The sequence below is a fragment of the Alexandromys fortis genome, unplaced genomic scaffold, assembly GCF_014885135.2.
Source record: "Alexandromys fortis isolate MF-2015 unplaced genomic scaffold, M_Fortis_MF-2015_v1.1 scaffold_155, whole genome shotgun sequence".
In the NCBI taxonomy this organism is placed as follows: Eukaryota; Metazoa; Chordata; class Mammalia; order Rodentia; family Cricetidae; genus Alexandromys; species Alexandromys fortis.
In genome coordinates this window covers 1,017,263-1,088,082 of record NW_026068052.1, presented here as the reverse complement: position 1 = coordinate 1,088,082, position 70,820 = coordinate 1,017,263, and the positions used below count along the sequence as shown (strand labels likewise).

Below are 70,820 nucleotides of genomic sequence, written 5' to 3'. Positions count from 1 at the left end.
GAAGGGTGATGTTTTTCTGATTTCTTTCTAAGCCCTCATAAAGAAATTTATTTCATTTGTGGATTTATATGTGCCAGCCTGGTCTAGAGATCCAGTTTCAGGACAGCCAAGCTTAGACAGTGAAGGACAGAAAACTGGCGAAGATGTAATTGAGCAAGAGGGCCATGTTCCAGCCCCAGTAAGCAGCACAACTTGGCAGCTTTGGCCATGTGGTTCTGGAGTTAAGGATAGAAAAGGGGCACTACGAATTTGCCCCTGAGACTAAGGAAAACTGTTGAAGCTAGGCATGTGTCAGGGCTGTCTCTGAATGGAGGCCTAGAGAGGCCATTGCATGAAGCTGTGAAGGTGAAGCCTGGATAGCCTTGGAGACCCCAAAATGTTGGAGATGCCAGAGTCGTGGGAAACCTGCTGAGGAGAGCTGCTAAGAGGGAGTGGAACCAGTCCAAGAGAGAAGTGCGTTGCAGTCAACAAAGCTGCATGGAGTTGGAGATCTAAGAGCGTTTTGAACTAAGATCTGAAATGAGACCATTTCCTGTTGCCTGCAAAGATGTAGGATTCTCAGCTCTTTCTCCAGCACCATGTCTGCCTGCATGCTGCCTTGCCCCACCATGATGCTAATGGACTGGATCTCTGAAGCTGTAAGCGAGCCACCCCAGTTAAGCGTTTTCCTTTATAAGACTTGCCATGGTTATGATGTCTCTTCACAGCAACAGAACACTAAGACACTCATGTTTTCTAAACATGGTTCAGATTGGATAAGCTCTAAGTTCTCCCTTCACCAAGGCTTTCTTCTGTCCTGATCAGTCTAATGTTGAGCCCATCCAGTGTGTGTTTTAGTTTGGTTATTTCAGTCTTCTGTTCCAAACTGTGTTTACTTCATTTTATCTCCTAGCTTCTGGAAACAAATTTCTAATTAAAAAAAATGTTCCAATGTCATCTGTAGTTGCTCATTGGAGTATTATTTTTTGAAGCTTGAGAACAATTTTATTAGAGTTCCAAAGAAAAACCTCAGGGCAGGCAAGCTGTAAATCTTAGCAGCTGCCCAGTAGAGGAAGGAGAAGAGAATGGGGGAGGGGGGAGCTATGTATGCCATTCTGAGTTAAGCCAGCCAGCTTCGTGGTGGATACACAGCCTTATGGCTGGGAGGGGTCCTGTAGAAACATGGTAAGGAAGCCTAAAGTGTTAGGTAAAACATGCTTAGAGCAGAGTTAGAAAGAATGAAAGGGCTGGGTGGTGGTGGCGCAAAACCTTTAATCCTAGGGGAGGCAGAGGCAGGTGGATCTCTGTGAGTTCGAGGTCAGCCTACACAGTGAGTTCCAGGACAGCCAGACCTATACAGACAGAGAAATCCTGTCTCAAAATAAAATAAAATAAAAATAAAACAAAGAGAATGAAAGGAGGAAGAGCTGTGCTTTTCTGAGTAATTCAGAAAAAGGGCTGACTTACAAAGCCACATGGCTGGACAGCTTTAAGCCGCTCAGGAACAATTCTTTATGTTCGATTTTAACCTTGTTCAATACTTTAAGTCTGTCATCTGGGGGCTAGAATCTGGTGACTGTTGTTGCTATAGCCCATGGAACATTTTGTCAGGAGACTCTGGATTTTATTTAGATCTTTTATTTGTGATAGGCTTCCTCCGACAGCAATGCCATGGGAGAGCACACTGCCTGGTTATAACTGGATAGGAGGTCAAGTTCCAGGCCCCCTGTTGATCTCAGCTAAGAAAGGAGAGGGTGATACCTCCTTACTGCTGAGCAGAGATGGTTGCAGCGGTTATCCTTTTAAAATTTACTTTTAACTTAAAAAATTTTAGAAAATTATTAAAAATGCTTTTCATACAATGTATTTTATTATAGTTTTTTCCCTTCCCCTACTCCTCCCCAGTCCTCTCTACCCACCTAACTTCATGTTCTATATCTCTCCCTCACTCTCTTTCTAAAAAAATTCCCAAATATAAAAACTAAGTAACTAAAAAATAAAAACCCAATAGGACAAAAAAAAAATACCAAAACAAACAACAAGCACACAGAAAAACAAGAAGTCTATTTTACGTTGGCCAACTATTCCTGGGCATGGAGCCTGCATTGGAGTGGTGTTTTGTATACTCAGTGACACTCCATTGGAGAAAACTTATTTTCCCTTTCCCAGTTTTGCTTTTTTTTTTTTTTAAGGGTGGGACTTTGTGTCCATTCCCTCTTCTCAGTGCTGAGATTCTGTCTGGCTTGAACCTGTGCAGGTCTTTGAGTTCCTATGTGAATCGGTCCTGTTGCATCTGTAAGATGCTGTTTCCTTGGAGACATCCTGCCACCTATACCTCTTAGAATCTCTTCACCTCCTCTTCTACATAGATTCCTGAGCCTTGAGAGGAGGGTTTTGATGAAGACTTCCAATTTAGGGCTGAGTGTTCCAAAGTTTTGCCCAGTTGTGAGTCACTGTGCTGATTCTCATCTACTGCAGAGAGAAGCTGCTCTGATGAGGGCTGGTGGAGGGTCACGGGGCTCTCATCTGTGGCGGTGGCGGGGGCGGTCCCTGGTAGAGAGTGGTTTTGTGACAAAGGAATGGCGATAGATGATAATGAACAGCTGGAAGGCTCAGTGGCAGGGAAGAACCAGGAGAACCTTGGGTCCAAACCAGGAAACTGGGCTCCTAGTGGATGCAGGTGAGCAGGAAGGGACTGCAGTGGTTGTTATCCAAGAGCATCTTGTTTGTGACTTTCTCTGACATCTCTTGTGGTGGCATTTCCAAGGAGCTGACTTCTTTAGCAGCCGGTCTGGGATAGATGAGACACCAAGAAAACCCCGGGGAACCCACCATGAGTTCAGGTCACATAGGTTGCAAGTAAATCTGTCCCTTTCTTTTTTAAGCGTCATATGTTGGTTTGCTTTACATATAATGCACATGGTTTAGAATGTACTGCATGTGAGGAATAGGGAAGAGTGGGTCTAGTCCATTTAGCAAGCATTTGGTATTTGAAGCAAATTGGAAAGCTGAAAAAGCTTGCTAAGTGGGTGCCTCGTGGGACAACCAAAGACTTTTTCAAAATTCATTATTTTGAACTGTCATCCTCATTTGTTCTATGCAACAATAACGAGCCATTTCTGGATCAGATTGTGATGTGCAGCGAGAAGCAAACAAACAGCTCAGTGGCTGGACTGATAAACTAACCGCAAAGCACTTCCCACAGCCAGACTGACACACACACTCACGCACACACATGGATGCACACACACGTCATTGTCACTGTTTGGTGGTCTGCTGCTGATCTGATCCACAAGTTTCTAAATCCTGGCAAAACCATCACACTTAAGTATGCTCAGCAAACCCACAAGAGACACTGAAAACCGCAATGAATGCCTGCAGTTGGCATTGATCAACAGAAATGCCAGTGCCCCACAGCAATACCCTATCACATAAACATAGCCAATGCTTCAAAAGCTGAATGAGGGGCTGGAGAGATGGTTCAGTGGATAAGAACACTGGCTGCTATTCTAGAGGACTCAGGTTCAACTCCCAGCATCCACATGGCAGCTCACAGCTGTCTGTAACTCCAGCGCCAGCAAATCTTATGTCCTCTTCAGGCCTCCGTGGGTGGTATACCTCTGTCCTATGGTGCGGAGACATACATGCTGGGAAACCGCCCACACACATAGAATAAAACTAAAAGAAAAATATTTTTAAATTGGATGAATTGAGCTACAAAGTTTTGCTTCATCTAATGTATTTCCTGACCTCCCCCCAACTGGCTACCACTTCTTCAGGCATCTCAACTATTTGCATGGAAAATGCTTCATAATCAAAGAGATAAAGAAAATGATTCCCAAGAATTTCCAAGAATGTAATCCAGAAGCATAGGTTTTCATGATCTAGCAATAAACCCATTGATTTTTTGTTGGCAAAATGTACTGATTGTAATGGTTCCTGTTTTGAGTATTAAAGATATATTTGAGTATCGTTGTAGTGGTTTAAAATTAATGGTCTGTAACCTCAATTCCTTTTTTGCCAACCTAATAAACAGGTTGAAGACAACTTGACACTTGAGTAGACTGCAGGGACATGAGTACTGAGTCACACCAAATGGTAAACACACCGAGACAACAGGCATTGCGGAGGTCGCGCTCAGCTTGTTGATGAAAACTGAAAAGAGGCCCAAGTGACTGCAACAGAGTGAGGGAGTTAAATACCAGCAGACAAGGTCTGAAATACAATGAGGGAATCACATTGCTTATCACCTGGTAGACCACTACAAGGATTCAAACTTTATTCTTAGAGGGATGGGGATTCACTGGATGGCTTTGTGAGGACAACTGATGGAATATGACTTGGTTTCATCAGAAGGGGTCTGATTTCTTTGTAAACAGACTACCACATTGGGCAAGGGTGGAAACCTTGAGACTAATCATGAAGGAGACTACTGAAATGATCCAGTTGAACAAACAATTGTGTTGTGGACTAGAGGAATAACACTAGGTAGGATGAGAAGCAGTGTAGCTCTAAGTTTATTTTGAAGAGACAGCTGATAGGATTTACTGATAGATTGGATATGAAGTAGTGTTCCAAGGATTTTACCCCCAGAGAAACTAGGAACGTCAAATTACTATTTTTTTTAATTGAGTTACAAAAGTCCCTTAATTGTTTTCTTTCTTTTTTAAAAAGATTTATTTATTTATTATGTATACAATGACTTGCCTGCAGGTGTCCTTGTAGACAGAAGTTGGCACCAGATCTCATTACAAATGGTTGTGAGCCACCATATGGTGGCTGGGAATTGAACTCAGGACCTCTAGAAGAACAGTCAATGCTCTTAACCACTGAACCATCTCTCCAGTCCCAATTTTATTCTTTCTTTAAGATAAAATATTTATCTACTTATTTTATGTGTGTGTGCCTGTGTGCTATAAGCAGACAGATACCTGCAAAGGCTCAGAAAACAAACAAGTAAAACCTCCATGCCCTACAGTCTGGACCCTCCAAACTTCTCTGGTTGAGAAAAATGCATAGCTAAGTCCAGAATGGATGGAAAAGTGAAATTGTCTTCACAATTTTGTCCTTCCCGATCTCTTGGACTCCTCCCTCCTATTCTACCCCCCCTTCTCTCTTTCTTTCTTTTACTGTGGTGGTTTGAATAAAAATGGTCTCCATAAGCTCATATTTTTGAATGCTTAGTAACCAGGAAGTAACACTATTTGAAAGGATTAAGAGGTGTATAGCTATCAGGTACTTCTCCAGCATTATGTGTCTGGCACCATGTTGCCTGCCATGATGAAAATAAACTATACCTCTGAAACTATAAGCAAGCCCCAATTAAATGTTTTTCTTCGCAAGAGTTGCCATGTTCACGGTGTCTCTTCACAATAGAACACTGACTAAGACAAAAAGCTGGCACCAGGGAGCAGGGTATTGCTGTGACAGGCCTGACCATGCTTTTTGTTGGTGGAATGTAGATGTTGGGAAACTCTGAATTAGGAAAGCAATTGAATGTTTTAAGTGGGGCTTAATGGGCTACACTAGTAGGAGCATGGAAGGCAGTGGTGCTAAGAATAATGTAGATTCTCGCTTAAGAGTTTTCAGATGAGGAGAATATTAGTAAGTGTCCTAGAGACTGTTCTTGTGATATTTTGGTGAAGAATGTGGTTGCTTTCTGCCTTTGTCCAAAAAAAAAAAAATCTATCTGCCTGTGACTAAATTGAAGAGTTTTGGATTAACATCATTGGCAAATGAGATTTCAAAACAGCTTCCTATTGACTGTGCCACATGGTTATTAGTGGCCAGTCTTATGCAGATCTATAATGAAAAAGGAACAAACCAGAAAGCAGCACTTCTCAATGGCCTCTACATCATCTCCTGCCTCCAGATTCCTGCCCTGTTTGAGTTTCTGTCCTGATTTTCTTCACAATGAGTAGTACTGTGGAAGTGCAAGCCAAATAAACTCTCTCCCCATCTTGCTTCTAGGTTATGGTGTTTTATCACAGCAATAGAAACCCCCAATTAAGACAAGATCTAAGTGTGACTCTTAAATCTACACATTTTTCTTTTTGCCCCAGACAGAAATTAATGAAGGAAACTCACAACTAGTCAATGTTCAGAGAATAAATGTCTTTGGAAAGCCAGCCATAAATGGAACATCCATATCATCTGCTTCCACATAGACTCAGGGACCATTGTAGAAGCAAGGATAAAAAAATTGTGAGAACCAGAGGTTGGGGAGGACCAGAATGGAACGGTGTCTTCTGGACACACCAGAACTGTTGGACTCAGGAACTTATAGCAGCTGTGTTTGTTCGCACAAGGCCCACACAACATCATGCTGGTCAATATCCTAGCATAGAGAATTGAGGGGTTCATGAGCCCCACCTCGTACCTAACTAAGGAGCTATTAATTGGTGATGGCTTTTGAGAAAGTCCATTTTGTTTAAGGGTAGTTTGACCACCCTCCAGTGGATGGTCACACCCATGTGTATATGGGCACGACAAATTGGACTCACTGTGTTATTTTTTTAAAAGAGGGTCACATTAGAAGGCATGGGAAGGGGGGAGGTGAAAGGAGTTCGAAGGGGGAGTGAGGGTGAATATGATCATAACACATTCTAAAGAATTCTCATAGGATGAATAAAATTATTATATTAAAAAGAAGGCTGCGTCCATATCTTGGAGGTGTGTACCATCTTTGTTCTATGTAATCTTTGGCAAAATACTTCATAAACTCATTAATTTTGATTCATTCTGGTTCATTCTGAAAATATTTTCAGAATGTGGGATAGTCAAGAATTTGGCTTTACGTGAGCGGAGGTCCCTAAGGGAGATGGAAATTCCTTAGGCTGCTATTAGTTGTATTGGCTGTGTTTCTCTGACACTGCCCCTGAAAGGTTAGTGAAGGTGTACTGCTGGCCTTTCCAGCTGAAAGCAAATTGTTTCTTAGGAGTCCTCTGGGACAGGTATGGATAAAAAGCATTTGCAAAATCAATAGCTGCATACTAGGTGCCAGGAGATGTATTAATCTAGGTCAAGCAAAGACTCAAATCTAGCACAGCAGCTTCAATTTGAGTCAACACTTGATTGATCTTATAGTACTAAATGGTCATTCCCTTCATCTTTTGCACAGGCCAAGTAGGAGAGGTAAATGGGGGATGTGATGAGGACCATCACCCTGCGTCTTACAAGTCCTTGGTGAGGGCACTAATCTCTGCGATCCCTTCAGAGATACATTATTGCTTTTGGTTAACTTTGCTTCCAAGCAGAGGCAGCTCTAATGGTCTATATGTCATCTTCATTCCACAGGTCAAGGGACCAATGTGAGGATTCTGCCAACTTCTAAGTTGTTTATCAAACCCAATTATGCATTCTGAGACTGGGAAAATAACTACAGGAAAATAACTATAGTTCAGGCGCTCATTGAATCAACTGTGAGTCAGACCTTTGATAAAATTCCATTGCTTATCTTGTATCCTTAAGTCCCTCCTTTGACTGAAGAACCACAATGCTATTTGAGATCTCCTGGACTTAATGTCAATTCAGAGCCAGTGTAGATACAAAATACCTGATTATTTCCTTTCCCCAGCATATAGTTACCTGGGAAAAGACTGTAGATTCATTTTAGGAGAGATTGAAGAAAGGTTAATAATAAAAAATAATTGATAGTATAGTAGGGTCCCTCCTCAAGGGGACCTGAATCCATTTCTTTCATAGTCCTATAGATTGCCTAAAGTGTAGAAGTTGGTTAAGGAGCCATGGTTCTTTGTGAGAACATCAAGATCATTGCTTTTCTTCTACTGTCTGTTAGGGCTGGTATTTTCACTTTGCCTTTGGTAATTTAGTATGGCTACTCGGCCCTTGTAACTCTTACACGCATTGCATTTAGGTTACCCAATTGAATGGCTGTCTCCCACTCTAAAGTCTGCAATACAGAAAAGAGCAATGACAGAGTTCCTCAAGCTTGCCGGTGTGCCTCTCTCAAACACACTTATAGTATTATTGGAAGGCATGTGTTCTGGACTGTCCTAGGTAGAGGAATAAATATCCAGTTACCCTAAGCCGCTGAATCTGGACTCAACATTAAGCCAAAGGACATCAGGCATATCCAGATATCCAGCTTGCTCACAGCAAGCCATCTCTAGACTCATATTCCATTCAACCAATCAAATAAATGTGTGTGTGTGTGTGTGTGTGTGTGTGTGTGTGTGTGTGTGTGTGTATCTCTGGGTGGATATGTGAAGATGTGAATGCAGTGCCTGCAGAGACCAGAAGAGGGTGTTGGATCCCCTGGGGCTGGAGTTCCAGGAGGTTGTGAATTGCTCCAAGTGGATACTGAGCTAGCTGAAACATTAAACCCAGAATCTCAGCTCATATCAGTAAATTCAACCTGGAATGGTTTTATGTTCTGTTCACCGCTATGTTATAGCCTTAAAATCTATTAGCATATACATTCTCTAGACCTCTGCTTGTATGAACTAGAAAGTTCAAGCAGTTCTTCTGAAGCATGGTGCGTCTCCTCAGGGTCATACTGTGTTTCTCACCTCTAAGAGTCTGGTTGTAAGTCTAGGACTAACGATGGGCAAGGAGGTGTTCTGAGAGGAATCAGCAATATTTTGCATGGTATCTCCTTCAGAGACAGCAATTGCTAGTTCTATAGATAATGAAGGATTGATTCTCTTTAACAATGATGGAGAGAATAATACTTCAGGGGACAGAGTGAAGGTATACCTATTACTAAGAGTGGGAGACTGTTCATGCAAAATAAACTCAACACTTTGGGGGTTGGAGAAACGGCTCAATGGTTAAAAAGAAATTTATTAGTATCCAAGGACTCGATGTTTTGGCCTCACTAGGAATTCCTACACAAGTCTATCTTAAGTTATAGGATCCCGATCTTTTCCAGTCAGTGTCCTCACTAACTACAGACACCTTTTGAGGCTCCAACCTAAACTTGTGCTGTAAGTCAGCTAAACTAATAATGGGGGCTCCTATTTGGATTTTGGCATCTTCACCACTATGGGTGCTGAAGAGAGGATTCCCTCTCAGGGCACACTTAGAACCTTTAGATTTTTTTTTCTAGACAGGGTTTCTCTGTGTAGCTATGGAGCCTGTCCTGGAACTCACTTTGTAGACCAGGCTGGTCTCGAACTTACAGAGATCTGCCGGCCTCTGCCTCCCGAGTGCTGAGATTAAAGGCGTGCGCCACCACTACCCAGCTGAGCCTTTAGATTTTTTACTACACACCTGGAGCTGGAAAACTGCATCTTCGAGCTTGTGTTCTCCCTTTGTTACTTGATCCAGAGATACTGGAAGCAACCGGTCAACACCATTATATTCCCTGTTTTCCAGAATTATTCAAAAGTATTATGTATAAACTCATCAAATTTCCTGCTGCTCACCAGTGGTGAACCAGAAGTGTCCAATGCATTTATTTCACATATTTTTTTCAAGACAAGGTTTCCCAGTAGCTATGGAGCCAGTCCTGGAACTCGACCTGTAGACAAGGCTAACCTCAAACTCACAGAGATCTTCCTGTCTATGCCTATAGAGTGCTGGGATTCAAGGCGTGTACCACCACTGCCCGGCCCACATATTTCTTTAAATAGCTCAGATCATGGATTTCCAGTCAGTGCTCTCCATGCTATCAAGAGAATATATATATATATATATATATATAATATATATAATATATAATAAAATTAGAGAACTAGCTCAGAAACCATTAAGCATTCGTCCTTCTTTCTCTAGAACTACTTATGGTACCAAAATCTGCATTAGGCAGGCTTCTGTAGAGGAATAGAACCAATAGAATGCGTGCATATTATCATAATGGATTATTGGATTGGCTGACATGACCGGAAGGTAGCAGCCCAGCAATGGCTGTCTGTATACTGGAAAGGCACAGAACCTGGTAGCTGTTCAGTCTAAACTGTATGTTTCAGCAGCTCCAAACAAGTGCGGAAAGCCTGGAGGACCCCTGAAGAGTCACTGGCAGTAAGTTCATTTGGGAGACTGAAGACCCTGGAGTCTGATGGCAGCCAAGGATGGCAACAGTAGCGGTAGAGGTGCTCACTCAAAAGGGAGTGAAGAGGGGCTGGAGATGGCGCAGTGGTTAAGAGCATTTGTAGTTCTTGCAGAGGATCCACGTTTGATTACCAGCACCCACATGGTGGTGCACAACTATCTGTAACTCTAGCTTCGGGGATCTGACACCCTCTGCTGCCCTCTGCCAGCACTGCATGCAAATGGTGCCCATACATGCATACAGGTAAAACACTAGTACACAGAAAATAATAACCAAGTCTACAGAGAGTTTTTGAAAAGGAAGTGAAAGCAGGCAAACGCTTGCTGCATTTCACTCAGACGTTTATACCTTGGTGACCCACCAGAAGATGGCACTCACACTGAGGGGCAGCTCATATGCTCCGGAAATGCCCTCATAGATATGCCCAGATGTGTATCTTCTAGGTGATTCTAATTCTAGCCAAGATGCCAATCATGGCCAATCATCGTGACTCTATGATTAACTATTTCTGTTGTGATTATGTCTGTCTGCATCCCCTCAGTAGAATGTAGGCTCCTCAAGGGCAGGGATTTGTTCTGTGTGTTCTATATTGTTCAGTCTTACTGTTCTATCACCAAATTCTAGAACAGTGTTTGGCGTGAACATCGAATGAAGCCTGAGTCTCTATTCACAGCACTAACGCAATGGACTTACATGGGGGTTAGTGCTCAACGAATGTTTGTTGAGTTAAACCGAGACCTAAAAGCTGTAGGAAAACTTAGAGTTTTATCCATTATATGGGTGGTTTGAGTCAGATGGCAAGGACTTACATCTTTCAGCTATGTTACCTAGCTGTGTTAACATCTCTGGACTTCCCATTTTTATTGGTAGAATTAAGGTAACTTTAATTCTGCCTTGATAGGGCTTTTTGTTTGTGCTTCAGACTAACGACTCAGTCATTGTCTGCTAAAGAGAAAACAAAGACAGTAACAAAAAGTTAGGCCAGGCGACACCTGTAATAGCACCAATCAGGTAGTTAAAAAAAAAAAAAGATTCTGTCTTATCATCATCCCTTTCTCCCCTTCTACAGGAGAATCTACGGAGACCTCCTTCAGCAGGTATTCCTAGGTGCTTTTCCAGAGCCACAGAGCTGGCTTTTCTCACATCAGAGCTTTCCTTGTCACTTCCTTCCTTCTACTCTGGATTCCCTTTCCTCTTAGCGTCTCTGGGCTTCTTGGCCTAACAATAACTAGAAGTGTCTGAGGCAGGCTTAAGTAGTTTTCTACTATTGCCGGTTCTGGGGTTAAGTCTCTCACTGGTGATGTAAGAAGGTCGACTATGAAATAGCCATTTCAGGGCCTAGAGGATCGGAGAACAATGGTCCCGATTCGGATATTTGATAGATCTAGATGCTGCCCTCTTCCTTGGTCCCCTGCAGGAGGCAGCACTTCTCGCACCCTGCCCAGATGCCCCTTCGGTCTGTTCTGTTGCTTTCTTTACTTCTGGTGGCCCTAGCTTAGAGCAGGCTTAGGGACCCATTGAGCATCTCACTGCAACTCCCTCTTGGAAGTGGGGCGGGGTGGTGTGGGCAGAAGACAGCCTGAAATTGGCGACAGGGGGACAGGGGATCGTGCTCCTCAGCTCTCCAGTGGTCCAAATCTCAGTCACCTAGACCAGGGTAGCAAGTACCCCAGAGAACGGGGGAGCTGTGGCTGAGCTCGGGAGGCGCCTCTGCTTCTGTTCCTTTAAGGAGCGGCTGTTTAGCATTCCTGCTGCTGCCGCTGCCGCTGCCTGATTCTGTACGCTGATTGGCTGGAATCAATTGAGAAGGGAGCCGGGGAGAGATGCTCTTGACTCCACTCAGATCCATCCTGGGGACCTGAGCAGAAGAGGTTCTCGCCGCGCCTAGCCTTTGCCTGGGCTCCCGCTTCTTCTTTGCCGCTGGGCCTTGGCCCAGAAGCCACAACGGGCGACACGGAGCCACCAGTGCTGGAGGGGGAGCCATGGGCTCGGGGCAGCGTGGGGGCAGAAGCCCCGGGACGCCCGCCCGGCCCCAGGCCCCGCTCCGCCCGGGCACCCCCACGGGTGACCCCCCCATCCTGGTCTGAGCAGTGCGAGTGTGCTCGGGAGCCCGGTGGTGGTGGCGGCGGCGTGGAAACTGGCGTGGGCTGGGGGGTCCGAGCCGCGGGGGGCAGTGCCATGCACAAGCACCAGCACTGCTGTAAGTGCCCCGAGTGCTATGAGGTGACCCGCCTGGCCGCCCTGCGGCGTCTTGAGCCCCCTGGCTACGGGGATTGGCAGGTGCCGGACCCCTATGGGCCAAGCGGGGGCAATGGGGCCAGCTCCAGTTATGGAGGCTACAGCTCGCAGACCCTGCCTTCACAGGCAGGGGCTACCCCCACCCCTCGCACCAAGGCCAAGCTCATCCCCACAGGCCGAGATGTGGGGCCAGTGCCCCCTAAGCCGGTCCCCGGCAAGAGCACCCCTAAACTTAACGGCAGTGGCCCCAGCTGGTGGCCTGAGTGCACCTGTACCAACCGAGATTGGTATGAGCAGGTAAGGACCAGCGGATGGGCGGGTGGTGGGGGCTGGTGGGACAACCCAAAAGGACTAGGGATTGGGGTCTCGGAAGTCTGGGAAACAGTAGGGATTGCTGGGGCTCCAAGTCTATGGACCCTGAGCCTTAACACTGCGGCTGACCAAAAAGAGTGTTGCAAATATGTGCACCCTTGTGTGTCTGTTTAGGGGGTCTCCATTTGAAGGGGATTGGGAGGAGCTGTTTGTGTCGGGGGTGATGGTATGGCGGAGGGGCACATTTTCTAGTGTGGGGGATTTGGGTTTGTCTCAGTGCGGCGAGGGGGGAGGTTGGCAGTGTCTCTGTGTCTGGCAGGGGGCGGGAGGTTCTGCGGGGGTTGTATGTGGTGTGTGTCTCCACAGGAGGGGAGGAGGGGGCATGGTGCTCTGCGTGTGGGGGGGAACATATGTGTTTGTATGTATATTGGGGTGTGTGGAGGAAAGTAATGGAGCTTGTGTGAATGTATGTAGCGGAACCCATGTGCGGGACTGGCTGAGCTTCATCTCAATACCATGAGTCCCTCTCCGTCCCAGTCCCTTTGTGTGTGAACGTGCACATGGACGTGCGAGGATGTCTCTCTGGATGTGGAGGTGGCTCTGTAGACGAGGCTTCAGGAGTAGTTGTGTTTGCCTATGTGTGTGTCTCCATGTATATGTGTGTAAGCATGTGGTTTCAAGAGTGTACACGTGTGTGTGCCCGCGCACGCGTGTGTATATATGTGTGTGTGTGTTGTCCCTGGTGAGAAGCGCTTGACAGGAAAAAGAGGGGAGGGGGAAGAGGCGAGACACGTCCCGAGCGAGGCTGAGAGGCTGCTGAGAAGGACAGACTCTTTTGTCCAAGCCGCTTGCTCTGAAGTGTGTCTGCTGGTGGGGGGGTGAGGGGTGGGAGGTGTTAAACAAGTCTCCTTGCTCCAAAGCAGGCTTATTGCCTGAAGCCAGGCGAAGGGTAACTGCCCTAGTGCAGGGTCTTCCCCGAGTGGGGCATGGCCCTTATAGGTACCCACAGATGTGGGAGAACTTAGTTCCCCAGCTCTGATTTGGCACAGCTTGGGAGCCCCTGGGTGCTGGGCACAACTCCGGCTTCCACTCCCAGCCTGAACTGCCAGCTTAGAAAATGGAAGGAGCATCTGTGGGAGAAGCAGCAAAATGGAGGCTGGGCCGGCAGAGCCAGGTCTCTGGCATGCATGGCGGAGGGCCTCTCTAGTTCTGCAGCCCCCAGGGTGGAAAGAGAGGAGGAGGCTTTGCCATTGATGGCCATGTGCTGAGTGCCCCAAGCTGGTGACCATTCTGACCATCCCTGTCCTCCTCTGAGGATGGGATGCGTTTCCACCTAGAAGAAAAAGAGGGGGCTTCTTGGAGTGAGGGATCCTATGTACTGCCTTTCTGGCTGCCTACACCTCTTCCTGTGTCCCCTAGCCTTGGTTTTTGCCCTCTCCAGTGAATCCCCTCTCCTTTGCTTCTCCCTTACAAACACATGCTCATGCTTGGCCTGCCCAGTGGGAGATAGGTGCCAATTCCAGGGCTGGGCTCATTGGGTACCATTTCTTTACCCAGACTGATCTTTGGGTGGCAAGGGTTCTGAGTGGGAGTGGGACCAGGGCTAGAGGGTGAGCTACTGGGAGCTGAGACCTCCAGGTACCACCCAAACTGAGCTTGGGGGGGCATGGCTTGGCACATGTGGGCACACATGGTGCACCAGGGGCACGAAAGAGCTGCATGAATTTTCTTTTCCTCTGTAGTTATTGCATTGTACTTCAGTCAGCTGTGTTGGTCTGGGGGTGGGGTCTCTGAAGAGCCAGAGGTTGTTTTCCTCCTAAGACCAGGATGAGGCTGGAATCCTACCACTGACTCCTTAAGACCACAGAACAAGAAGGAGGGAATATGGGCGGGATGGCTAGTCAGCACTCTTGAAGCCAGCCCAGCAAAGGCTGGGACTGGGAAGGGGGGGGGGGAAGCAGAGCCGGATAAGCAAATGAGCCCTCATCCTTTCCAGCTGTTCTCCCCTGGGGTGGAAACTTCCGAAAGGTGCAAGACGGCCATTGAAATCTGGATTAGTGCTGGGACACCTGGGGAGAGAGACAAGGGGGCTTCTTCAGTCTTGGAAATGAATGTGGGAACGAAGAAGCAGGTGTTCTTGTCTGGGAAGAATCAGATTTCCCCTGGAAAACCGGCCACAAGCTTGTCCTGTCAGGAAGGCCCATGTCTGTGTGCTGCTGAAAACAGCCTGTGTTTTGGGAATCATTTTCTTGCCTGTCTTCTCATGGCCACTGTGTGTTAAAGAGCACATGTTCTGCTTCAATGTCTGTGGGCCATCAGGTTTTCCTTCACGGGGAATTTTGCCTACTCGAGTCCTGTCCTACCCCTGGTTTGTCCTTAGACTCCTGACCAGTTCCCACCCCGACCCTTTCTTCTGGGACACAAAGGATTCAAGTCGAAAGTCCCTTGGGGAAAAAAAAATGGATTAGAATTTTTACTCCCGTCCATTTGAGAACTTGAATTTCTGGAACCTTTGAAGAAAGTGTAAAAATAGGGCTTCCAAGGTACTCTGACAGAAATAACACGGAGAAGGGATGAGTAGCCAAAATGCCACTGGCCTTGAAGCCTCCTATAATCCAAAGAGCACCTACACAGGTTTTACACCCCAACTCCCAGTGTGCCCTTAGGCACACCCTACAACCTCTCTGGGTCTTAGTGTCTCCAGCTGTCATGTGAAAGTGGTTGGCTAAGATGGTGTCTGCTGTCCCCGTATCTGACATTGTGGGAATGTATGATCCCGAAGTCAGGGGGAGCTGTGGTTCAGAAACGAAGAGGTTCCCTGGCCAGGCTTCTGGGCACTTCCTATTGATGCTGGGTGTGGTATGGTTTGCCCATCATGCTCCATCTCTGCCATCCCCCTTAGGCCAGCCCTGCACCCCTCCTAGTGAACCCCGAGGCCCTGGAGCCCAGCCTATCGGTGAGTGCACCACTGATTGGCTCAGTTTCAGACAATTGATCTGAACTAAACAAGCTGCTGGCTTTGGACTTACGGTTGAACGCAAGGGGAGGGGTGTGCTCGCTTGGGGTCAGCCTGTCCCCATCTGTGCTCTAGTGATATCCTGTGGTGTGCTTGAGATCTTTGTGGGAGCGGGGAAGGAAGCACACTGACTAGAGGGCAGCTGGCTGGGAGGGCAGGAAACTCTGAAGGAAGCACTCTGTGTTCCCTTAGGTGAACGGCAGTGATGGCATGTTCAAGTATGAGGAGATAGTGCTGGAGCGGGTAAGTTTTCCAGGAGGGAGGGTGGGAAATGGGAAGCGAGGGTTGCATCCAGGAGAGGGGAGGGCCCTGAGCAGCATTTCAAGACTCGCAGGGGAGCCTTGTTGAGAGTATGGGGAAACAGGGCCCTCAGAAGCCATATCATTCATCTACCAAATAAATGTTCATTGATCTTGCTTACTGAGGCCTGGAGAATTGGGGTGGGGGGTTGGTTTGCTGAGGCCTCCCCACCCACACGGTCAACACAGGCTGAGAAACTGCTAGGCTTCTGATGAATATGCCCCATCCTACCATGGGACCTGGAGAACCTACTCTGGAACATAGAGGGAGATGGAGTGCCAAGACCCTTCTTTCCTGTGCTCTCAGAATGAAATGACTATGCCCTTCCACCCCCTTCTCAGGGCAACTCTGGCCTGGGCTTCAGTATCGCAGGTGGCATCGACAACCCTCATGTCCCTGATGACCCTGGCATCTTTATTACCAAGATCATTCCTGGTGGAGCAGCTGCCATGGATGGGAGGCTGGGGTGAGATGGCCTGGAAGCAGGGCTGTGGGTGGAAGGGACAGGATGGAGGCGAGAAGACGAGGGTCAGCCTGGCAGCATGACCCTTCTGTTAGGTCAGAGAGGGAAAGGAGAAAGGGAGAGGAGAGGGAGGCTCTAGAAGACACGGTAGAGGGATGGTGGCACGGTGTCATGCCTCTCGGGCTTTCCCCACAGGGTGAACGACTGTGTGCTACGGGTGAATGAAGTGGACGTGTCTGAGGTGGTGCACAGCCGGGCTGTGGAGGCGCTGAAGGAGGCAGGCCCGGTGGTGCGGTTGGTGGTGCGGCGGCGACAGCCCCCGCCTGAGACTATCATGGAGGTCAACCTGCTCAAAGGGCCCAAAGGTGTGGCCCCCCCTGGTTCCTAGCTCTAGCCCTCCACCCCCACCCCCAGGTCCTAGGTCACAGCTGCTCCGTGGGGGAGTGGAAGGGAGTGACCTTCCGCCTAGCACGAGTCCTCCAGTCCCAGCTCATAGCCTTCTTTCTTGACCTCAGGTTTCACCCCTTACTGCCCTTGGGGTGCTAGGCTGGTGTTTGGGGTTCCTGGTGGGAAAGGAGCTTTTGGAAGGGATATTGGGATAGCTGGGTGGGAACCAACTTTGCAATGTAGGAACCGTGCTGATCTCTTTTTGTGGTCCTTTCCCACCTTCCTGCTGGGTACCGTTTAGGCCTGGGTTTCAGCATTGCTGGAGGCATTGGCAACCAGCATATCCCAGGAGACAACAGCATCTACATCACCAAGATCATCGAAGGAGGAGCTGCTCAGAAGGATGGCCGCCTACAGATTGGGGACCGGCTGCTTGCGGTGAGACAGCCTTCATGGGGATGCCCAAGTGGGAGGGTGGGGAGGGGCAGCCCTGGTGACCCTCTCACTACACCTAAGCCTCAGCAGAGAAGGAGGCATTTCGGAGAATTTCAAGACTATCACTTGAGTTGTGTATACCCAGGAATCAAGACCCTAGTTCTTTCCATGGTAGGGCCAAGCACCTTTATATCCCTTTAGTCCTACCTCACTTGGACCTGTTAGTATACTTAAAGGCCATTCCTTTGAGCTCCCTGGAGAGGTTTCCCTTTCTTAGACCCACCCCAGGGTGTCTCCTCTTCCAGGTGAACAACACCAATCTGCAGGATGTGAGGCACGAGGAAGCTGTAGCCTCACTGAAGAACACATCAGATATGGTCTATCTGAAGGTGGCCAAGCCCGGCAGCCTCCACCTCAACGACATGTATGCTCCCCCTGACTACGCCAGCAGTACGTACCTGTTGGTCTTTGGCCCTGGTTTCGGGGGGCCGGGGGTAAAGTGTCTGTACAAATACAAATGCCTGTGTCATAACTGAATCCAGGCCCCAGCCCTGTGCTGGGGAGTTGGGTGTCCTTGGGCAGTTCTTTTCGTACTTTAGTCTCCTCTTCAGCCTAAAGGAGCCAATGATACTTATGCTGCCTTCCTCATTGGGCTGGTGCAAGGATCAAATGGGATTATGGATGAGAAAGCCTTTGGAAAACTCTTAGGCTACAGAGATGTGAGGGATTATTATTAGTCACACCCCTAGCCATGCCTTTCTTTGTCGACTGCCTTGACTTCAGCTCTTTCTAAGAGGCCCAGGGGTAAGCCCAGGGTTTAGAAAAGGACCGAGGAGGAGGAACCCTGGGGTGAGAGTGGGGGAGTGGATAAAACAGAGGGCTGCGCCTAGGTAATCAGCATCCCTGGGTCGCTTTTTGCACCTGAGGTAGGATGTATGGAAAAATCCTTGAAGGGGGTTGGGAAAAAATCCATAGTGGGGGCATCTCTGGACCATTTTCTTTCTTTTTCCACCTCAGCTTTCACTGCCTTGGCTGACAACCACATAAGCCATAATTCCAACCTGGGTTATCTCGGGGCAGTCGAGAGCAAGGTCACCTACCCTGCTCCTCCTCAGGTGCCCCCTACACGCTACTCTCCCATTCCCAGGCACATGCTGGCTGAGGAAGACTTCCCCAGGTAAGACCCTATCCTATTCTTTCCACCTAGAGTGGAGAGAGGATGCATTTTCTGGCCGGCAACAGTGAGGCCTTGGGACTCTAGGAGGGGGCAGAGGTGGCTGCAAGAACGAGTTCTGCCGTCAGGGGGAGTGCCTAGCGAGTGGCCCAGAACAGAAAAAGCAGATCCGGGGTGGGGTGAAGCATTTAGGGGTTGGGGGGGGGAGGGGTCGGGCGACGGGGGTTTCCTGCCCCGCGACAGTGGCAATCCTCTCTGCTCTCTGCGGTAGCCATACATAATCACTGAGGAAGGTCTTTCAGCCCACGGGGTCGGTGGGACTCTGAGAGACCGCCAGGCCGGCCCGGGACCGCGCGGGGAAGGGCTCCGCCCCGTGGTGGTGGCGGCGGGCCGGGGCCGTTGAACTGGTCAGGCCGGCCAGGGTTGCAGGGGGACAGGTTTGCGGGGTGGGGCCCAGGTGGCTGCTGGGCCGGCTGCAGTGGAGACGGAAGGGTAGGCTGAGCCGGGGAGAACCAGAGGAGCCATGGAGAGGGCTCGCAAGTTCTCAGGCTCAAGCTTGGCCCTGGGTTTGGGCACGGCCTCGGCTTCGGCCTGGAGGAGGGCCTCGCAGAGGTGGGCCTGGCCGCTCCGCTCCCTGCGGCCCGGAGGGGATGCCAGGTAGGGAGCATCGCACCCCTAGACTCGGAACAGCAAGAAAGGAAGAGGCTCACTTGAGACCTGGGCGAGGAAAGATGTAACAGATGAAGATAGCAGGATGGGACTACGTGCTGGGGAGTCGGGCGAGTTGTAGAGATACACATGTGCAGAGAATTCCGCTCACCTGGTGGCACTATGACCATTTAGAGACAGCTTCCTTGAATATGGCCAGTTTTAGTCAGTTTTTTAAAGAAATATATTTGTCTCCTCTCTTCAGTGTAGCCCTTAAGCACCATTTCGGGACCTGGGATTTTTTTCATCTCTGTCTTCCACACTGGCCAGCGTAGCTGTTAGGTTGTTGGGGGAGGGTAGAAAGGGTCCTAAATTGGAGGGTGGGACTTCAGAGCTTTGGAGCAGCAGGTGTAGTGGAAGTATCTTTTGCATGGTGAGGGCCATCAACCCAGGGTCACTCCACTGCCCTTAATGGGTTTCTCTTTCAGCCTAGGGCCTTTCACAGACCGGAAGACTCAGGGGAAGACAAGCGAGTAAGCTGGGAAATGTGGGCTCTAGAGTTCTGGCTGAGGTTCTGTTGACCCGAGAGTGCGGAGGAATGCCCATTGGGAAATTGACTAGGGCGCTTTTAGGAAGAGGAACTGAAACTTGGCACCTGCCATACTAGAGCAGCCAAGCAGGTTTCAAGAGCCAAAGGGGAAAACAGGGTATCACATATAAAAGCCCAAGTCTTTTCCTACAGCAAGTATGGCTCTCGTGACAAACTGGTCTTCGCAGGGTCAACAGTTGCTGTCATCCTTGGTCCTGAGCTCCCTGTCATGTCTTTACCCCTTTCCCTGCAGAGAGCCCCGCAAGATCATCCTGCACAAAGGGTCCACAGGCCTGGGCTTCAACATCGTAGGGGGAGAAGATGGAGAAGGCATTTTTGTCTCCTTCATCCTGGCAGGAGGCCCAGCCGACCTGAGTGGGGAGTTGCGAAGGGGAGACCGGATCTTATCGGTGAGACAAAGGCGAGGTGGGAGGATGGGTGCTGTGCCAAACTAAAAGGGAGGAGGGGAGCCCATGTGTCCGCCAAGAACTATTTCTTGAGATGAGGGAAGGGCTAAGAACTGAAGAAAATGTAAATTGTCTTTATAAATATCTTTAATGAGGGAAAAGGGACCAAGACTTGTGCTTGAGGAAGAAATGAATGTCCCTGGATCTTAAGTTTGATTGGCATTTGACTTCCACAAAAATAATTATTATACTAGTGATAGGCCTAATTGGGGGAGGGGCAAGGATGGAATTTGGGGAAAACAAATCCAAATCGGCTGAGAGATGGGCTGTAAGCCCCTTTCTAACTGCTATGACTCTTTCTTGTCATTGGGGTCACTCACAGCTCTCTCTCTCTGGACAGGTAAATGGAGTCAACCTGAGGAATGCCACTCATGAGCAGGCAGCAGCTGCCCTGAAACGGGCTGGCCAGTCAGTCACCATTGTGGCCCAGTACAGACCTGAAGGTAAGGGAAGACGGGAAGACGAGGTGAAACCTATACTTAGTGTTGGCTTTTCCTACCAAAGGAAACAAAGCCATTTGACCAAATCTGCGGTCCTCTAGTGCGGTAACCTCTTATTTCCTTTCCCTTCTAGACAGTGTGGTTGGTTTGGGTGGTTTGGGTGGGAGCATCAATCAAGGGGCGTTTAGAGCCTGCTGATGAGGGATGCAATATTGCACAAAGCCAGTAGTGGGCAGCAGCCCACGGGGAAGAAGCGCCACAGATTTTAGGGCAACTGGAAAAGCCAAGGAGAAGCGGAGGGCTCAGAGGCGGTGATTGGAATTGTGTGCCCAGGAAAAAGGGTAACTCTCGGTTAGAAGGACTTCAGAGAGTAAGAAATCCTAAGCGATCTTGGGTCAAATATTTGTGAATCCCATTTATCTCCCTTCATCAAAATGACTGCAAGACCCGCACAGGCTTTGAAAGGTGATGCTAAACTCTTTGGACGGGGCGCGGTGGGGGGGTTTCAGGAGAAGACTCACAGCCAGAAGGAGAAATTTGTTTTCTCAGCTAGCAGGTCCTCAGCAGGGGCGAATGGGCGGGGCCAGCTATACAAACAAAGGTGTTTGATTGGCCGGGCCCGCGGAGGCCCAGGTGCTGAGGTGAACCATAGGAAGGCGCGCCCCAGCCTGCGAGCCTGCTGGACAACCATTGGCGCGCCCAGCGCGGCCTCCAGCCGCACGCCCCGCCCCCTGACCCAGGCGGAGGGCGATGGGCGCCCCTCCTCCCCTCGCGCCTCTGGCGTCTCCTCCTCCATCCCCTCCCCCTCCTCCCCTTCTCCCCTCCTCTCGCGCGCCCCGCTTTGTGTCCGTGGTCTCCCGCGCGGGACAGAGGGACCGGCCGGAGCCGGCGCTTTCTCGACACTAGACCTGAACTCCGACTGGGCGCCAGGTGAGGTGGGACGGACCGGGGCCAGGCCCCCTCGCAGTCCCCCCTAGCCTCTCCACTGTTCTGTTCTCAGCCTCTTTTCCAACATTGCGCTCCATCTCTGTCCTCTCCCTCGAAAGCCTGAGCTGCGCACCCCGCGGCCCCTTCTCCACCTCCGGGGTTTGCTCGGCCTGCATCTGGGCCGCGAGGGGGTCTCCGTCCACCGAACCCTGGCTGGCTTTCACCTCCGTGCCATCACCGCTTCTCACGCATCAGCTGTGCCCCCTTAAGCCTCAATGCTGCCCACAGCCTCCTTCCTGCTGCGTCCCTAGCTGCCCTCGAGTCCCCACAGGAATTTTCTAAATCATCCCTTTCCCCCATGCGCATTTTCTCTCCCTAACCCTAAGAATGCCGGCAATTAGTTTAGGATTCTCGTGCCCCCTGTCTTCTCAAAGCTTTCATTCGGTACCAGACGTCTTTCGTCCCCTCCTCCCTCTTGTAAGACTGGCCTTTGTCCCTTAGGGCTGCAGCGCCCGGGTTTCCTTGGACACCCAGGCCCTGCAGGCCTGTAACCCATGTGGAGGAAGGGACCTGGCCCTGGCAGGTGCTCCAGTTTTGCGAGCAGAACAGGAGAAGCCACCCGGGATCCCTGTGACAAAGCTAGGAAGCCTCAAAAGCGACCACCTTTGTCCTTCCTGCCCCTCCCCCACGCTGGTTCCGTGCTTTCTGAGCCCTAAAGAGAGATGGCCTTGTCACCCTTTAGCAGGCTCCTTGGGAGACAGGAGTGAAGGGAGGTAACTAATAGGCGATCTCATTAGTCTCAGGTAATTGGAAAGAGAGATGCAAATGGACATCTCGACTCCTTCATCTCCATGTTTGGCTTTCAGCTTCCTGACAGGGAATGAACGCACCTTATGGGTCTTGTTTTTTATGAATCAGACTTGTGCGGTTTGCTTCTCAGGAGAGAATTCGCCTTTGGATTTTTTCTTAGCAACTAATAGTTATCAGTTTTGGCTCTCAGTTTAAGAGTGGGTTCTGCAAAGGAAATGGCTTCTCATTGCCTGCCTGTCCCCCTCACTGCTCGCTCGCTCTCTCTCTCTCTCTCTCTCTCTCTCTCTCTCTCTCTCTCTCTCTCTCTCTCTCTCTCTCTCTGTGTGTGTGTGTGTGTGTGTGTCTGAAGAGCCAATGCTGTTTCGGTTTTCTCTCTGCTGCTAGGCATATGGAAACAATACTGTGAGTTTGTCTGCTGGTGGTACGCTGGAAACTGGTGACCAACTGTTTCTCTGACTTTTGTTTGGGGAATGCAACTGGTCTGCATAAAAAGCTGTAAGTGCTAAAGTGATTGCTGCAGGGTTTGCTGCTCTCAGTGTGTTTTTGAGTTTATGACGTCGCCTGAGGAGCTGTCTTGTGGCAAGTCCTTCTTCCACTTGCTGCACAGGGCCTTCCTTTCAGGAATTAGTTGAAGCACTGCTTAGCAATGCCTCCCCAGCCTTATTTTTTTCTTTGATTTGCTCAATTCAACAGAGCCCTAATAAGCCAAGCTTTGTCTTCATTTGCAAATGTATCTTTAGGCACTGGTAGAGACATCAGACATTCTGTATTGAATCCACACTTTTCTTAGGTTAAATCCTTGTATTTAATGGTAAGGATTCCACATTGGTAATTTAAAAATACATTAAAAAATGGTTCTTTGGAGGATTGCATCATGGTGGCTGCTTGCGAGGTGAATAATCCAAATAAATGTGTCTGTTGGCAAAAGTGGCAGAGACTTTGCATACTATTGGCTAAGCAACCGTTCGATTGGATTTCTCACTTAGAACGTGAGCACTGGAAAGGGTCAGATCACAGTCGGCACCCCTACTGTGCAGACTGGAACAACCGTGGGAGAGGGGAGAGTTAGAACTCAAGTGGCCCGAGGTCACACAGGCAGAGTTGCTGAGGGTCAGCAAACCATTTGATTTTGAGGTCCACCAGGGGCACATGCAGTACTTGTAACAACTGTGACCCAAGACTCGTGCAGAGTGGAAGCCCACCAGGAACTGGGGTGGAGAAATACCAGGGACTAGGGAAGGAATGTGGGAAAGACAGATCCGAATGGAAGGGGACTCTGCGAAGGCACCGTTCCTGTGCAGGCTTTGACTACATCATATTTAGCACAAGTGCTTAAAATAGCGCTGACTAATTAGAACAGTCAGGATAAGAACTTTTTCCCTGCCTTTTAAAATGGTTTAGATGAGATATAAGTCATAATAGCACTCACTTCCCACATGTAGGTCTATAGTTCAATGACACAGAGTTGTGCCTGTATTGCTACAGATAAATTTACAACATTTTTATGACCCCCTCTCATTTGAATACACAATGAAAGACAAGCATTGGGGATGTGATAGGCAGCTGCTTCCTAATGTATCTCCCTTGAACATTCAGGGGGCTGGATGGCAACTTAAGATGCTCATACCTTGAGACTTTTTGTAAATGTGTTTGCTTAGTGTGAACTAATGAGGTATAGAAATTGGCTCTATTTGTGCTTTATATTGTGCCTAGCATGGGTGTCTTACAAAGTGTTTTCATGGTGGAGTTTTGGAAATATGAAATAGAAATAGAACTGCTAAATGACAAGATACCACAGTAAAAGATGTTATTTAATAGTTTCACTTCTGACTGCTCCAAACTGTAGTGGATTTCAAAATCCTACCTGTTAGCTAAAAATATCAAAATGGAAAAATTTAAATAACTGGTACTTGGCAGAGGCTTTCTTCCAAACTCTTTTAAACTGGATAATAAGTCTCATTGACTTATGGAATTGCGGCACCAAGGTGAAGGTGGGCTTGCCATTAACATTTTGAAATGTACATTTTTTGCCTAGTTATTCTGTTTTGGCCTTTGCTTAATTTTTTTCCTTTTTTTTATTTATTTATTAAAGATTTCTGCCTCCTCCCAGCCACTGCATCCCATTTCCCTCCCCCGCCTTTGCTTAAATTGAGCTAGTGTTTTTCTGGAAAGACCTTTTGTTTTTAGAGTAGAAATCTGATGTTCAAATCAAGAAGTGAGTCAGAAATTGATCACCTAAAGTAGCCCAACTGGGGACTGATCCTTTGTGAACAGTTTTTTCCTACTGGAATGTACATCCACATAGGGTAGGAGTATGCCAGTCGAGAGAATGACTTTTTCCATTTTAAGGGGCTGAATGGGCTCACCACAGAAACCCTTTCACAGAAGGCCTGAACAGCTAGAGGCCAGGGCAGCTAACAACTAGAATGTTTCAAAGGGTTATTTTTCCCACAACATTTCTCCAAATCTGGAAATGAAGGGTGTAAACATTGCTACCCTATCAGTATGATCTGTCATGAGAGCAGAGCTAAAAGTACATCAAGGCAAAGAAAGTTTGAAACACCTACTACATTCCTAAAGCAAGACCAAGGCGAGGACAAAGATGGTTCCTCAATAGTGAAAAGGTGGAAAGGCCCCAAATATCCATCAAGCCAAGAAAGGGTAAACAAAATGCACTCTCAGCAGAGACCAGGTTTTTATTTTACCATCAAACAGAATAAAGAACTGATTGTCACAACATGCTTGTGAACCTTAAAAGCATGAAGTACTCCCACCAGCACTTGAGAGGCGGAGGCAAGCAGGTATCTATGACTCTGAGGCCGGTCTGGTCTACATAGGAAATTCAGACCAGCCAGGGCTACATAGACCCTGCCTCAAAAACCAAACGAAACCAACAAAAACACAATATAAACCACATATTGCATGATTTTATTTACATATATGGGCCATAAGAGGCAAATTAATGGAAGCAAAGGACCTAGGGCTGTGGTGAAGGAAGGAATGGGAGATATTCTTTATTCCTCTCCTTTTAATACACAGAGAGGGGCAAGCTTTGGGAGGGTGACAGGTTGAAGATACTTGCTTTCTAGTGTATCTCCCCTGCACAAGTAGGGGTTGGACATCATCTAACCTGTGGACTTGGCACATAGGTTGTTAAATTGCTTTATTTAGTATCACTATGATACTTTTTTTTCTGAAACAGGGTTTCTCTCTGTAACCCTGGCTGTCCTGGAACTCACTCTGTAGACCAGGCTGGCCTCAAACTCAGAGATCTTCCTGCCTCAGCCTCCCAGTTCTGGGATTAAAGGCGTGCCTTTGTTTTGTTTTTTGAGAAGGTTTCACTTTGTAGCTTTGACTGGCTTGGAACTTGCTATGTAGATCAGACTGGTGTCAAACTTCATAGAAGCATTTGCCTTTGCCTCCCCAAATGCTGGTGGGATTAAGGGTGTGTGCTACTACACCTCATTTATCTCAGCTTTTCAGTTCTGGTGATTGTACAATCCTGTCCCCAAAGAAATAGTAGTGGACAAGGGATTTCTGGAAGCGTGTGGGAGGCTCTCCTGCAGAAGCAAAGTGAGTTTCCCACAGAGAGTGATTTTGTTGTGGGAGGGGGGCGTTTCCGGGAGGTGCCAAAAGGTAGAAGTTGTGTTGCTCAATTTTATAGCAAATATATTCAGGTTTAAGAATGTTAATGGCATAAGTAGGCATTTCTCATTTCTTTTTAATTTTTTTTTTGTTTTTTTATTAAGCTATACATCGATATCCAGGGCTTTATGTATGTTAAGCAGGGGTGGTACCACTGAGCAACATCTCAGCCCTGTCACTCATTTTTTATGACCTTAACAATTTATTTCAGACTACACATGAATGGAGCTTAACAGCTTAACCATCATCCCCAAACTTCTTATCTCCCTTAGCCCCAGGCAACCACAAATCTCCTTTCTGATGCTTGTGGGGTTATTGTTTTTTCTGAATTTTTCATGTAAGTGAAATTACATGGCATGTGGCCTTTTGAGACTGGCTCCTTTCACTTAGCACAAGATCAAGGCTAATTTATGTTGTAGCATGTGTCGGTACTTCATTTCTTTTTATGAATAAATAATATTCCTTTGCCTGTGTTGTGTTGTTTTTGAGTTGTTTCTACACTAGAATGATTATAAGTAATGCTTTATGAACATTAATATTCAGATTTTTCAATGGACATAAGCATACATATTTCTTGGAAATAGTCTCTGGATTTGGAATCAAGTGAACACTCAAATGTTCACCCTTTAGAGGCCTGTCCAGGCTGCTGTCCATTTGTCCAGGCCTGTACCATTTTTGTGTCCTCCCCAGCACTTGTCCTTTTGGTTGTCACCATCCTGCTGGGTGTGAAGTGGTATCTCATTGTGGTTTGGATTTGCATTCCCTGATAGTAATGTTGAGCGTATTTCACAGGCTTATTGTTTGCTGCTCAGTTTTGCTCTGACTGGATTCTTATCCTGCTTATAGATTAACTCGAGAATAAATAGAAGGCCCAGCATGCTATTGGGCCAGTGATGAGAAGGCACCTGAGGGTAACTAGCTTTCTTTCTTTCTTTCTTTCTTTCTTTCTTTCTTTCTTTCTTTCTTTCTTTCTTTCTTTCTTTCTTTCTTTCTTTCTTTCTTTCTTAAGATTTCTGTCTCTTCCCCCCACCGCCGTCTCCCCTTTCCCTCCCCCTCCCCCAATCAAGTCCCCCTCCCTGGTCAGCCCAAAGAGCAATCAGGGTTCCCTGCCCTGTGGGAAGTCCAAGGACCACCCACCTCCATCCAGTTAACACCTGCGTGTGCTGCAGGGATTTAAGACTTGAGTAAAGGTCCTTTAGCTAGAAATGCTGACCTGATGAAAAGATAGGGCCCACCGTTTTGGAGTCAGGTTATTGGGATATAATTCACATGCCATAATACAAGCATGTTCGCTTGAAATATACATTTCAGTTGTTTTTACAATTTTCAGAAAAGCATTTTGATTACAATTTTAGGAATATTTTCTTGCCTCCCAAAAGCCTTGACCCTAGCAGTCACTCCTTGTTTTCCCTTAGCTCTTTCCCTCCAGACAGCCCTAGGCACCTTCTAATCTTTTGTGGGTAGTTCATATAAACCTTGCAATATGTGGCCTTTTGTGCCCAGCTTCGCTTAGTGTAAGCTTTTCATGGTTCAGTCATGTTGTGACACGTGTCGGTTCTTCAGTGTTTCAGGGTGGAATAATAGTGCAGTCTATGGTTAGAGCACATTTTGTTTTTCTCCATTCTTGAGTTGATGGGCATTTGTGTTCTCTTCACTTCCCCACTCCTGCGAATACTGTGTTACAAACATTCCTGAAGTTTTTGTGTGAACAGATGTTTTCAGCTTTCTTGGATTCACACCTGGGAGTGAAGTTGCTATGGGTCAGAAGGTAACTGCAGACTTTGAGGAACTGCCAGACTTTTTTCTCAAAGTGATTCCACCCTTTCAGGCCCACCCAATTTTGTAAACTTAGAAGACTGAGTGTGAAGCTTTCCTTATGGTTTTGTTCCCTGGCGCTGCATGTGAGTTTGTGTTGGGCTTTTCCGTATTCTGTGTTTCTGTAGCCCAAGGACATGGTAGTGAGATTTGGCACAGCATTTTGAACCTAGCTAGGCAGGTGCTTTCTTGTCCTTGCTAGGTGGTGTGAGTCAGAGTCTTAGGAGCTTTGCTGTTAGTAAAATATCAGATCTTCCTGCCAGGTGGAATGATTACCATAATATGTAGTAATGAAAATGGATTATTTCTTAATGTAATTATAGAGTTTGAGGGTTTCTTTTTTTAATTCATTGTGTTATGTGTTGAAATCTTGACCCTGATATTGACACTGTTGTTGAAAAAATACTTTAGAATTATATTTCATGATAGGGATAATGTTCTGTTGCTCGAAACAGAGGAATAAAAGTTGAATAATTTGGGACTACCATTGCCCCTGAAATTAAAACAATTGTCTTTGCTGATCTTGTGTAAGAATACATGCAAACACAACACGTGTACATCCCCACACATATATCTGTTAGCTCAGTGGACACTAGACTTACACATATATGATATAGTGATAATATATCTATCTACATCAGAGAATCCAAGCTCCTGAGAGCTACTTCTGAGTTTTTCTTTAAATGGATAAAAGTCCTTGACTCTTAGACTTAGTTTTCTAATGTATAGAGAGAGGATATTATGCAAAATGACTGGTGATATGTTTTCTAGCTAAAATTCTGTATTTAGATCAGTGGAAGTAAGTTTTGAATTCAACTATGAATTCTTGCTTGTATCTATCCACTTATTAAATCACATGGTCTTGAACTAATAGCTGCCTTGCTTTGATAAAGGCTCCTGTCCATCCCTCTTTCTTGTGATAGGCTTTTATCATCTTGAAAAAGGCTTCTGTTTACTTTTCACTCAATTCACAGTTTCTTTAAAAGCAAAGGCCTCAGATTTTTTTGAATTTTCTGCTTGAAAAAATTAAGTGATGAAATAGTTTGTTAGATTAAAAAAAAATGAAGATAAACATGTTTTCTATAAATATGTACTTTTAGGATTTGGACTTCAAAAGAGAGAAAGAATTTTGTAAATGTGGGATTAAATTCCAGACTGGATTTTCTAGTGTTTTCTAAGCACCCTGAGAAAGAAGTTGTAAGCACTAGTCGGCCTCTCTCAGTGGACAGGTTTACTGCTTTGCGGGTTAGGAAAGTGTGGCTGTGGGGTGTGCGGATTTCAGTAAGGCACTCGGTTCCTTGTTTTTGTCTAAAATGGCTGGGTTAGAACAGTTATGTATGTGTTCATGTGGATCTGTTTGCATCTGTTTGCTGAGCTAGGAGCAGTGTATATAGAAATTTCTAGTACAAGCATACCCTGGTTTTGTCCTTAGTACGCTGTTGGTCTGTTCAGTGTGCCTGCTTACCAAGATCCCTTAAATTTTATTCCGGGATATACTGTTCAGTGTGCCTGCTTACCAAGATCCCTTAAATTTTATTCCGGGATATAAAAATGTTAGATATACATTTATGGACAATTGGAAATATAGAAAATACACAGTCAAAAAAAATTCAAATCACCCGTCAAACCACCTACAGGGATAATCCTTGGTTTATGTGCATCTTCGTATATTTCTTTTCAAACTTTATGTATTTATATTTTATCTATCATTTAATGTGTCTGTAAGCTTTTAAAAATTAGATTATTAGATTAAGGTAGTTTTATAGTCTTTCTACTATTTCAAACCACATCATGAATATTTTCCTAAGTCATTATATATGATTTGAAAAATTATTTGAAGTTGTTAAATAGTCCCTCGTGTGTGCCATAGTTCAGGTAACCAGGTAACCATTCTTCTGTTATTGACTGTGGATACTTAGTTTTTCTCCCAATAATTTTGTTCTTCTAAAATACTTTGATGAATATCCTTGTGCAAGGTTTCTATGAATCTATAATTATTTCCTGAGAATATGTTCCTTTAAGTGGAATTATTCATTTAAAGGATATGAATATGTTTAATGCTTTTGATGCATTTGTTTTTCAAATTAGTTTTTACCTCTCCAAGCAGTATAAGGAAGGTTCTCCCTCCAAGATTCTCACTAATGTGGATTAATTTTATTTTCATTCTTTTGGCAGTTTTATACATGCATATAATGAATTTCAATCTTTTCCACCTCCCATTACCCTCTTTTATTTCCTCCCCTCTCCTGCTGAACCCCTTCTTCCCAACACATTCCTCACCTACTTTCATGTCTTTTTGCTTGTGTGCCCCCACTGAGTTTAATTAGGGTTCCTTGCATGAACATAGGTGGGAAGTTATTTACCAGAGCAAGGGCAACTTATCGTCAATTACTGTACCATTAAAGAGAGTGACAGCCCTTCCGAGCCACCATTAATTGGCAACAGCCGCTTGTGGGACTGGAGCTTCATGAGCCCCTCCCCCTTCCACGATGAAACGTTGATGGGCCTCCCCAATCTTGTGCAGGTCTTATGTAGATAAGCAGGGTTGCAATGAGTTTGTGAGTGAAATCACGGTGTCTTTTTTTTTTTTTTTTTTTGCAACATACTTCCCCATCCTCCAGCTCTTCTATTCTTTTCACCCCATCTTGATCTGGCCAAGCCTTGGAAGCAGGTGATGGTGAAAATCCATTTAGGGCTAACACTTTACCATCCCTTATTCTCAGCACTTCCACCATTCTGAGTCCCTTCATTAACCACCATTCAATTCAGTAAGAAGCTTTTCCTTTTTTATTTATTTATTTGTTTATTTATTTATTTATTTATTTTGGTTTTTCGAGACAGGGTTTCTCTGGCTTTGGAGCCTGTCCTGGAACTAGCTTTGTAGACTAGGCTGGTCTCGAACTCACAGAGATCCGCTTGCCGAGTGCTGGGATTAAAGGCGTGTGCCACCATCGCCCTGCAGTAAGAAGCTTTTCTGAGAAAAGCGGAGAATAACCCTGATCCATGGATATAGACATGAGTGCTTAGTCAGCTCTTTGACCACATGTCCACCCAGAAAAAAATGATAGAGCCTATGATCTATAACCATCAGCTCTTGACCAGGTTTACAGTACAAAGCTTGAATTCCCTTGTGGGGTGGTCCTCAAATCCACTCACAGAGTTATTTACCCCATAAGATTCATGCCATCATTGCACCAATGGGTACATCTTGCCAGGCTGGTCATTGTTGTAGTTTACAGGGTCACAGCTGGATTAAGACTGTTGATGACTTCTCTTCTAGTAGCCTGGGTAGCACCCTCTAGCACTATGAAAACTAGCCAGCTAAAGAGGAAGCTGCCATCTCAATTCCAGCTTAATTTCTCCATGTCCTGTGACCAAAGTATGTGTACCTTCGGTAGTAGGATCTTAACCAGCTAGTTCTGGTGGGCAGTCAACAACAGGGCCAGTAACCTTATTTCAGTAATGAGAATCAAGTCCCAAGACGTCACGTAAGCTAGTAAGACTCTTTACTACTACTGAGCTACACTCTTGGCCCTTTTTGTTTGAGATGGTGCTGCTGTGTAGTCTAGGCAGGCTTTGAACTCAAGTATCCTCCTGCCCCAGCTCCCCATGTGCTGGGATTACAGCTCCCATCCAGTGTTTCCCTTTCATTTATTTGGTCTCTGTTGGGAGGTCTCAAAGGTCCTTCCCTATCTTGAGAGAAAATAAATACCTGGCTGTATTTTCTTCTGGTTATCTATTGTTTTCATTTCATATTTAAAGCCTTACCTTGCTGTAAAGGAGACAGGTGGTTTTTCTGTTCCAAACTGTAGTGAGTTACTTCATTCCCATTTATCAAGCACCCCATTTCCCTACTGTCTTAAGGTTCCACCTTTATTATAAGCAAATTTATTTTATATATTCATAATTTGGATTTGGGGGTTTCTTATTTTACCTGGATTATCTTATTGTTTTACGGAGAGATTACCCAAAAGCAACCACAGATATTTTAGCAACTACAAGTTAGAGGGATCTTTCTCTAGGTTTCTTTTTCTGTTTCTGGCCTCCTTCTACAGAAACTGAACCTAAAAGAGATTCAGATGATGCTGTAGTAAAGATGGTCGAAGAGCTTGGGATTCTGTGGGAGTGTTACTGTGAAGGGAGGTTGAGATTAGATTGTTGACCTGGTAAAATACAGAAATTGGTTACATCAATTTAGATTGGCAAACTTCATCATAAGCTGTGTGTTTTTTGGTCATTATGAGGTAGCATCACCATTAAGTAAAAATTTGTTCTGAGAATGCCTATTTGGTACTGAGAGCAGGGTAAAGGTAGAATTCTGCCTTTATTCTAAGGTTTTCTGCAAGAGGTATTTTGGTTTGGGTAACCTTTCTATATACTTTGACTTGTGGAGTAAGAGAGCCAAACACTTTGTTAATCTTTTGTTGGAACATGCTATGTGAAGTTTCCTTTGAAGTAGGGAGAAGGCCCTATTTGAAGCTTTTACCCAATGTGAATACTCGCTCTTAGCTTGATGGATGCAAGGCACTTTTGTACTCATTTCAGACCAGGTGACTGAGTGTAATAAAACCTTTAGTGAGCATAGCACTTTCACCCAAATGGCTAGCTCTTCCTACATCCTCACTAGATGCTTGTAAGACAGACATGTAGACAGACAGACAGACAGACACACACACACACACACACACAAACATGAACGTACACATGCACCAAAACAAAACAAAGCAAAAAACTAACCACCCAGTCTGTAGGGATAAACTGGAATTTTTTATGGCATGCTTACACAGTGCATCTTGTTTTCTGTTTTTTTCTCAGCATACCTCATGATGCTATCAGAGCCCTGGCTAAATGTGTGTATGGCTGAGAAAGTACATTGTGACAGAGCACAGATCAGAACAGGTTTCTGTTTAGGGCTAGTCATCATTTCAACCATTGTTCTAAGGGTAGACCTGGAAGTAGTTTTCCTTAAGCAGTATTTGTCCATATGGAAGCTGTTTGTCACTTATGCTTTCTTACATAGCCTTGAGAATTTTTTTTTGCAATTTATATATTTTGCTTTTTTAATTCAAAGAGTTTGAGGTTATTTGTAGATTTTTAGATTTTGTTAAATAAGTTAGTGTAATCCTAGATTTGATTCCTTATGAACCTCGCTGATTTTTTTTTATAATCATAGTGTTATAATTAGAAGAGACTTTCAGAATTGTTTAGCTTTAGAGATATTGGATTCTTTAAGTAGTGGGCCCATAACCCAAAGCTTCTTGATTAATTATGATTCAGAGAAGTATACTTTTTGGCAGTTCATGTATGCTGTATTAACAGGTTTCTTGTTGCTGTTCTGTTGAGAATGGTATCACTATAGTTCAAGCTGACCTGGAACTCATTGTGTAGCTCAGGCTAGCCTTGGCATTGCAGCAGCAGTTCTGTGCCTCGCCTTCCTGGATGTTGAGTACAGATGTGTGTCACCATGCCTGGCTTGCTAACAGGTATCTTGATGCACTTATTTTGCCTTCAACTCCATTCATTTATTTGGAAGACAGAAAGGGCTAAAGTGTTCCCATAAGTGCTTGGAGTTCACACACATCCCAATGGTTCATCCTCCAAAGACAACCATAAAAGGCTGAAATGACTTACACTCATCAAATCTGTGCCTCTCTGTGGAGCTTGTAACTTTGTTTCCACCAGTGCTCTAGAATTTTTCATAATTGGTGAGTCCTTAAAGCCTTTGGGAGTCTCCACAATGGCAAACAAGAACTATGTGAGTTTCATATCTGAATGGCCATACTTCCATAAGGACGGATAAGCTCTTTGGATAGCTGTTTATTCATTTTGAACATGAGCTAGGTAGGATTCAGCCATGCCTTTCCTACTCAGCATTTTGTGGGGCCTCAAGGCCAGAAAGTTCTAAGTTCTCTCTCTATTCTTCCTATGGACTTAAATGTTACTCCCCCCCAGGGAGAACTTTGCTGAGATCTACTGCTCCAAGTAGATTGGGGCACCCTTTCTAAATCTCCCTCTACATTTTTATTTATTACAGTTTTAGCAGTTGTAATTGAAATTGTAATTAAATAGTTTTTGTTGATATGATTGTAGTTTATGGAGACCATTTTGATTACAGCTAACACAGTGGCACGCAGTGGACACTTGAATAAATACACGAATGGATAAAACTCCTACGGTGATAAAAGAATGGTGTTAAAGGGCAGAAAGAAGGTTTGGCTTTAGGCAGTGGAGAAAATTTCAGGAGGAGGGATTAACAGATGTGAATGAATTATATTCAAGGGTCCCAGACCACAGATATCAAGAGCATGTGTATAATGAGAAACATGTAGATAATAGGCAGGAGAATGGTGGAGCAGTCCTTGAATGTTTAGTTCAAATATCAAGGTAAGATTCTTTAGTTGCTGTGATCATAGATACTTGGATGGTGAGGTCTAGAAACTGAAGTTTCATGGTGACCAAATAAGGATCTAAAGACCAGTTAGCACAATAGAGCAGTGGCCCAGAGAAAAGGTGACACAATGTGACCTAAGTCAAAACAGGGCAGGGCTGGGGTAGAGATAAAACATTCTGACACTGGTGTGGCTGCGCATACTTGTAGTTCCAGCTATTCAGGAGGTCGAGGGTGGAGGATCATTTGAAGCCAGGATTTTCAGCAGGCTTGGGTGATAGAGGGAGACTGGTCTCTAAAGAAAATAAAATAGTCAAGAGAAAATGAAGAGAAAAGAAAGAAAACAGTAGAAAGGCAATGGTCAGAAAGCAAGAGGTAGGTTGAGGACATGATGTGATCAGGAAGAAAGATCAGAACTTGGGAAACATGTTGGCTGTGCACAGGAAAAGTGGGGGTGTCAGTTATAGTATTGGGACATTTTAGTGTCAGGAAAGAAAGGCTTGGGTTTTGAGTAGGAGAAGACACACTGGGTGGTCAAGTCTAGTCTTAGATGCTTATAGAGGCAGGTAGGTAGAACATCTTAAAGATCATAGCTGAAACAAGGAATTAACAGTGCTTGGAAAAGGGAGAGGGAGACCTGTGACTGGGGCCTAATGCTAGAGTACTAGCAACTACACCCACCAGTAGAGCAGCTCTTTCCATTATTGTGCAGAGAACATTCTACCTTCCTTTTGTCTCTTCCTTTCCATACTTCATCTTAGTCAGAAGGTCAGGAAATGGTTTCTGTTCCAGAGTAAAATCTTGCTTTTACTTTGCATTACTGAAAGGCTCATTAAAGTCTATTTCCCAAACAAAAGATCAGTCTGTCCTCAAAGGTAAATTTTGCCTCTACTTCTGCAGAAACCAAAAAGCTTCTGGAAGCCTCCAAATATCATTTTATTTCCACAGTCAGAAGGGCTTCAGAATGTTAGGGTTCCATTTAGTAGTGACAAGCAAAAATTTGCTTTTTTGTAGTGCTGAGATGAAGCTCAGGGTCCTATGCATATTAGGCAAATGCTCTACCACTATCCTGTATCCTGAGCCCTGTGATTTGGATGTGCAGTGATTGGTCATTTGACTCTGAACTTTCACTTTGGGAAATCTATACTTCAGACGGGTTCATACAATTATAATGCAACATTGATTGCAATATTAAAAATTATTATGTGTGTGTTGGTGCACACCTGTAATCCCTACACTCCAGAGGCTGAGGCAGGATTGCATTGAATTGAAGGCCAGCCTGGGCTATACAACAACTGAACACTAGGCTATCCTGGTTATATAGCAAGACCCTGTCTCAGTGAGCAAATAGTTTAAATGTACATTGACCAGGATATGACTGAAGAAGATATTATGGCCTTCACAACATGCAACAATTTGTGGCCATTAATATGTATGAGGTCTTATATGTTTGTACTGATGTGAGCAGGTTTCTATGACATATCAGAGAATAAAAAAGTATGTGTGTGAATCTGTGTGATCTGTGAATACATGGATATAAAAGATGTATGGAGGTAAGCTTGGATGGCCACATAAGAAAAATACTAACAGTGGTTGCTTCTGAATAGTGGAAAGAGGAAACCATACAGAAATTTCAAAAGAAGAAAGTGGAAACATTTTTTAAAGTCAAAGGCTGGCCTGAAGCCCAGTGGTAGGGTACCCGCCTTAGCATACGTGAAGTCTTGGGTTTGACTCCCAGTGCTGCAAAATGTTTAATGAATCATGTGTTACTTTTGTAGATTTTTTTTTTTTTGCAGTTGAAAAAAGGCATTTATTGGGGGGTGAGAAAACACACACATGCAACATACAAAGCAGGGGGAGGACTCAAAAAACAGAAAAATCCCACTATTGTAGTTTTTTTTTTTAACTTTTCCAGAGCTGGGCGCACACCTTTAATCCCAACTCTTGGGAGGCAGAGGCAGGTGGATCTCTGTGAGTTCCAGGCCAGCCAGTGCTACACAGAGAAACCCTGTCTTGAAAAACCAAAAACCGAAACAAAACAAAACAAAACAAAAAAACAAAAAACAAAAAAAAAAAAGAAAGAAAAGAAACCTCATATTAGGCAATGGCCTCTTTTGCATGGTCCTTTTTTGTGGATTTGAGATTGTATTGTCATACCTTCCTTTGAAAGCTTTCTGAAGGACTGAAACCAAACTGATTCCTTCCCAGACCAGCAATTTCCAACTTGATGGGGCATGGCAGTTCCTTGATGCTTTTTTGGAGGTCTATCCCAGGGCTCAGCTCTGTTCAGTGACTTTTGATGCAGTGTATCAGAGGTTGGGTAGGGGGGCTTTCCAGAATTCTGATCTTAAGGCCTGCTATGTACGGTCCTTGAGAAACCCTCTTTCTGTACTGGCTTCTATTTGTGCCCGTTCTGGCTTCTTTCTCTCTGTGTGATTAGCATTGGTAAAAGGGAAGGAGGAAGCAAAGGATGACTCATCATGGATATCTTTGTGGGTCACAAATGGTTGCGTTTATCTGAATGGGAAAAATGAATAAAGTGCAGTTTAATAGACTTGAGATTTTAGTAATAGGTGGTGCTTCTTTAAAGTAGCCTATTTGAAGTGGGGCCTCTCAGAAGGAAGGCTGGTCAAGTAGCTTCCTACGCAGTGACTTGGGCCTAAGAGATGCCCTCCAAATAATGACTGCTTTACTGGTAAGTGGAAGGGAAGGAAAAATCTTGCAAAGTCTTGCAATTGAGCTGTTCTTTTAAGTGACGCTTTTGTTATGGGGAAATATTTAACAATATTAAGAGTCACTGTCTTAAGTTCATTCCACATGCTTTTTTGTTGGAATGACCTTTTGTCTTTGTTCTGTACAAAGTCTGTTAACCAGTCTAGCATGTAGCTTACTTCTGCCTTGCATGCAGAAGGCCTCTGTTCCTTCCCTAGCACTGCTGCCCTGTTAACTCAGTGCCCAACAGGGGGTTAGTAACACCCTAAAGGGTGTTGGGCAATCTCAGTGGCTCCCAGGAGTTACCCTCTAGAACCAAAGCATCAACTCTCCCGGAACTGAAGTTAGAGACAGGTGTGAGCTGTCGCGTGGGGGCTGGGAACCAAACTCTGGGCTCTCCACAAGAGCAACCTGGTGCTCTTAATCGCTGAGCTATCTCTCCAGCCCCTCAGTACTTTTTTTTAAATTACCTTTGAAAATCCTCTGTGAAGCTGGCCCCATCAGTTAAATAAATCATTTGCTTTATTAGTTTGATAAGAGATGGACACAGTTTTCTAAATTGTCCCTCATTTACTCAACAGTCATTTAGCACAGGCTACTAGGTGCCTATGGACATTAGATAACTATCTAAATAGAAGACAGAAAATGATAAGGAATGAAACTCTAGGGGGTTCATCTGAATAAGAAAAATTAATAACACAGCCTAAGGAACTTGAAAACCAATAACAGATTCCTCAAAGCAGCAACTTTGCTCCCCTTCCCTCTGTTATTTTAATTGGGTCCTCTGGTCCAGAATTATCAACCTTGGATTATGAGTTTTGAGGAAATGGTGGTTGTTTTTAAAGGATTTTTTGAAAAACACAGTTACTAAGCAACCGCTGTGACCTGCTGCTGCTCAGTTAGAGTTCAGTGGACAGGGTCACCTCCAAAGAAGGCAATGCATAGACAAGAGCAAAACGCTTGCAGACAAATTGGATGTCATTTTGCTGTTATTGTTCTGAGTTTAGGGGTTGTGTTGTTTTAGTGAGGCAGGGTCTTATTCTGTACTTTGGGCTAGCCTGGAATTTATGAGCCTTCTGCCCTAGTCCTATGGGTGCTGTGATTATAGGTATGAGCCACTGTACTGTGCTAGTCTGGTTCCGGGTTCTGTGTATAGTTCTTTGGTTCATCATCACCACGGACGTGCTGCCTAGTCAAATCTCTTGCCTGCAAGGTTCCTCCCTGAGTGAGCCAGAAGGAAGGAGCAAGAAATGATCCCTGTTCAGGGTTAGAGGCTAAGCCCTGGGGTGAGGTCAGTAGCCTGTCTCTCTGCACAGCCCAAGGCGGCTATGACAAATCAGTCACCACCCTTTACATTTAGATTAAGACGCCTTATTTATATTGATGTGCTGCCTTGTAAGTCTCAGAACAGGGACAATGTCCAGCTGCTGTGCCCCCTCCCCCCACATTTAATAGGTGAGTCAGTGACTCAGTGCTTCCTTCAGGATAGCAGGGACAGGAGTTAAGTAATGAGGACAAATCGCCATAACACTCCGTGCGTGATGAATGAAAGAACACACGAATTTAACCAGTTGCCTTCATTGATACCACTGTGAAGAAAACCAACTTTGAGAAGAGGTTATTTACCTGACTTTTAACTCCACTCCCTCCTCCCGCTTGGCTTTTCAGCATTTCCCTTTTCACCCAGCTGAAGGTCAGGTTGCTTTGCCCAGGGAGCTGAGGGAGGCGAGGGGGAGGGCAGGTGTTGGAGCAGGTGTTGTGTTTTCTCCCACAGAGTCACACAGACTAGGTGGGGTTCTTCTTGCCAGCCCCTCTATGGTGCATGAAAATGCTTTTGTGGAAGTTTTTCCCTGGAAGTGTTTTTAAGCAGTTGTCCAACCTTCAACGTCCAGTATAAATTTTGGCAGCTTTTAAAGTCAGCTTGTCATTGAAGTATGCCTTGTTTTCTGCCATTTCTATAGCCTGTGTCTCTCAGTATGCCCCATTTTACAAAGCAATTATAGACCTGAAAAATGTTGTGTAAGAAGACATTAGATTTAATGCTTGACAAATGATTGCAGTTTGTTTCTTTTTAGACTTTGTACTGGGATCCACTATCTCCTCACTAAAAAGTCGTCCTGGGAAAGCTGTCCTCCTTACCTCACAGTGATTGAATAGCCGCTGGTCCTTTCCAGCCCCCCTGCCCTGCATCTCAGGGCCATCTGTTCTCTGCACTGGGCTTTTTGGGAAAGTCTCCTTGCCCATCTGCTCTCCTTTGGCCTTAGTGCCTGCTCTAAAGATTTATAAAGGCTACCCTGGAACCTCTTTCCAGTTGTTATTTTTTAAAAATCAGTGAGATTTTGAAGCAGATAAAAGCAGTTTCCATTTGACAAGCCCAAATGCAACATTTTTTTGTTGGTGCTTTTTTCTCTGGGGGGTGGGGGTTGGTCTGTCTTTCTCAACCTGGGGGAGGGACTCTGCTTATCAAAGCAAAGATTCCACCTCCCGGCTGCTTTGAAGCTAAGTCTCCTGGCTTTGTGGCCGCGGGTGTGCTGGCCCAGGGAGCTCCTTGGGTTCATTCTTTTCCCGTCGTCTTTCCCCTTGTCTCCCTGACAGAGTACAGTCGCTTTGAATCCAAGATACATGACTTGCGAGAACAAATGATGAACAGCAGCATGAGTTCTGGGTCTGGGTCTCTCCGAACCAGTGAGAAGAGGTCCTTGTATGTCAGGTAAGTTGCCCCTCTGAGCACCAGGCCTAGCCTTTCTTGTCTAACTGGTAGGGTGGGGCTTGTGTACTCCCTGCACTAAAACTACACTTTGCACTGTGTGCTCAGGCTGTGTATTTTATGGTCAGTATCTCCTCCCTTCTGTGAACTGGTTTCTTCCTCTTCACTCATGAATGAGTCAGTCAGTACGGGAAATGTTCAGTTTGCTCTAATTGTACAACTATTAGGTGATTGTTGCTAGTCAGCATTCAAATAACACTTGAATATTCAAAGCATGGTGCTTGCAGTCTTTGCTTTGAGGGGAAAGCTTAGCATCCCCATCCCCTTCCACTTCCATATATTCACGGTAGACACAAGGGTTTGTGTTTGAGCATATCAGTTATCACAGTGTTCTAGTACAGTGTCTCGTAAGAGATCAAAGAGCTGGCAGGTTGCTGTATTCTGCATGTTTTGCTGTGTTTCTGTCCTCCTTTCTCCACCCGCTGCATGTGATTCATAGGACAAGATGGTGTATGCACCCTAAGAAGAGAAAGGCAGGGACAGATGATCACACTGTACTAACTGATGAAAGCTATGTGGTGACATTGTCAAGACTGAGTTTTTGACCCTTGAGGGGTCAAAGTACAAAACCTTTAATTGGTAGACTGATAAGGGGGGTACTGAACTTTTCTTAGAATTAGGGGTAGTTTCCTTCCTGCTGGGCTATTTAGCAAAATCTGGCCACCAGTACATTGTAGCTCTAAAGGACAGACACCTTATAGAAAGGTGGTGGGGTTACTTCCCAGAGCCCGAAGTAGTTCCAGGCTTATTTAACTGGTTGAACATTTTATGGTGGCCTCTGATACTTGCTGGAGGCGGGAAGGAGAGGCCAGTTGCCTGGTAACGTGACAATTATTGTGTCCTTGGGGTGTGAAATGACGGTAGCTAGCTGATGTCAATGCTAATTGCAGTTCTCACGTGCTCCTTTTCTTTTTCCACAGTTGGTTATCACTGACCCTGCTGCAGGGAGTCAGCCTAGGGAGCATTTTGTGCATCTGAGGCCCACTAGAGCCCTTTGAGCTCTTTTCTAAAGTGAACCCTGCACTCTGCTCTTTGTGGGTGGAGAGCATTTGCTGCATTCGCCTCCTGCTGGCAGCAGAAAAGGGTAGAAGAGAGGCTTGGCAAGGCCCAGCCATCCTTCCAGGTTCCCTCCTGGAGAAGAAAGGCCTGCTGGTGGTCACTAAAGCCCTTGCTCGGGATCTCCAACATGGGCAGTGGGTCTCTGATGGGGGGAACCATCATGTGCTATTACCCCCAAAAGTGGGGAATACTTATGTGACTTGGTCAGGATTGTTCCGTTCTGTGCTTCCAGCCCCCGCAGATGTGGCACTCCAGTGTGCGTGGGAAGCTCTCTTTAGGCAAGACAGTTCCTTCAGAGAGCTTTATTTTTAGATCTCTCCTCTCCGCCTAGCCTCTGCTAGTGCTGTCCCTGCCTGGGTAGGGAACCGGGCACTGGCTCTTGATGTGGAGCACCCTTGTGTGTCTCAGGCAAGGCATGCAGTCGGCTGGACTCTGGGAAGGAAGGGAAAGACCAGGACGCCCTTCCTAGTGAAGCAGTTTGATACAATCCACTCCTAACCCTGCCTAGATAACTGTGTCCTCTGAGGAAAGGAGATAGGATTTAGAATAAGAACTTCTTATGATCACTAGATGCAACCAGGGGAGAAAGGATGTTTTATGGTTACAGCTGGGAGTGGGAGCCCCTTCCTGGGTTAGCCCATTGGTCTGCCCGCCTCTGTCCCTGGCACAGTCCTACTGTACTCTTTCTTCTGTATGTGAACACACTGGCTTCTTTCGTGGGTGGTAGCGGTGGTGACTGGGGACTATGTTGGGACTTGGACTTAAGGTCTCACACATGCTAGGCAAGAACTCTATCACTCAGCCACATCTCGGCCCTATTTATTTATTTATTTATTTATTTATTTTTTAAAATTTAAGATATGCATGCTGGCCTGTAAAGTGCCTTGTAGCCCCACATGGTCCTCTTGCCTCAGCTTTTTGAGTAGTTGGGATTACAGGCCTGCACAACTAGTTTCAGCTTGTTTCTTACATTCTTAATAAGAAAAAAAAGCATTCCATTCATACCAATAGTTCCTTAAACTATTACCTCCTCTCTTCTTTCACTGCATTCTGTGGTAGGAAACACTAGTTCCTTAAAAGATTACTATGACTGCATAGAAAAGCAAGTTCTTTAGTCGAACTGGGCAAATATGGGCTTAAACAGAGGAAAATGGGGTTCTTATTTGTGTGTGTGCGCGCTCAACTGTATGCTTGCATACCTGTGTGTGCATGTGTAGGCCAGGCTGGCTGCCAGGAATCCTCTTGCCTTTGCTTCCCCAGCACTGGGATTATGGGCATGGACCGTCCTGCCTGGCATTTTTATGCAGGTGCTAGGGACTGAACTCAGGCCCTCATGTTTGCATACCAAGTACTTTTTCTGACTGAACCATGTCCCCACCCTCAGGAATAGATTTCTACACCGTTCTTAGTCCAGAAAACACGGTCTTAGGCAGTGTTGCCCCTAGAAATATCAACAAAAGGAGTATCATTTGGAGAAGCCTATCCTCCTAACATCCAGGCTGGGAAAGTTTGGAGTCATTTGTACTCTCTGCTGTCACTTCTTCCAATCACTTTTTTCAGTGGCCTCACATGACATGAGAGCAGCTTTTCAGTCTGCTGATAGGCCTTCTGAGCAGCCCAGGAAGGCTCCAGAGGAGCCCTTGTCAGAGATCAGCAGTGACCTCGGCCGCCATACTCAGTGACCGGTTTACTGGTTCTTTAGCACCAGTCTGACCTCTCCATCACCTGTGTTTCTCCAAGGGTCTTCTTGCTTGATGCTTCAAAGGCTCTGTCTACCTTGCTCGGTGTCTCTAAACACCTCGTGGGCTCTTGTCCTGAGATGGCAATACCATTGCCCCCCAAAGCTCTCCATCACACAGTTGTAGAAATGACCTCCAGCCCGCACAACCTGATGGACATATGCACAAACTAAAACCGCTCACCTCCTGCTCCAACAAACCAGGTTCTTCTCCCTCCCAACGCTGCTGAAGTTAATTGCCTTACCTTGTCATGTGGAAAAGGGATTAGATTTGTTCTGTCACCCAGGGCATATTTCAGCTAACTGTAAGGAAGAATGCTCATAATCGAAAGTCTGCAAAGGAATGGACTGCTTTTTTTGAGAGAAGATACTTGATTTTTTTGGTCACTGAAGGGGTTATACAAGAGCCCGGGTGACCTTGTGCCCTGGGTGGTGCAGAGTTAAAGTTAAGGCAGTATTCTAGGCCTGTTCTGCACAGAAGCTTTCCGTAGTGCACTGGCATCTTCAGCCACCATATGTCATGACCTTTATTATTCTTTTGAAATGTTTTCAAAAATCCTTTAAATAATGCTATATTATGATCCCATTTTGCATATGAGAAAACTGAGGCTTGACTCAGGCTGCTAAGAAGTTCCTAAATTGGAACTGAGTTGCACTGACCTTTAATAAAATGTAATTCTTTCTTAAATTTCCCCAGACAACTGACTGATGGGAATTGGCTGGGTTGCTGGTAAAAATACATTCCTAGCTACCTCTTCTAGAGACTCAGGTCACTGCATAGTGAATTTTTTGGTTGTGGTTGCTATTGTTTGTTTGGTCAGTTGTATTTCCCCCCTAGTACTTGGGGTTGATTGAATCTAGGGCCTCTTACCGCTGGGCTACATGCTCAGCCCTCTTTTCTTTTCCTTTGAGAGAGTTTCACTGTGTGAACCAGGCTGACCTCAATCTTGTGATCCTCCCACCCCAGCATCTCAAGTAGCTGGGATTACAGGCCTTTGCCACCAAGTCTGGTACAAAATGTGTTTTTAACAGTTAGAATGCTCAAGAATGGCCACTTTATGCCATGATTGACGCTTATTTTTACATCAGTGGAGCAACTAAACATTATGTTTCCTGTTCTGTGGAAGGTGGTAGCACAGAACTAATAACTTGAGCCGGTTGCTGGGGTAAATTCAGCCTGTCCTGCAGCTCGCCTTTTACTCAGAAGGTGATGCAACTGCACTTTGCAGTTCTGGGTTTCAGTTCGGTTGCTGTTTCCCCTCTTGACACTTTTTCCTTTTTCTTTCCTCTCTTCCCGTTCCCTCCCCTGTACCTTCCCTCCTCCCAGGTTCTATCCCCCTCCTGTTTGCACGGGTTTGCAGAGCTATTTTGAAGGAGGAAACTCCCTCTCTAGCTGCACTGAGGCTGTACAAGGTGAAACCCTGGGAGCTGCAACTGTTTTAACCATAGGGTGATGGGAGTTTTGAAGAGGGGCGCAGGAGGAAGAAGGAAAGATAACAGTGTAAAGCCACCAGGAACTTAATGAGAAAGGCCTTTCCACTCTTTTTATTTTTTTTTTATTTTTTGGTTTTTCGAGACAGGGTTTCTCTGTGGCTTTGGAGCCTGTCCTAGAACTAGCTCTTGTAGACCAGGCTGGTCTTGAACTCACAGAGATCCGCCTGCCTCTGCCTCCCGAGTGCTGGGATTAAAGGCGTGTGCGCCATAGCCCGGCTTCCACTCTTTACTGTACTAGAATAATCTCTTATTGGATGAGTGTGATAAGCAGAGCCTTTTCCTGCCCAGCCTAGGGCTTTTGCTCTGCTACTGCAGTGTTTGCTGGTAGAGACCACAGAAATCACCTGTCATGCCACCGGCTCCCAATGTGCTGGCTAGGCGTTTAATTTAGGCCATTTGTATGTGAAGGCCCACCAAAACTGCTAATTAGGTTAGCATTCCAGAGGTGACTTTGATTTTATAAATGAATGAATGAATGAATGACCTTGGCCTCTAAAGGTTGCCAGGAGGCTCCATAAGCGCAACTGTAGAGGTAGTTTTTGAAATTCTGTGCAGCCTCCACTGGCTGTATTCTTTGCCGCCTCAGGACAGCATTCTGGCAGTTTAGGAATCTTGGCCTCCTGGCTGGCCATCTCCCAGCCTTCTTCCCACTCGAAAATGGAGATCCTGTTGGGATCTGTAGTTTCCATTCAATGGGACAATGTTAGGATATTGGCTTGGTCATCAAAAGACTAGGGGGTGCTTCTTCCATCAACAGCAGGATACTTTTACCAAGTAGTGTTCGTTGAAGCCCCAGCTTGGTTTATTCACTAATACGTTTCAGTAGTAGATGAAAATGCTAATAAGAAAATGTTGGCAGGCTTTACTGTCTGACAGAATTTGGGAGTGGCAACAATATTAATTTATTTTTGGAGGGCTAGGGGTCAAATATAGGGCCTCACATGGACTAGGCAAGTAGTTTACTGCTGAACTACACCCAGGTTTGTTAAAAGCACCAGTAATATATGGAAGTCACCAGTGCTACCAGTGGTGCTGGAACTGCATGGTTCCAAGAGCTAGTGCTAGTAATCCTGCTCATTCCATCATTTGCAGGGCCTGGGAGCCCTGCATGGTCTCTTATTGTGAGTTGTTGGTCCTTGAATATCTCTTAAGTTTCATGGTTGCCTGTTTAGGGCCTGGTACTTTTAGATAGACTAGAGATGAAGTCCCTGACCTGCTCCTTTTTGGAAGGTGCATCAAGATGACTGACTCTGCTAGCCACATTTGGTGCACATAGACACTCATACATAGACACTCTTATGAGTGGCTCCCTGAAAGTTTGGCTTTAGAATTTTAGGATGTTCTTGGAAGCTGCTGGAACCTTTAACTTTGTAGCAAGGTCAAGAACTGGTGTGGACTCTATGGGTTTCTGTGTTTGTGTTAGGCCAACCAGGCAATGGATGGGCTATTCAGACTTTGGATTATATGTGCCCTAGAATACATAGCATTTTAGCAATGCACCAGGCCTCAGGTGCAGTAGAAGGGAAGCACAGCAGAACACGAAGTGATAATAATTTGAGGGTATCTGTAGGATGGCCTGGGCTCATCCACTTCACAAGCACTCGGAAGGGCCCCCTTGGGGGTTGGAGAGATGGCTCTTCCAAAGATCCTGAGTTCAATTCCCAGCAACCACATGGTGACTCACAACCATCTGTAATGGGGTCTGGTGCCCTCTTCTGGCTATATATACATAATAAACAAACAAACAAACAAATAAATAAATAAATGAAGGGCTTTCTTGGTGATAATACTATGAAAACTCAAAAGGAATCATGGGAGAATGAATGGCAATAAATAGGGAAGGTTGCTACCAAATGCCTGGAATGGATTAAGAAGCAGGATCACAAAACAGGGATGAGAAACTTGGGCTGGGCCATGGAGGATTTATGCAGGGGACTGAGGGAAGGCACACAACCCAGGCAAGACAGATGGCCTTCAGTAGGTCAGGAAATGGGCATGATCCCTAAGAGAGTTCTGTAGAAGCAGCCCCTTGCCTTTGTGGCTCTTAGTACTAAAATGTTTGCTCTGTGTTGGGAAACCTGCCTAACCAGTTCCCTCCAATTAGTTGTGTTTTCATTGTATTCTGGCTTGTTAAGTTTCAGGTGCCACAGTGGGTGTGCGAGGTGCTTATGATTTCTCTGGATCTTTTATACTCAAGCTTCACAATTTAAGATCTGAACTGCAAAGACTTTCGCTAGGTAATCTGTTTGCTTAGAGCTGATTATATCCTTGCTTTCCCCTCCACTAGAGAAGGGTCAGCTGAATTGAGGATTGGCAGTGCTCCTCAGAATATATATTACCCTTGTGGATGGGCACATGCAAGATCTCTTTATGGATATTTAAAAGGTCACCTCTTAAACAATATAGCTTCAAGACGGTTGGAAACATTGTTTCCTTAGAGAAGCAGGCTGTGGCCTTCAGTGTTGGTATGCTACAGACCAGTCTGGGGCTTGAACTTATACACTCCTGGAAGCTCTATTCCTTCTCGTGGTGATGGAACAGCACCAAAGGCGTCTTTGTTGTGTGCTCTTATTTATTTTCCCAGGCCATATATATTGCTTAGCTTCTTCTCTAAACAATTCAATATTTTTCTGCTTTGACCTTAATGATTGGAAAGTTGTAGGGGTACCCAGGATCTGTCTCTCCTTGGGGCTTTTTAGATACACAGCCATGGTCAGAGCTGGGAAGTCACCTTCTGCTGTGTACACAGAACACTGTGGCTATGGATTTGGGAATGGGAATATTTTTGGAAGCTTTGGTCTTTCCTAACATAGTGTTTCTTAGTGACCTCATTGATCATTAACTTAACCTTAACTTCTTAAAATTCTTTTTATTGAGCCAAAAAGATGGCTAGTGGGGGAAGGTGTTTCCCATTGAAGCCTGATGACCTGAATTTGATTGGCTGGATCCCACCTAAAGGTTAATTAAAGCAGATAACCAACCCCACAAAATTGTTCTGGGATCTCCACAATGTGCTGTGACATTCATTGTGAATAACAACAACAACAACAACTAATAATAATAATAATAGTAATAATTGAGGAAGAAGTTAAGTTCTTAAGTTAAAAAAGAAGTTAAGAGGGGCTGGAGAGATGGCTCAGAGGTTAAGAGCACTGGCTGCTCTTCCAGAGGTCCTGAGTTCAATTCCCAGCAACCACATGGTGGCTCACAACCATCTGTACTGACATCTGGCGCCCTCCTCTGGCATGCAGGCAGAGGCAGAATGTTGAATACATAATAAATAAATAAATCTTTAAAAAAAAAAAAGAAGAAGAAGTTAAGAGCCAGATGGTGGTGGTGCGCGCCTTTAATCCCCACACTTGGGAGGCAGAGATAGGTGGATCTCTGTGACTTCAAGGCCAGCCCAGACTACAGAGTGAGTTTCAGGACAGGGTTGTTACATGGAGAAACCCTGTCTTGAATAAAACCAAAAAAAAAAAAAAAAAAAAAAAAAAAGAGAGAAAAAAAGGTGGGGGGTTTCTCAATCTTTTAGTCTTCAACACAGCCATCCACAGGCAAGCTTCCTTGTGTACACACACAGTGGCAGATCATTTTATTATGTCATTTTTTAGGTGTGTGAAGACAAAGGTTTGGCTTTCTTTTTTTCTTTCTTGCTGTCTCTTTGAATCAGATGTTGAAATGGTTCTGTGTCATTTGGGCCTTGCATGTGGTAAACTTCAGTTCTGTGGCAGTGATTCAGTTTGACTTAAAAGGGGGCCAGTATCTATCTCAACTTCCTTAGGCTAAAGGTGGAGAGGAGGAGCTATGAGGGACATGGAGGAAGAAGGTGCTTAGAATAAAAGGTTTGGACCGTCACTTTTTTAGGACTCTAGGCTGCTTGACTGACTGTTGCTGATAGAAGGCCACAATTTTCTTTTCAATTCGTTGGCAATTTCATAAGGATATATTTGTGTGAGAGGGGAGGAGAGAGAGGGAGAGAGATGTATTTCGGTCAGTTGTCGTCCCTTTTGTTTGTGACCCACTGAGGTTAATTATGATTGCTTGCATGAGCATGAATGGCGAGTTATTTACTGGAGCCTGGGGAACTTCTCAGTGGCATGGAAGAAAATGACTCCCTTCTCTTCAGCAGCCGTGTTAGATGTTCCCAGTTTAGCATGCTTTTTCTTAAAAATTTTTAGATTAAAAAAAGACTTAATGTGCATGAGTATTTTGCCTGCAGATACATAAGTGTACCATTGTGTGCCTGGTGCCTGTGGAGGTCAGAAGCTGGGGTCTGGTCTCCTGGAACTGGATTCATTATGAATGGTTATGACCTACCATGTGGGTGCTAAGAACAGAACTCAGGTCCTCTGCAAGAGCAACAAGTGCTCTTAACCTCTGAGCCATGTTTCCGGCCCATAGCATGCTTTTCCACGATCTTAGATGATTGCTGATATCTTTTTAAATGTTTATTAAGGTTTAATGTATATATCTTTTTTGGCTACATGAAGCATGCTATGTGAGAGATTGGCTTTAATCCCCTGGCTTGTTCCCCTTTGCTGTGTTCATTTCCACACGAAAGCATACCATGATGATGATGAAAAAGTCAAGGCAATGAAGTGGCCTACACAGGCCTAGTAAGTGAATGTCACACCCCTCAGCTGGACAGTCCAGCTGCTCTTCACTGTGACCCAATCAGATATGGATGCAATGATGAAGCTTGCCCATACCTTTTATTTCTTCCTTCCTGGTCTTTGCTTACTCTGCCTAGAGAGACTATTTTCTCCCTATCTTTACCTTTGGAAATCTTGAACCTTTATTGAGACTCTATTCAAAAATCAGTACCGTTTTATTGCTTCTCAGGTGCTGTGTACTCCCTGGGAATGATCTAGGCTTTGCTTGTTGCTGCACCACACTCAGTGTGCTGTGCTCCTCTGTCAGAGGGCACGCTCTGCTAGGCTATTCAGTTAAGAATATTAAAGATTAAGAGCTTTCTTTTCTGTCAATCCAAAATGCAAATAGAAAAAACCTAGTACAACATTGTTTTGTGCTTCTCCTATTTAACACAATGCCTGCAGAAGGAATACTCCAAATGTACGTAAATAATGAAGGAATGGTATTTTATAGATATGGCCATATGGCAAATTAGTGTGTGTATTTTTAAAGATACCTGGCTATGACTTAGACCTCATGACATTTTTTTGACATTTAAGGGTCCTGATCTGATAGTGCAGAATGCTGTCCTGTGTACTGCTGGGTCTGACCTTCATCTAGGAGGATACCTTCTAGTTCTTAGAATAACATAATTTTAGCAGGAAAAGAGGAGGAGTAGACTTAGAGGAAAAGGCCATATCATGGGTTTGGAAAACAGACCAAAATCAGAAGAAAAGATCCAGACTCAGCAAGCGCTAGAGCTAGAAAGAAGCTCCAAGAATGTGTAAGAAATTCCCCCCCCCCCTTTAGACAGGAAAGTGGACAAAGTGAACTTGGAGGGCCCGATGTTCTGCTGAGTTATTTTCCTATTGGCAGCCTGATTGATAGAAAAGGAAATTCTTTATTCATCTTTGGGTTTGTAACTGCATATATAAGTTACAATTTCAAACTGAGATTTTATGTTCCTGTGTCCTTAACAAAGCTGTGGCTTAAAAGCATTGTCCATCCCTGTCTTTGGTGTAGGCTTGCCCATCATTCATAAAGCTGTCAAACAAAATCCAGATGGAACAGGTGCTACTTTTTAGTGGGAATTTGGAGTTATGTAACTTTTGACCTTATTTGCCAGGGAACTTAGAGCTTCTCCTGAAGTAAAACACTCAAGCCTGTACTTAGTGGAGCTGTTTCTCAATTTCTTCTTTAATCGACTTACATTTTTGGAAATGGTAAAAGGAACACACGCTGTGGTTACAAACAAAGCGAGCAGTACAGCTCCTAATGTGCATCGATAAGTGCCGCCTTTCTTGCCGGCTTTGATCAGGCTTTGTTTAATGTTGTTCAGTGCCTGAGCTTATCTTGGAAGATGTCATGAAGTTTTAGTAAAACCTTCAGATGTTTTAAGCTGACAAATTATTGGATTCTAGAAAACATACTTATATTACTTTCCCCTATGTTCCCCAGCTTGCTATTGTTGTTAGCAAAGGCCAAGCAAGCCCTGTTCTTTGGGTGCTAAAATATGCCTTATATTTCTACCCAGTCAACCCTGCCTTCTTATACATGTACATTCTAGTTTACCTTAATTCTTTTGTTTGGCTTTAGTTTTGGTTTTAATTTGTGAGGCAGGATCTTGCTGGTTGTCTTAGTTACTTTTTTATTACTGTGAAAAAATGCCATGACCAAGCACCTAATAAGAGAAAGCATTAATTGGGGGCTTCCTTACAGTTTCAGAGGGTCAGTGCATGGCCATCATGGTGGGGAGCATGGCTGCAGGAAAGGAGGCATGTCACTGGAGCAGTAGCTAAAAGCTTGCATCTGATCAACCAGCAGCAGGCAGAGAGAGCTAACTGGCAATAGTGTGGGCCCACCTTCAGTTGACACACCCCCTCCCAAAAGACCACAGTTCTTAATCCTTCCCAAACAGTTCTACCAAGTAGACCAAGCATTAGATCTCTGAGCCTATGGGGGCCATCCTCATTTAAACCACTACGCTGTGTATGCCATGCGCTCATGATCCTTCTGCCTGAGTCTCTCCAGTGCTGTGACCTACCAGCCTGGGCCACTATACCCAACTCCTGATTCATTTTGACATCTTTCTGCTCCTCCTTCAAACTTCTAAACTAAAGTGTGCTTAATACAAATTGTGTTCTTCTCCAATTTTGAAGCTCATAATGCTATTATGTATTGCTCATCAGTTAGAATTAGGTTGCTCCAGCTTGTGGGTCTTTGTAGAACATCTGACAGATGACTGCCTTGCTTTAGGTTGCATTGAACTCAGTTCATTTCAAATGCATTGAGTCTGGTCCTGACACATAGAGCTTGGAAAAGAAAGACCTTATAGACCAAATACCTTGTCTGCTGGCCTCTGCCTCTGCTCTTATTGTTGGAGTAGTATGCATTGAGAATTAACGGGCTTTTGATCAGAGCTTGTTACTGAAGTCCCCTATTTGTGCTGGCCCTACACACTCAGAGCTACTATAGGCTGGGATGGATAGTTTACTCAGGTGTGTTTGTTTCCAGAGCAAGAAGCTCTGGTGATAGGCTAGCTTCCCCAAGACCTGAATTTTGGAGTTTTGTTTTATATTTGCTTCCAAATCTCCTGCTCTTACATCCTACTGCATTTGAGAGTGGAGAGTAGATAGCTGAGCAGGTCCTACTTTGGGCTGCTACTGTGTATCTAGAAGCTGGGAGAACATAGAATTTGTGAAAGAATTTCCCCTTATGTTCACCGGGAATAGGGTATTTCTTTGAAAAGCAGGTATATATTTACCCACTGGGGACTGAAAGGCTACCATCTCACGGGGTCTTTCTGTCTGCCAAGACTACTATACCTGTGCTGTTATTGGGCTGCCTCTCTTTCCTCTCCTGTCTGACTGCCAGCCTCCCAGAATTCAGGGGGGGTGATCTCTTCACTTCTCATGTGTTTCAGGGCCCTGTTTGATTATGATCGGACCCGCGACAGCTGCCTGCCAAGTCAGGGACTCAGTTTCTCTTATGGTGACATTCTGCATGTCATTAATGCCTCTGATGATGAGTGGTGGCAAGCCCGACTGGTGACTCCACATGGAGAGAGTGAGCAGATTGGTGTGATCCCCAGTAAAAAGAGGTGAGCTGTCAAGGTTTTTAGCAAGGCTGTTTCTGACTTGTGTTCTCCGCCGCTCGCTCGCGCTCTCTCTCTCTCTCTCTCTCTCTCTCTCTCTCTCTCTCTCTCTCTCTCTCTCTCTCTCTGTCGTCGCCCTTCTCTCTAGTTACTTTATTTGTTTTGTGAGACAATGTCTCACTTTGTAGCACAGACTACCCTGGAACTTCCTGTTTAGCCTAGGCTGGCCTCAAACTTGTTGCAATCCTACTGCCTCTGCCTCCTGAGTACTAGGAATCAGTTGTGTTCCAGCTCACCAGGCTTGATTTTTTTTGTTTGTTTGTTTGTTTTGTTTTGTTTTCTGTCTTTTGAGACAGGGTTTCTCTGTAGCTTTGGAGCCTGTCCTGGAACTCGCTCTTGTAGACCAGGCTGGCCTCGTGCTTCCTGAGTGCTGGGATTAAAGGCATGTGCCACTGCCTGGCTCAGGCTTTGTTATTTATCTTTGTTGGCCTGTCATACTGTAAGTTCCTTGAGAGCATTGTATAGACCTTATTAGGCCTTTTAGAAAGAGTCAGGACTTGGGACAGGGTATTCACTGAATGAGCCAGTGTGGTTGCTGTGCCTGTCACAGCCCATTGCTGAGCCCATGTGCTGGCAATAACTAAACTTCCTGACTCCCAAACAGGGTTGAAAAGAAAGAGCGAGCTCGGTTGAAAACTGTGAAGTTCCATGCCAGGACAGGGATGATTGAGTCTAACCGGGTAAGTGGGGACCCCCTGGCCAAGGCAGGCAGCCACGGTGTAAAGAGGGGTGAGAGGCAGGAGAACTGGGAAGCAGGGGGCTGGCTCTGTCCTGCTAGGAAATTGCCTGCTTTTCAGCAAGCAGCAGGAACACTGAAAGCCCAGTTAGTGTGCGGCCCTGCTGTCGGGTGACTGATTCTGGAAGGGTTGGAGCTGGCTGACTTGGTGGGGAAGATGAAACCAGTTGTGCTTGTCTCCCTGGCAGAGCTATGGAGACCCTGAGCAGAACCTGGTGGTGTCATCTTGCCAAGGGCCAGCCCCAGAGCTTCTGCCTGCCTCCAGACAGGCCAGGGCAAGGGGACTCTCCCATCATTTTCCCTTATGAACTTGGGAAGCAGTAGAGGGAAAAAAGGCACGGAGTAGATGACTGTCAGTGGTACCTTGGGGCTGTGTCTAGGAGGCAACAGTGACCTTTACTCTGGAGGAAGCCAGTGAGTGATGCTGGACTAAGCAGAGCATCTAACATCCCTACCACATTTTCCTATAAACATGATTCTTCTTAACATCAACTTTCATTTAATCTCATAGACTCCATTTGTGGAAGATGGTCTTTTATTTAGTTCATCATTGTCTCCATTTTAGTTTTTCTTGCATGCTTTAAAATCCATTGTTGTTTTTTTTTTCTTCTGTCCTTCCCCCCCCCTCCATCTTCATGTTCTTTCACAGTCGATCAAAACGAAACGTAAAAAGAGTTTTCGTCTCTCTCGAAAGTTTCCATTTTACAAGAGCAAAGAAAACATGGCCCAGGAGAACAGCATACAGGAACGTAAGTAGCAGCAGAGTCCAGAGAGCAGACCATTCACAGCCCTGTCTTCTCGTCCTCAGTTGCCCCTTCCCTTAGAAGGAGTCGGTGGCCGCCAAGTGCTTGTCTGCGCACACATGCCTACTTCTAGTCAGGCTAGAACCTGGACTACACAGCCCCTCACTTATTCAATGTCGGAGGCTCTGAGGATGGCCCAGGCACCTGTGCTGGAAGTGTGAGACAGAACTGTGCTGTGCTGATAAAGAATGGTTTGCAGCTAGGGTCAGGGTTAAAAAATGGTTTTTCAGGAGAACAAGATCAAGGAACTAAGTGTTGCTCTCCTGGCTCCCGCTCTTATGTTTTCTTTCCCACCATTTCATTCATGCTTGTTAAGAGACGAGCCTGTCCCTCCCCAGAGCTCTAAAGTTGGGGGCTGCGTTTGGAATGCACACACACAGGCAAGTGTAAGGATACCCACGTGACTCATGGCAGGCTTCTTGTTATGCAGTTAGTTACCACAAGAAAATATTCCTGCTCACATGAGTTGATGTGGACACAGTGTTTGTTGCTCAGCATTATCTAAATAAAGATTTATTGAGAAACACAAGGCTAATTTGGTAGAACAGGCTGCATTAGGAACCAATTCAATCCTGATCCATCATCTTACCCTACCACTTGCCTCAGAAATTAGTTGCTCTGACAGTAACCTTAAATACCATGTCAGGTTTGTACAGTAGGTTCTCATTCATGTCATTGTGACATTGTGAATTGTAGATGTCTCTCATTTACCAATCACTCCTCCATCTTTCATGGAGCAATCTTGTCATCCAGGAGTGTGGGATCTGACAGGAGACTGACTAGTTCTGGTAGAAAATGGCCCCTAGTACCTAGTTCATGATTGTGATATGTGTGAGTTGTGGCCACTTGGGATAACCTTGATAGGACAAGATGTCTTCATCCAAATGAAGACCAGGGCTTACTGTCCTGGGCTTGCTCAGTGGCAGGGGACAGAGGAGGTTGATTCTGCTCATGAGCAGCGGGAACCTGAGACAAAGATCTGAGGTAATGTTGCCACAGTTTACCAGATAAGCCCAGAACCTCCTCATGGAGCCTAGCCTGGGGGGTGTCACTGTTTATTGGCCTAGCCAGTTGGGGGTGCCCATTGGCCAATAGGGTTGCAATTTTTTTGGTGCCTGTTTTCCAGAAACCTAGTTTAGGGAGCTTTGGATACCACACCACAGAGAAGTTTGCTTTGAAGGGCTTGGACAGATTGGGGGCAGTATGGTGGCACGTTCCCAGGGAGGTGATAATTCTTTCTGCACACTTGGCATATAGACGTGTCTCTTTCATGCACCAATGGGAGATGTGTTGCAGGGGCAAAGCAGAGACCTGGCCTCTACAACATAAATTTGATCAAAGAAGGTGTTTTTAAGCCCCAGAGTGTTGCCTGTCGTAGACTATGGGTATGTGGGATATAGACTACCTCAGAAAGACCATCTACTCCAAGGCCTTTTGGCCACAAGCCAAATAGCACCAGGGCCAGATATCTTATATGACATGGGCTATTCTTTCTTCAGCAGATAACTTCACTTTACTGTAGTTCTAAGTCTTCATTGGACTTTATACTCCTATCGCTGATGCTCACCTGCCTCTGTATTCTTCCTTCCCCTCGTTTTTCTCTTTTTTTCTCTTTTCCCCGGTTTTCTCCTTTTTGTCCCTCCCTCCCCTTCCTATACCCCTGCTGTCTGTGAAATCAGGACTTCCCTGGGTTAAGTGACGATTATTATGGAGCAAAGAACCTGAGTAAGTCAAACATACGCACCATTAACTGTATTTGTGGCATGAGTGGAGATCATGGGAGTGGGGATGTAGGGCACATGGGTGAAAGGGTGAAGGAGGGCAGTGTTTGTGAGAGCCTTTCCCATGGCAGAAGGAAATGTGTGTGGCTTCAATACCATTGTCCCTGGTATTCTAACAAATCTCTAGCATTCCTGTCTGTGTTTTCCTCCTACACCTCTGAGTGGTAGGGCTGGGTCTAGGTGCGTTAACAGGGTGCGTGCTCGCTGATGTTTAGCTTCCTGGGGAGGGTGAGGACCTGTTGCTTGCATCTTCTCCAAGTAACCCTACATCAAAAACTGCAGCTTTTCCAGTCCTTCTAACCGGAGACATGGTGAACCCCACATCTGAGCTGTCCCGGGGGGGGGGGGCAGGTGTTACCATGAGGCCAAGGCCAGCTGTCCATAGAGCATCTCTAAGGGACCAAGATGGCCTTGTGGGGCCACCTGCACCACTTAAGATCCATGTATAGTTAGTGCTTTTATCTCAGAAAAGCTCTAACTGACATCTCTATTCTAGAACTTAGTCCAGACTGAGGACTAGGAGGGCCTAGATGAAGGTTCCTTAGAAGCTACCCTTGCTTACTGCACGCATCCACAGTACAGCCTTATGGGTGGACTCTGTCCACATATGTTTTCCCTCAGTAAAAGATAAAGGTGGAAGACACAGTAACTGTCCTTGGGGGCTATTCAGGGCCGAGCCATGTGTCACGACAACTCAGCAAGTCCTTAGGGAGGTGGGCACAGCATATCATGGTCCTGGCTGAAACGAGCAGCGTCTCTCCATGTTTGGTATGTCTGTGTCTCATTTCCATTTGCCTGCTGTTCTTTTGAGAGGACTGCCATGTCTGTGCCTCCTGTGAATGCAGCTCTTTGCTTGAGCTTTCTCCGCCCACACTCCAAGATGGGCTGGCCCCAACTGTCTGTGATGGGAGGGCTGGCTTGTCTTCCAGATAGTCTTACTGGCTTGTTGTTTCTATGTATCTGACATGTGTTTTGTGATGGATAGACACACCCCCCACTGCTGAAGCCAAGCTTTCCTCAGCAATGGGAGAAAGGTGGCTATGGGTCCTCCTGAAGATCAGTGTAGTGTGCCTGGTGACTGTTCCATCATCCAGTGATGAGCCTCTAAGTTGGAGAGTGTCACCCGATTTTGTGCTTTTGGCGACTCTGTCTTGGGAGGAAATGTGTGAGCAGCAGCATGCCTAGACTTTTCTCTTTGACTGCCCTATTTCTCTCCTGCCCATTAACCTTAGGAGATGAGTTCTGAGGCAGGATTTGGAAGCCATCCAAATCAGCTGGCTTGATTCAGATAAAGAGAATGCTATGAAAGGGAGTAAGCCTTCTAGTGCCCATGGAGGGACTTGGCAAACTGAGTGGTCTCTGGGGACATGGAGAAGATGACCAGAACCTCAGGATTGGAGTTCTGCTTCCCAGTTGGTTGCCTGGATGTGGCGGGCCTCCTGTGACCTGACTTGATTGGCAGCTCAGTGTCTCTCCCGGTGCATTTGAGTTTGTGCTGCATGGGACCTCTCAGTGGTGTGTTCTGAATTGGAGTCTCTTTCTTGTTGGCTTGCAGAGGGAGTGACATCCAACACCAGTGACAGCGAAAGCAGTTCCAGTAAGTGTGTGTCATGCCCCCATGTCCTGTAGCTCCCCCATGTCTCCCAGCCATCACCATTCCACTGTTGCACCGCTGCCATCTCTGCTCAGAGGCTGCTGCTCCTTTTAGCCATGTACACTTTGAGCCCCTGGAGATGCCGTGGCCAGTTCATTCACTTTGTTGGATGGAATGTGTAGATTAGAGAGCGAATAAGTCCCATAGCTCTGCCCAGGATCTGGTTTGAAACCATCCCTGGGCTATTGGGGGAAGGGTAAACTGCCAATGATCAGGTCCCTGCCACAGGCATGTAGACTGTGGAGACTGCCAGGTTTACACATTTGCTCAGAGACCAAAAGTAAATGGCTTCTGACTTCCATCTGCCTTTCTGGGCACCTAGGACCACTTTAACTTCCGACTGGGTTACATAGTCAGGAAGGAAATTGTCCAGTATGCTTTGGGAGTGCCTATGGTTCAAACCTCACAAGCTTTGGAACACTGGCCTTTGAGGAGCCGCAGTGACTAGAGGTCTTAAGAACTCCACCCAGGAGTCAGTCTCAGGCTCAGAAGAAGCCCCATAGCAAGTATCCTGTGGCTCCATGCAGAGAAGCCATTGCTAGTTTGGGGAACGTAGGCACCCAGCACCAAGTGTCTTGGTGACTGTTTTAGGAAGACTTCTTGATTGCCAGGTTGCATGGGGTCCACCATGAGCAGAGAGCAGGCTCAGCATTGCTCTTAAAGGGCACTGGGGCCTTAGCTCAGATGTTCCCCACTTTCCAGATGCTTCCTAGATGTGTAAAGTGGGTAAATAGACCCACAAAGGGGTGACATTAGGCTGAAGCTTTGGTGCTGAGACTAAGTGTCTGGACTCAGGTAAAGTGACTCTGGCAGATGTGTTTCAATTGCTTGGAGCTTCTCTGTGGTTTTCTTTAGAATAAGGGGGCCACTGAACATAACCAACTAGTACCTATAAGTAGTTCCCTAGAGCTTGGGATAGTTTGGTAGAGACTTCTTGGCTTCTGGGTCTTGGTCCATAAATTGGGCAATATTTTACTGAATGAAACCACCCAGCCCAAGGCTGGTGAATGGCTTCTTAGCCTTCTTTTCAACAGAAGGTGATACTGTTGTGGTGGGTGTGGGCTATGGTGAGCACTATGTACAGACAGATCATAAAGGACTAATGTGTTTCCTTTTTGTTGCAGAAGGACAAGAGGATGCTATTTTGTCATATGAGCCAGTGACACGACAAGAAAGTAAGCCCCCTTCTGAGAGTCTTGCCTTTGTGCCAGTCTCCCGGTCATGGGGCTCAGTATAGAGGGTAGCTAGGGGGCAGGGGAGGAGGAAGCTTGGCACATCCAGCCGTTGGCTCCTCCCTAGCATCCCTGGGCATATGCCATGCTGCACATACTTTTGCACACTGCTAGGACGCCTTCCAAAGGGCAGGCAGAATTTGAGGAAAGCAAGGGAAGGTCTGTTTCAGCGGAGGCAGTGTGGTTGTAAAGGATGGGGGGGGGTGTATCTTCCCCTGGGAATCTTCTTTGCAAGAACCTGTGTGGAAATTTTTCCTGACTCTGTTGGAAAGGGAGATACATCTGATTTCAGACTTGTCTGGACCTAAGATTGTCAAATTTAAAGGCCCTTTGAAGTTTTTATAGTTAAAAACCAGAGAATAGGCATAGTTGCTTCACCTTGTCTGAGTGGTGGTCACAGAGCCTCTGTCCTCAGAGGTGGGGCAGGCTGTCCTGTGGGGCCTCTGCTCACTCACTGTCTTGTGCTCTCCCCAGTTCACTATGCCAGGCCCGTGATCATCTTGGGCCCCATGAAGGACCGAGTCAATGATGACCTGATCTCTGAATTCACTCATAAATTTGGATCCTGTGTGCCACGTAAGAGCCCAGGCAGACCCAGAGGAGTGAGGTTTGGTACTCTGGGAAGTATGTACTTTAAGACAGGGCCTAGAACCAGGGCCTTTGGGGACCTCCTGGAAGAGAGTAAGTAGCAACAGATGCACCCACAGTAGATGGGATTGGTAGGGTTGACATCCAACTTGGCTGCTTGATTTATGCTCCAGAGTAAAAGTTTGGGTGGTGATGGTCAGGATTGATTTTACAAATGAGGAGGCCCATCATTGTTTGGGTTTTTCTTTGTGGTGCTGGGGATTAAACCTAGGTACACAAAGTGGTTTGAGGAATGATCTGTTTGGTTTCTCTAACTCCCCTGCCAAGTTTTTTTTTTTGGGGGGGGGCAGGGTTTCTCTGTGGTTTTGGAGCCTGTCCTGGAACTAGCTCTTGTAGACCAGGCTGGCCTCAAACTCACAGAGATCCGCCTGCCTCTGCCTCCCGAGTGCTGGGATTAAAGGTGTGCGCCACCATGGCCCGGCTCCCATGCCAAGTTTTATGCCCTCCACCAGGCCATGTCTTAGGAATCTCTACCTTTTTGACCCATGTTAACCTCAGGCACCCTGTATTTAATATCTGGAGTTTGGAAGACAAATAGGCCAGACAAAATTCTTTCCAAATGCTTTTTCTCATTCATCTGAAAAATTGTGTAGTGGCCTTGTGTCCCTCCCATGAGAAAGGATGAAGTGGGCTTTTATAGTCTAGATCATTCTTTGAGACGCGTATCATTTCCTTCCTTTTTCCCTCCCTCCCTCCCTTCAGATACCACTCGGCCTCGCCGTGACAATGAAGTGGATGGACAAGATTACCACTTTGTGGTTTCCCGGGAACAGATGGAGAAGGATATTCAGGACAACAAGTTCATTGAGGCAGGCCAGTTCAACGATAATCTCTATGGGACCAGCATCCAGTCAGTTCGGGCAGTTGCAGAGAGGGTAAGCAGAGAAGAGATGGTCTGGCTACCCCTGAGCCATAGAAAGACAAATGCTCAGGCCTGGCACCCACTCACATTCACATCCTTCCCACACTGCCTACCAAAGCCATGGTGTCTCTCCAAGGGCCAAGCCCCCAGTTATGGCATATGTCTCTGTTGTGCAGCTCTCATTGGAGCACCAGGCAACAGGGAAAAAGGCCCTAGGAGCAGCGACCTTTTCTGGTTTGTGGAAGCCGTGTTCATCAGACTTCTTGTCACGATGACAAAACAACTTGGAGGAAACAGTGATTTTGGCTATGGCTTCAGAAGCTAGTCACTTGTGCTAGTGTGGGCATAGTAATGCCCGCCGAGCTGCTCATAGCCTGCTTGTCTCATGTAGGCAGGAAGCACAGAGAACCTGCTGTATGGGGAGCTTTCTTATTTCTGCCTTTTTGTTCCATCTGGGGTTTCCAAGGCCATGGGATGACAGTTCTTTCCCCTGAATTAATCCCTTCTGGGAGGGCCCTCACAGGCACAGCAGAGAGCTTCACTAATCTCAAGGGACTTCTTAATCTGATTCAACAGCGAAGACAACCACCACAGAAACAAAAAAAAAAAAAATAGGCTTTGAGGACTTCTCTGGGTGGCCCTCAGTTGATGTGTGGAATACCCCTTTATTTCTTGGTGGGGCCCTGTAGCCAGGGACTGGATGAACTGATATGGGTCTGCTTTTTCAGGGCAAGCACTGCATCTTAGATGTTTCTGGCAACGCTATAAAGAGACTGCAGCAAGCACAACTTTACCCCATTGCCATTTTCATCAAGCCCAAGTCCATTGAAGCACTTATGTAAGTGTCCATGGGACTCAGGTGACCTGGGAGAGGAAAGGAAATAGATGTGTTGGGCAGGGGTAGGACCCAGAGAAAGCCTGAAACCAACTCTGAGTGCCTGCTGTTCCTCCTGTTTGGGGGCCTGGGCATGCGCTTCCCTCCCAGTTGGGCTTTTAGACTTGAAGGCTTTGAGGAGGGAGTTTGCCATGCGCTACTCTAAGGTGTTGTTTAGCAGATTTTTAGGAACTCTAGAACATTTTGTTGTGTTAATTAAATCATAAGCTCTCTTTTAGAAATGCATTGCTTCTATGTCTTTGGCAGGGAAATGAACCGACGGCAGACATATGAACAAGCAAATAAGATCTATGACAAAGCCATGAAACTGGAGCAAGAGTTTGGAGAGTACTTTACAGGTAAGATCCAGGAGTCCGTGCGCTCCCGAGTCTGTGGGATCGGCCAGGCCAGCTCAGGGAGACTTAAGCAGAGCGAAACTGCCTGGGGAGCTTTGCAGTCACTGAGCACAGACCTTTCTCCAGCACTCAGGTTTCTTGTCAGCCACCAGTTAGCCAGGTTCTAGCACAGGCCACTCCCAGACACTGCTCCTGTAGGTTGCTTTGTTTTCTTGCTCTGTGAGATTGCATGTTCCTTCGACTCTTTTCCTCCCTGCTTTTCTTCCTGAATTTTTGTGCTTAGTAAATATTTGTTGATGTTTTCTTAGTGTGGTGTTTAAGTTGTCTGTCAGTCTGCACGTCACCTACTTTAGAAGGCCAGTTCTTAAAAGATTGGGAAGGTTCCCTTTAAAGTACGGTACTGGCTGTGTGCAGGTTGGCAATGAATAAATTCAAGCTCAAATCATTGGATTAGCCAAGTTAGGAAATTATTTACATGCCATGGGTCTTTGGAGTCCTTTTAAGCATCCATATCTCTGTCTTTGTCAAACTGACCCCTGACACAGCAGATGTGATGGCTCATAGGAGCTCTGCCTTTTGCCAGAAATTGTGGTTTCTGCTCTTCCTCTGCGTGACTGGGGTTTTCCAAAGCTTTGGGTGAAGCTGCTTTAGAATTATAGGCTGCCAGCCCATGGCAGACAAAAGCAATGGGAGCTTCAGTGACTGGCATGCATTGGGTACTCAGTAAATATCTTCACAATACATGCATTTCCTGTTCACTGCTAGTCTCACTGTCTCTGGCCTAGTTCAGCCAGATGTCCGGCTCTGGGCATCTAGCCAACTACACTTCTGCACTCAACTCTAGACAGTTAACACAAGAAGCCAGACCCATGTTTCTGTGAGCGCCCATCATCCCCAGGGACATTACAGGAGGGTTGGTCATGAGAGGCAGGACGGCTGGGGCATAGAGGGGAGGCTTATGGACCACAGTGATAACTTTTTCTCTCTCTCTCTTCACTTTAGCCATTGTACAGGGTGACTCACTGGAAGAGATTTATAACAAAATCAAACAAATCATTGAGGACCAGTCTGGGCACTACATTTGGGTCCCATCCCCTGAAAAACTCTGAAGAACCCCCTCCAACCATTCTCTTGTGAACAGAAGAAAACCAAGCCCTCTTCCCTCCTTCCTCTTCATTCCTGTCCCCATGGGGAGAACAAATGACTACTGTCAAAAATTGTTTTCTAGTCCTGTTCTTTTTAAAAAGTTTTGTTTTGTTTTAGTTAAGTTTTTGGGATGATGCCATCTCTCTCACTCATCATGTGACTGTGCCCATTCCTGCATGGACCTTTCCCAAGCACTAGCACAGGTGCAAATCCATCAGAGTTGTTTTTGTAAACACCCAGCAGAAGCGAAGAGAAGAGGACTGATGGACAGACAGACTCTGGACAACTGCACAGCTTGTGAAGTGAGCGAAAGAGCCCACGTGATGAGGTGCTCCTGGGCATTTCTACCCTGTATTGCTGGCTTGCAGCTCTGAACAGTGCAACGTAATGGCGACAGAAAGTATCTTATTTATATATAGATATATATATGTAATTTATATAAAATATATAGAAATTATTATATATATATATTATACACTCTTCTATAATATATATATATACACATACATTGGGACTAGAAAAATCTATGGAGATGTCCATCAATGGTACTATGTTATTAGAGAAATGCTTTAATTTTCATATTCCAATCAGATGACATCTTATGTTCCACCTGGTTGGGAAGGGGTTGACAACGGTAGTAAGTGCTATACCAAAGCACTCTCTCGAATTTGGTCATTCTCTTCAGAGCTAAGGTTTGCTCCAGGTGGGGCCAACCTGCAGCATGAGAGAAAGGGCTTTGACTGGGAGCTTGAAATTGGAGACTTGACTGAAAGCAGTTGCTGCCCATGCAGGGCAGTTGTTCCTGTGCAGAAAGAGAATGAATGGCTAATGATGCTCCGGATGAAATTGCCTATTGTTTTATGCCGCCTGATGTGTCTGCATGAGAGGTTTCCTTTTTGTTCATTTCTAAGCTGCTGTTAAACCAAAACCATGTCGTGCTACTGTGTCGGCCTTCTCATTCCTCCAAATTGTCCTTTTCCTATTTCAGTGAATGCGTAGAATCCTATTTGCCAGTGCTCTCAAGGCTTGTGAGGTTCTGAAGGAGCCAGGCCTGGGATACAGCAGGTAACTTAGGCCTGGCCATCCAATCAGCAGAGGGAAAGCAGGGGCTGGTGAGGGCAGAGAGGAGAAACTGTGGCTCAGAGTTCCCATGGTGGACTTAGCTAGAGGTTCCTTCATGGGGCCATTGGCAGGGATACAGGGTGCTTGCCTTTCAGCTCTGTGCTGGGACAGTGAAAGAGCACCAGGCTTGGCCAGCCATGTAGTGAGTTGGATTTGGGTTCTTTTCTTTTGCAACTGCTCCATTTGCCCTCCCCCGACCCCCTCACCAACAGCTGGTAGCTTACTGTTTCTTCAAGACGAAAGTAGACTTTAATGCTGTAAATTTGAGCTGTAGCGCTAAGACTCGCTTACTGGTGAGCTGTGAAATCTTGTTGCTTTTTCCCCCAGAGTCTGATGGCAGTGACTGGTCCAGGTAGTTTTCCTCCCGCCGCCAGTGCAGGCAGCAGGTGTGGTCCAGGCCCTACCCCACCCCACTGTGCTCCTTTGAAGCCAACGTGCCTCCCTCACCTCCACACTGGAGGGATGACGCAGGGGAGAACATAGAATTGCTTGGCCCTCCTGGGTTAGGACCATTGCAGGCAACTCGGTGTTGACACTTTAAAGCACTACCAGCCACATTCAGGAACTCTCTCTGGTCACAGGTATCCTACCAGCATAACGAGGCTAACTGTGACATAATGTGGGGCCCAGATCTAGGAGAAAGAAAAGGCAGCAGCTTTCTCTTGGGCAGTACACTGGATTGAAGGCAAAGAGGGATAAAGTGACAGATGATTGTGACTCTCATGAGGGGGGTGAGCAGGGAGTGTTGATTCTCTGATGGGAACTGACGTGTCTGTACAATGCTCAGCCCTCCCTCCAGGGAAGAAAAGCAAAGATTCAAAGTAAGCATGATAATAGTTGGTTTACCAGTGTTCCTTCCAAGGAGACATATATTTTTTAATAAATGATAGTTGCAATGAACCATGGCTCAGAGACCTTTTTGAAGTAGTCGAGGAGGGTGGTTGGGGCCCAACAACAGGAGGAACAACTCAGACCAATGCTTTTAGAGATGGGGGAGGAGGGCTCACCGGGCAGTCCTTGAGAAGAATGTGGCCCAGGGTGGTGCTGCAGCCTTTGCTACAATGACGCTAAGAGTGTGTACTTGGGCTTCACCCTGACCTAGAAGCTGCCTTCACATCACCAGCTACACGGGGCCCATGTCTTTGGTGGCAAATACTGATACTTTTCTAAAAGTTGGGTTGATTTGGAAGATGGTACCATAACAAAGACACATGCTAAAGAAGCAGGAGCCAGCCTGGCAGCACGGAACTGAGAAGAATGGTAAGAGAAAGCCACCTGCCAGCTACCACTTTACCACAGTGGAGGGAGCATGGGCCCCGGGGGAGAAGGTGGCAGGCATCCTTGTGGCCCTCAGACACTGGGAGAAGTGCTTGAAGCAGGTTATTTCTGACCATGGCTGATGCCATGCAGGCAGCTCGTGGGAAGAAACCTAAGGTACAAGAGTGAAACCTGAATGGTTGGGCCACCCCTAAGGTGTGTGGGCTGAGCCCCAGGAGGGATGATCACCTCCTCTTGTTTGTGGGCTTTCATGGCATGCACAGCTCTTGCCTCCATACATCCTCAGTTGTTAGAGGAGAACCCCTAACAGCTCTGCGGGGTTGAGGAAATTCACTTGGCAAGAGCAAAGGGAATAGAGTTGGCCTGTAGTCGCCCTGTGCTGAGAGTCCGTCTTCACAGTGGATGGCCCATCGAGAGGGAGGACAGCTGGAGAAAATTAAGCCCCAACACACGAAAACAACTGAGTAACTTGGGAAGGCCAAAGGGAAACGGGCCCTAGTGCGTGAGGCCTGACTGCCAGCAAGGATCTATGAAGTCAGGCGGGCTCTTCCCAAGTCTGCTGCTGACTGAGGCCAGGCCTGACTCAATTTCTTCTTCTTCTCTAACAGGAAGAACTCAAAATATCCAAAGGGTGATACCTATCTATAACTAAATAAAATACTTGTTACAACACTAATTACCAACTTTATCCTAATTTGAACATTAGCTAATGAAAGCGAAATCTTTACCTGAAGCAAATGTAGGAGTTGAGAGGCCAGGAATGAAGCTAATATGGACACAAAAGTATGAAGTTGAGGACTTGTATAGCCAGACAAAAGGTGGGGCCGAGAAGGAACCTTTGGGCTCAAATCGAACAGTCACTTCTAATGGCCACCAGAATCTTTCCTGAAGGGACATTCCCTGCCTAGTTTTAAGCACTGTTTAAGCCGAGGGAGCAATGAGATGAACGGGGTTCCCAGCATTCACTTTTTCAGGACAGCCAGCAGGTTAGTGCTGAGCACAGCGCAGGCCCAGAGGCCTCATTCTCCACATGGCTGGTCCATGGCCACTTAGTCTTGCCACTTCAAGTTTTGTCTATCGGCCTGGTTTCCAGCTGGGCTTCCATGTCCTCAATTCCACTAATTTTTTTTTTTTTTTTTTTTTTTACCCATTCGGTAATTTCCTAGGCACCTCTAGGACATTGTATTATCATTGCAAATCATTTCTGAAGCTCAAATCCCAATTTCCCCCAAAACCTCCATCACTTCCAAGAGAAATCAGAACTAGCTCCTGCGCTTCTTCACCTCCCACCAGAAGTGTTGAGACCTGGGCTTTGTCAGAAACTAGAACCTCAACAGTGACACCCTAAGTACTGTGTGTGTGTGCAGAGCCATCACCACTGGGCACGGTGACTCCCAGTGGGTTTTTCCCATGTACATCAGAGTGCATGAGCTACTTCCTAAGGCTAGCCCTCCCCGACTTGGTTGCCCGTCAGCACTCGGCCAGGGAGGAAGAGGCAGAGGCGTGCTACTTGCCCCGTTGTCCACCTCCAGAAGTCCATTGCTCTTTGGTGTGGCCTGTCAGCCCTTGGCTTTTTCTTCCATGGCAGCCTCCTCCAGCCATTTGCTTTCCCTGAAGGCACCCCCCGCCCCCTCGCAAATACCCTGAGTCTTGGTTCTCTGCCTAGAAATGCCCACTCCCCCTTCATAGTTCCCTAGAAGACCCATTAATATGTGAAGACTTGGTACAAGAATCTCATTCATTCCCTCTCACGGGGCCGCACCCTCTTCCCACCAGGAGATAGAACTGATCTCTTTTATACCTTGTCATCTTTGTCACCATTCACACATGTGCTCTCGTCATTCATTGCCAAGAGCAGCTGGGAAGGAGCTGCCTTATCACTTTCCTAGGTAAGGAAACTGAGGCATGGTGTGATCATGTGGTTAATAAGTCACAGAACCATGAGCCAAACAGCCTATGGCTACAGCAGCTGTGCTCCCCGGCACCCCAGCAGCCTGTACCTTTGCTCAGGACATGGGAGCTCGGCTTGCCCATTTGTCCTTCTTTCTGAGAGCAGTTTCGCTGCTCCCCCCACACCCAAGTGCTGCCCCAGAGGGTGGAGCGGATGAGTGAGCAGCAGTCTGTCTCAACCCTGGGAACAGGGATCTGACTAGGCTCCTGCCTGTGGGCGAAGCTTTGCTTTCTGACCTTGCATCTTCCATTGGGATCTTACTCCATTTGCTTAATTTCTATTCACTTTCGAGCACTCTGCTTTGCTCTGCTCATTCCTCTTTGTGCTCTGCTGTCCTCCCAGAGCTAACTGACCACCCACCTTGCACCGCGGACAAGCGACAACACTAGGGCTCAACCACGGCTATCCTTGAACAGCACCGGAAAGCGCTCAGATGCCAGCCTTTTTCCCCAGCAGGACATTTCGGGTCCTGTCCCTACTCTCCACAGGGAATCTCATTTAGCTCTGAGCAGAATCCTTCCCTTCCAGTGTTCACCCAGCTGGCAGATCTGTCCCTGTCCCTGTCCCTGTGGGTGCACCACATTTTCCTATCCCCAGGCTCAAACCTGATCCGACTCCTTGGGTCATCATATGGACTTTCCAGCCAAAACTTGTTGAATATTTATGACTCTTCAATATACTTCTTTGTTGCCATCCCTGTCCAGCCTGTATATCAAGAACTGCTGCTTACTGTAGACAGGCCTTCCTCTTTGTGATAGAAAGACAAGGGCACAAGAACAGTCCCAGTCTGAAGGAGCCTGTGATCTCGTAAGGAGCAAAGAAATAGCCCACGGAATTTTACCTTAGGGCGAAGGCGATGAAGGAAATACACAGGATGGGAAGTGTGCTTAGGAAAGGGTGCACAGGGACACCTCTGGAGGTGAAATTCAGATCAAGACCTTTAAGACCTGCAGAAAAAGCCACTGGGGAAGGAGCAGGGGAGTGGGGGGAGGGGACAGGTTTTGCTGAGCACTCTGCTTACAGGGCTAACTGCCTGACATTTCTTGAAAGACCAGTGTAGATCCAGCTTTTTACCTAGGAGCAAGGCCCTTCCTGTCTGGAGTCTTTGTAGTTCACATCTCTTCTGTGAAGAAACCTTGAAGCTTCCGCTGAAATGTCAGTGACTTCTCAAGAAGAGCCCCCCCCCCCTTCTACCCTCCTAGTATTTCTCCTGACTTACTCCTTTTTGCACGTTGGCTGTATTCACGTGTACTTCTCCAACTAAAGGAGGCTTCTAGGAGGCCTGGAGCGCCTCTGTTGTATCCCGCCATACCCTGGGGCTAATACACACCCTACATTATGGTGCTGGCTAAGTGGCTGTCAAAATTTCCCTTTCTGGGCCTTAGTCTTCCTTGAAACTGAGGTGATCTCAAGGCTCTCCCTGCTCTAACACTTACTGAAATGATTCAGTAGAATGCTAAGGTGACTTTGCCAGGTCCTTGACAAAAAGGTCATGTTTCTGTGAACTTGCACTTGAGACCAACGAAACGGGTAATGTAAAAGGTGTAAGAACAGCCGCTGAAGACGAGCATTTGTTAGCACACAGCCAAACAGTACTCCTTGGCAGGCTAGGAGCTTTCTTCTAAGGAGCAAGGGAACAGGTCCTGGGGCTCAGACCAGGGGAAGTCGTTTCTATTGGCTGCTCACAGAGGTCAAATTCCAGAGCAGATTGAAAAACTAGGAAGCTCTGGATTAGAATAGATCATTCAAATTTCATAAAGAAGTTGTAGCCGGGGAAATTCTGGAATAAAGGTATAAAAACAAACAAAAAAAACCCACCCAGATGCCTGCCTTTGAAGAGATGAGGTGGTGGGCCTTGCCTGAATGGGGCTACCGAAGCAGCAAGAAGGTGGTAGGGTAGAATCCTGGGTGATACTAACCAGGTGAGAGTCCTGCTCCCAGTGCCCTGCAGCTAGCGGAGGGCTCAGTTTGTTTTCCCGGCGGCCTTACTTAAAGAGCATGGGTGAGGGGTTAGGTACAAAGTGTGAGTGACCCCAAAGTAGCACACCACCAAAAAGTCGCCTGACACTAGATGACTTCCCCGTAGGAGCATAGATGGAATCAACTCTCCACTGTACTGGTATCACCTCCGGAGACCATGAGACTCGCATACAGCTTTGAAAGAAGCGTAAGAGGAGTGGCTAGAATCTTCCTAGGCCATCTCTATGATACAGTCTTGTTATAGAGACGAGGCAGACTCTCGGAAGGTCCACTACTCTGTTCATGCCACCAAGCAAGCACCAGTTGTTCCAGGAGTCAGCGCCTTAATGGACAGGTACTCAAGAACATTAGCAAAGTTCAAAAAAGCATGGGCTGATCTTATCGCTTCTATCAGTTGTTTTCATCAGAAGAGCAAAGTTGGGTACAGTGGCATGGATGGTGGTCCTGCTTATATAACCTACCATCTTTATAATCTACCATCTATAATCTGCATCTCTACAACCAACAATCATTCTCAAGCCGTGGTGCTGCCATAGGCTGCATCTCCCCAGCCCAAATGGGCTTCATGAGGCTGACTCAAACTGCTTGGCCTAGCTCAAGAGAGTGAGGCTGGGCTCGCTCTCCTGGCTTGCTCACTGCTTTGGCTGCTCCCCGCTCACCCTCCCTGGTCTGATAGGCTCTGGGTTAGCACTGTGGCTGCAGCTGCTGGCTCGCATCAAACTCACCTGGCTGCTGAGAGGGACTCTAGCTGGGTGACAATCTCTGCCCTTGTCTTGCATACTTTTTGTGTAGGAGAGAAATGGACACAGCTTACTCTGGAGGATACCTGCCCACCCCTGGGACATACCATCTTTATCTTGAGCATCTTTTTCATACATGTATGCCTTCTATGAACTTTAGTCTTCTAGAAGGTTCACTAGTACAGCATTGTAGTGATAGGAGTGGTGGGCTGCATTCCCGCCCACCACTGCTAGCCTGCACAGCTAGCTTTATACCCAAAACAACAACACACAAATTGTATTCTTTTAAGTCTGGCTTACCTCACTCAGGATGGTGTTTTCTATTTCCATCCATTTGCCTGCAAACTTCAAGAAGTCCTTGTTTTTTACTGCTGAGTAGTGTACTCACTCATATTTGGTTTCTAGCCATAAATAAAGGACATTGAGCCTATAATTCGGGTTCTTAGAGAAGCTAAATAAAAAGGAGAACCCAAAGAAAATCATATAGGCTTCCTCCTGAATATTAACCTTCATCAGGCGATGAAAGGAGACAGAGACAGAGACCCACATTGGAGCACCGGACTGAAATCTCAAGGTTCAAATCAGAAGCAGAAGGAGAGAGAGCACAAGCAAGGAACTCAGGACCGCGAGGGGTGCACCCATACACTGAGACAAGGGGGATGTTCTATCGGGAACTCACCAAGGCCAGCTGGCCTGGGTCTGAAAAAGCCCGGGTTAAAACCGGTCTCGCTGAACATAGTGGACAATGAGGACTACTGAGACCTCAAGAACAATGGCAATGGGTTTTTGATCCTACTGTACCTATTGGTTTCTTGGGAGCCTAGGCAGTTTCGTGGATGCTTACCTTACTAGACCTGGATGGAGGTGGGTGGTCCTTGGACTTCCCACAGGGCAGTGAACCCTGATTGCTTTTTGGGCTGACGAGGGAGGGGGACTTGGTTTGGGGAGGGGGAGGGAAAGGGGAGGCAGCGGTGGGGAAGAGACAGAAGTCTTTAATAAATAAATAAATTAAAAAAATGTATTCTTTTAAACACTGCTTGGCCCATTAGCTCTAGCCTCTTATTGGCTAACTCTCATATCTTGATTAACCCATTTCTATTAATCTGTGTAGCACCACAAGGTGGTGGCTTACCGGAAAGGATCTTAACCTGCGTCCATCTTGGAGAGGAGAGCTATAGCATCTGCCTCACTGCCTTCTTCCTCCCAGCATTCTGTTCTGTCTACTCCTCTTATCTAAGCCTCTGTCCTATCAAAAGCCAAGGCCAATGAAAGTAACACATAGACAGATGACCCTCCTCCATCACAGCATTTGGCTGTCATTGCCCTGCCCCCCTTGGGAAGGCTTGACACCTTTCTCTGCTCTGCCCTTCGCTGTCATCTCTGGATTGCTTTATCATTTTACAGGCCCAATTTATATGTCAGTCTAAGTCACTCAGATCAGCCAAAGCCTCTCTGACCTCACAAAATGCCTCACCAAGGGGCTCAGCAAGGCCACTAAAGTTTCTTAAGTTCCCAAGTCCATAATGAATTAAAGTCTTCTTTTATTGTGTGTTTTTTTCACTTTTGTTTTCGAGACAGGGTTTCTCTGTGTAACAGGCCTGGCTATTCTGAAACTATCTGTAGACCAGGCTGACCTCGAACTCAGAGATCCACCTGCCTCTGCCTCCCAAGTGTTGGGATTAAAGGTGTGTGCCACCACCTGCAGTTTTAAATACTTAACTGTCTGGTGAACAGAGTCTTATCCAGCTCAGCAAACTGGGCATCAGACATCACCTTGGGCATGCCCAGTTCCCTCAGTAACTCCTGACTCCTCTGTCGTCTTCGTCCACTCCCTGACATTCAGGCAGACCTCAGCCTGTGATAACCAGGTGTTCTGACTGGCCCACAGGAGCCTGTCCATGGTGGCTGATTTCCCTCAGACTGCCTCAGGTCATGCAGCTCTGGAAGAGTTATATCCTGCAGAGGACTCAGACTGATCCTATCCCATGTCTCACCGCCCTCATAAGCCAGGCTGTGAGAGGCTCTTTCATTCCTTTAGCATACCTTCCAATAA

The 70,820-nt window shown here is 46.2% G+C and overlaps 1 protein-coding gene across 7 annotated transcripts; it reads left to right on the top strand.

Annotated features, from left to right (window-relative positions):
- The first annotated feature begins 11,847 nt into the window (after positions 1-11,847).
- Dlg3 (discs large MAGUK scaffold protein 3) lies at positions 11,848-63,718 on the top strand. 7 transcript variants are annotated; one of them, XM_050119642.1, is made up of 21 exons: positions 11,848-12,529; positions 15,447-15,500; positions 15,753-15,803; positions 16,202-16,326; positions 16,519-16,688; positions 17,012-17,148; positions 17,451-17,595; positions 18,163-18,322; positions 19,810-19,966; positions 20,364-20,466; positions 39,356-39,470; positions 51,374-51,550; positions 52,209-52,284; positions 52,990-53,089; positions 56,480-56,521; positions 57,703-57,753; positions 58,285-58,386; positions 59,161-59,333; positions 60,049-60,158; positions 60,462-60,553; positions 61,553-63,718. In XM_050119642.1, exons 1-21 carry the CDS (start codon positions 12,173-12,175, stop codon positions 61,657-61,659), a joined length of 2,604 nt encoding a protein of 867 aa, XP_049975599.1. In that variant the 5' UTR covers positions 11,848-12,172; the 3' UTR covers positions 61,660-63,718. The 7 variants fall into 7 exon arrangements, with proteins under 7 accessions (XP_049975599.1, XP_049975601.1, XP_049975600.1 ...); XM_050119644.1 differs by lacking the exon at positions 15,447-15,500; XM_050119643.1 differs by lacking the exon at positions 56,480-56,521.
- Positions 63,719-70,820: the final 7,102 nt, after the last annotated feature.

Coding starts and splice junctions, on each gene's coding strand:
- Dlg3 (XM_050119642.1), top strand. CDS start 12,173: ATGCACAAGCACCAGCACTGCTGTAAGTGCCCCGAGTGCTATGAGGTG. Junction 20,467..39,355: donor GGCCCAGTACAGACCTGAAG/GTAAGGGAAGAC, acceptor TCTCCCTGACAG/AGTACAGTCGCTTTGAATCC. Junction 59,334..60,048: donor TTCGGGCAGTTGCAGAGAGG/GTAAGCAGAGAA, acceptor CTGCTTTTTCAG/GGCAAGCACTGCATCTTAGA.